General features: G+C 40.9%; 1 protein-coding gene across 2 annotated transcripts; it reads left to right on the top strand.

Moving 5' to 3' along the window:
- The first annotated feature begins 19,847 nt into the window (after positions 1-19,847).
- LOC143172016 (transmembrane protein 161B-like) lies at positions 19,848-70,279 on the top strand. Of its 2 annotated transcripts, XM_076361227.1 has the most exons (13): positions 19,848-19,916; positions 28,988-29,008; positions 30,178-30,281; positions 35,007-35,087; positions 43,516-43,613; positions 46,728-46,884; positions 58,317-58,468; positions 59,022-59,082; positions 60,453-60,593; positions 63,352-63,465; positions 65,470-65,644; positions 67,862-67,958; positions 69,176-70,279. In XM_076361227.1, the coding sequence occupies exons 1-13, from the start codon at positions 19,914-19,916 to the stop codon at positions 69,451-69,453; spliced, it is 1,482 nt and encodes a 493-aa protein (XP_076217342.1). In that variant the 5' UTR covers positions 19,848-19,913; the 3' UTR covers positions 69,454-70,279. The 2 variants fall into 2 exon arrangements, with proteins under 2 accessions (XP_076217342.1, XP_076217343.1); XM_076361228.1 differs by lacking the exon at positions 28,988-29,008 and having other exon boundaries at positions 19,860-19,916.
- Positions 70,280-72,089: the final 1,810 nt, after the last annotated feature.

Genomic DNA, 72,089 nt, shown 5'->3' with positions numbered 1-72,089 from the left:
TTCTTGCCTGTCCTAAATATAAGGGACTATAGTCAGGATGTTGTGGGGAGGGCTCATGGGGGAGGAAAAAGCTCAGATATTCTTCCTCAGCCTTGAATACTAAGCTGCACATAATCGTTATATTTAATAAGTAAAATGCTAGAAAATGTCAGACCCTAAATTAACATGCATCTTTGGATTGCTAATTGTGCTCATTGCAAATTTGGGTCATTTTGCATGAGTGACTCTAATATAGGGCTGAAATTGCCATATAGCACAGTGGATTCTTGATTCCCTGTGCTAATCCTGAACTCAGTGATTGTGTCAGGTGCAGTTCTGTATGCTCCAGCAGCTGGTTCATCCTCATCAATGCAAATAAGGCAACTCCTACAATCAAAGCTTTTCGAGTCTAAAGCCTGATTACTGAGGCTGAAGCACTGCACGGACTCACTTTCAAATCACACTAACTGACAAGGCAACTGTAATGTCCCTCTGGTTCAAAATCAGTCTTTTGCCAAACAAAACAAAAAAACAGGGAGATCCATCAGTCTGGGGGTGTACAAAATGTAGGTAGGTCTTCGTGGTTGGTGGTAAAATAAATAAAAAAATAACCCCTGAACTTGAATAAAAGTCTGCACTAGCAATAATTAAAGTAATATTTGAATATTTATGAAGAAGACAGGCAGCCAATGATTATATGTAAAGCATGGGCTGTTTCTTTTCTCAAGGACATTTCCTAAGGACTATTTCAAAGTGTCCATTCATTTCCACAGGCATATCCACAGCCGGAAAACATGGGCAAAATGCGGGTGCCGTCCTTGGGCCGTCCTGTCCCTCAGGCTCTGCCCCCGACAACGGCCCGGCTCGACTCCGTGCCCCTCCCCCGCTCTTTAGGGCTCTTCCCCATCGCCTTCCCCCGCGGGAGGGGTTGCTTGGCCAAGAAGGAGACAGGCCAATTATTATCTCTTCGAGCCAATTGTTATCTCTTCTCCCACCCGACCAGCTGGTCTGGCTCTGAAGTGGGATGCCCTTCTGCCCTCCCCCCCCCCCCGGGTGCTTATACACACACACAGTTATGCATGTGTGTCCATGCATGCGTGTGTGTGCAGGCAGGTGTGTGTGTGGGGCCCTACCTGTGGGTATTGTACAGGTTCAACTCACACCAGTGCTGCAGTCCTCTGCCATAGTTTTCAACGCACCTGTCTCATGTTCATGCAACCACTCTGGCTGCGCCTTGGAGGCAGTTTCTAATTTACCTTTTGAACGTCTATCTGAAAAAAGAGACAGGCTTGTGGTGTCCTTCACCCACCCACTCATTTCTTCCTCCCATCTCTCAGGAAAAACCCAAAGCAATACTCTTAGAAAATCTCCCCGCTACCTGCCCCCAAACTTCGGGTATTGCCTTAATTGCCTTTTCAGAAAGCCCCTAAATATGAACATGTTGCTTAAAAGTGATTAAGGGCGTGAGAGAGATGTAAAAAACTAAAGACTGCATTCCTCAAACAATCAACATATATAAATACAATGGCTAATGTAAGGGAAATATTAACCTTTGCAGTAGGATAGCATAAACCCTCATAGACAGGGCAAAGCTGCAACCCCAGCAATGCTGACATGGTGCTGAAATTCTGATGCAGATAATATTTGGTTTTGCAAAGTGGCCTTAGGTAGTGCAAACTGTGTCCCATCCCTTCTGTGTTTCTAGAAATAAACACATAGATAAGAATGCAGACATTTGTAGCTCAGGCCAGAACAAGGACTCCAAATTAGTCATTGTCCACAGAACGGGCACAGCCCAGCAGGAGAGTTAAATCCTGCAATCTTGCAATTTGCTGAAAGAAACACCATCTTTCCCTTTCCCTCTCCCTTTCCCTCTCCCTCTCCAGCCAGGAGAGCAGTCTTTGCTCACAATATCCACTTTCTTCCAGTACTGAAACAGCACTATCCTCACACAGTTTAATCAAGGCTGATATAAAGCATCTTTGAGGCAAACGTTTGTCTTGGCAAAACACCTACATCCTCCTTAATTCTTTACATTTCCTTAAAACACCTCTTAGCAGACTAAGATCACCAGAGCCTCAGGGACCCTGGCATCCTGATGATGCAATTCGTGCACAGTATTATTGTCATGAAAGGCTTCTTAATGATTCTTGTAATCTGCTTTCAACTATGTCCTAGGTTCAATGATCCCCTTTGGAGGCTCTGTGCCATGCAGTCCCAGCTGCCATGCCCATGGGGGGCTCCATGGGGCAGCCTGTGGCCCTGCCCTGCTCTCTCCATTCCCCTGCGGGCCCCATGACCACCCCCTCCCCAAGCCCCTCCAAGCCGTCTCCTCCTGCAGCACCCATGCAGCAGGGGAGCACTCCCCGCCCGTGGGTCTGTGCCTTTGCCCTTCCCTGTGTGGCTGGGAATGAGGGGGGAAACTCATGGTTTAAGGATGGCAAAAACCTGGGCTGCAAATGAACCTCGAAGGGCTCCTTTTCTTTTCCAGAAGACAGTTTGCGATGTTAGTAGATGACCCTTCCTAATGGATTAGTCTTCAAACACCAGTGTTGCTCTCTGCACTGGAATAGTACACACTGCAGAAGGAAAGAAAACTGCCCATCCAGAAGCAGGACTAAATCCTGCAAATCAGTATACCTAGAGTCCAGCTTTAAGGCTGTGTGTGCTAAAAAGGGACAAGGCAGCTGCAGCACTTTGGCTTTGAGGCAATCACAGGGTTGCTCTGCTCAACGTGGGTGCTGTGAACCCCTGCAGCTCTTGGCAGTATCTCAGAGTACATGCTTTAACTATGTCTCCATCTCAATCCTCTTCCAGGGGTCTTAAAAGGAGATCCCACAAACCTTGTTTCACTGCAAAATCCCCTTTGTCTTAGGGTTTTTCAGCAGGAAGATTTTCTGGGTCTCTTCTTGTAGATAAGTGCAGTTAGGCAGCAGAGAACCCCCAAAGACAAAATCTTTTACTGCATTTAAAATTACAGATAGAGTTTCTTAGGTTAATTTGATCTATGAGTTTGCTACACATTGTGAGAACAGAATGAGGAGCCTGCAACTGTTCCACTTCCAATATCTATGCATCTACATCTCTGTAATTTTGTGTTGTTTTCTCAGTTCTTCACAGGTAAACACATAAGATTTGAATCAAAGGATACTTGAATTTTCAGTAACCTTCTTAGAAACTAATTAGAATTTGTGAAATAATAGCAAAGATTTATTTTAAAGGGTAATTACTTTGAATTTTCCACCAGTCAAATTATATTCTGTTCTAATTTCATCTTCTCCTGCTTTTAAAAGCATTCCCTTTATTTTCAACTGATAGTCTTCAAAGAGTTAAGATGGGAGTTTTACACATTACCAAAATGATACACTAACTTCTGAAATTTAAAAATACAGTGAGCCATAAAACCTGAGTAATTTAGAGCTGATGTGGCAGCAGCTCCACAGTTGGCAGCTGTAAAGAAAATGGCACAAAGGCTTTAACTGTATCAAAATAGAGGAAACAACATAGTATATGCAAATAATCTTTATAGCCAGCCAGTAGCAACTTCTTAAATCCATTTGACCATATATATAGGTGCATTGGGTTTGCGTGGCAAGGTTTTGGTAGCAGGGGGGCTACAGGGGTGACTTCTGTGGGAAGATGCCAGAAGCTTCCCCTATGTCCGACAGAGCCAATGCCAGCTGGCTCCAAGATGGACCCGCTGCTGGCCAAGGCTGAGCCAATCGGCGATGGTGATAGCGCCTCTGTGATAACATATTTAAGAAGGGGGAAAAAAACCTGCACAAGAGAAACTGCAGCCGGAGAGAGGAGTGAGAATATGTGAGAGAAACAACTCTGCAGACACCAAGGTCAGTGAAGAAGGACGGGGAGGAGGTGCTCCAGGCGCCGGAGCAGAGATTCCCCTGCAGCCCATGGTGAAGACCATGGTGAGGCAGGCTGTCCCCCTGCAGCCCATGGAGGTTCATGGTGGAGCAGATATCCACCTGCAGCCTGTGGAGGACCCCACAAGGAGGCTGTGGCCCCATGGAGAGGACCCACGCTGGAGCAGTCTGTTCCTGAAGGACTGCACCCCATGGAAAGGACCCATGCTGGAGCAGTTCATGAAGAACTGTAGCCTGTGGGAAGGACCCACGTTGGAGCAGGGGAAGAGTGTGAGGAGTCCTCCCCCTGAGGAGGAAGAAGCGGCAGAGACAACGTGTGATGAACTGACCGCAACCACCATTCCCTGTCCCCCTGCGCTGCTTGGGGGACGGAGGTAGAGAAAATCAGGAGTGAAGTTGAGCCCAGGAAGAAGGGAGGGTTGGAGGGAAGTTGTTTTAAGATTTGGTTTTATTTCTCATTATCCTACTCTGATTTGATTGATAATAAATTAAATTAATTTTCCCCAAGTCGAGTCTGTTTTGCCCATGATGGTAACTGGTGAGTGATCTCTCCCTGTCCTTATCTCGACCCATGAGCTTTTCATTATATTTTCTCTCCCCTGTCCAGCTGAGGAGGGGGAGTGATAGAGCGGCTTTGGTGGGCACCTGGCATCCAGCCAAGGTCAGCCCACCACAATAGGCAACTCTTTCCTGTATAATCTGAGATCTGTTTGGCTAACCACTTTCTAGGACTAGTGAATAGATTGTAAATTAGATAAATTCCTTCCCTCTTCAAGAGGCTGCTCCTGATCAGTGGGTTTTCTTGAAAAGATTATTGAAGTATCTGTTGTTAACTCACCTATTTTAATAAAGCTCAACCTTTGCTCACACTCCTTAGAGCTATCTTGTGTAGGTGATTTTGTAACACATGCTCCCTACATATTATTTTGTTCATATATCCTATGAGCTATCACATCTATTACATTTTATGAGTCAGGGTGTCCATTCAGTACAGACTGAACAAACAAACCAGGTAGGTGAACAAAACAAAACAAACAAACAAAAGCAATGTAACTTAAAAAAAGCTAATAATCAATACATGAAGACGATCTAATGTTGAAATGGCTCAGATAACAATATATTCTATTGTGAGAGTTATAGTTTTGGCCAACACAGGCTATTGAACTGAGAGCTTCTAAAATTAAACATTAGTCTTACAGCTAAAGCTAAAAAGTCAGCCTCTGTGGTTAGAACCTGTACCAAACTCAATTTTCCTTGTGGGTCAAGCACAGAAAGGAATATATACCAGAGTACGCATGATAAAAGCTTAGCAAGACACAAGTTGCAAGACAGTAGGAAAAAGACCGAATGATCTGGTTCTTATATTGCTTTCTGTATTCAAAGGTGCTAGCTCAGGGCTAACAAACAAATAAGGAACCTCCTAGCAGAGCTGATAGGGACAAATATGTAGAAGGGGATGTAATACTTGGTGCCAATGACTGCCTAAAAGCCTATGTACATCAGTCCATTTTTTGGCCTGTCACAAAAATTCAGCCCTGGACAAGACAAGAGGGAAAAAAGAGATGCCAGAACATAAGATCACTTTAGGTATACACCAGAATCTTCACTATTTATAACTTCAGCTTTCTTCTGGATATCTACCTTAGTTTGACAGTACAGCCATGACCCTTATATGCTCACACTTCAGTAGTTCACAAAGCTATTACCTTGTTCCAGGGCAGGTTCTCTTGCATCTTGAATTTATCATATTTGTATACCAAAATACCTTAGCTGAAATTAATATAAAAATTGGAAAATTATCATATCATTTTAAAATGTCAACTCTGACTATAGAGGCAATACTCAAGATACTCTGCTGGTAAACAAAGAAGAATGACGGAGCTCCTATGAAGGAGCAATGTGCCAAATCAGAGCTATCAAATCAATTTCATTTTCTATTATTTCCTGATTTTCTGCTCTTTCATTGCACAGACAACTAGTTAGCATTTAAAGGAACATGGGAGGGTGGAGCTGGTTGTAACATATTTACCCAAGTAAGTACTTGGATGTAGTAATGAGTTTGTTTTAAAATATTTATATTATATAAATGTTAGTTGAAGTTGACAGTAAATATTGAATAGACATATCAAAAGGGCATCATGTCATCTTTACTTCTCCTGTGTTAAGTCTAACATTCATGCTGTCACTTGCTCTGTATCCATTTTCTTATAGAAAATTAATTTTTAAAAATTATACCAGAACGATGATTGAGTATGACAGAAAAAGAGAGGAGAGAGTTTAAAGATCTTGCTACCCACAAGAGATTGTGACCGAATTCCCAGGACTACTATTTGATTTGTAACGATAATTAGCACTTAGTTATTTGGTCTCTTCTTGCTTTTACAGGACATCAGAATTAAAGATACATGGAAGAATGAAATCTAAAGTGATTGTATTTTTTAGCATAATGGAAGCATCAGGAAAGTGCTGTTGCTAAAAAAACTTACATCAGGGGTTTTTTTTAAGTGATGCATGACTCATAAGTGCTACATAAGCATTCATGCAGATATAGCAGAGATCTAAAACACTCAGGAGACAGGGACAGAAAGAAGAAAATAGAATTAAAAGTGGTGTGAGAAAATGTCTCAGCTACATGTTCCCAGTCATGTCCAAAGGCAAAATGTTCTAATTCCCTTATGTGTATTACAATATGGTTTCTAAATACGATATTACTTACCAAGAGAGCCAATATTGTTTACGATGTTTCTAAATTATGGTCCATTTAAAAAATTCTCCTGAGTCCAAAAGACCTTAGCAGAAGTGTCTCTGCATGATTTATGCTCCCAAAGATGCCACATACAGGAGACTGAAATGGAAAATGGACATACTGGACTTAAAGTATTGCTGATGTGATTTGAACAGAGATTTGAAGAGGGAAAAGATAGCATAATCACCATTTCCCCCTAATTTAATATTGACATAATTCTGTCTGCTACTAGTGGGTTACTAGGGGTGGAGTTCACATTCCCCATGTCTTCTACAATCTTTTGGAATTCATATGGGTGGATTGGATTAAGCACATGTAAATACATACGTATTCACAATTATGTTTGCTTACTTTCATAGCTAAAATACTTTTTGTGTGTCTTTTGAGCTTGTTAACACTTGTGTCTAACTGATGTTGCTATTTGCAAACCACTTCTAAACTAATATCCCATTATGGATGTCTTCTTGTTCAGCCACTAAGTTGAGTTCAAACATTTTTGTAGGGAACTTAGTTTTTATTTTTTCTCCATAGACAAAGAAATATGTTTTGAAATTTTTATAAAACACGCAAAAAGGGGGAAAAAAACCCTTAAACAGTTTCAATGAATAGAGAAGCATTTTGAAAGCAAAGGGGCTATTTAAGCATTGACTTAGTTCTTTTCCTCCTCATAGTCAGTGAAGTCTTTCAGTAGAAAAACCCTATTAGAATGCTTCAGTGGTAAACTGGCATATGCACTTTTGATTGGAGAATTACTATTAACCAATTATTTTCCAAGAGAATTATACCAATGGAGGATGTAGATGTATATACATGCCAGGAAATGAAGACGCATGAAGGAAAAATTCTTTTTCTTGTCTGGCTTTTGACAATAACAGGTTCATGATTTTGAAGTCTCAGACTTAGCTTATTTCTCATTTGACATAAATGGTCATAGTATTTGGGTTGTAATTGAGAAAGCACATTTTCTTTTGCCAGTGCTCTCATGCCACAGGCATGCTGGACACATCTCTCTCAACTTATGCAAAGGTCCATTTCTCTATTTACCTGGAATAGAGGAGGTGTAAGGGAAGGGGACGGAAGAGCTTGCTTGATACAGTTCTTTTGCCTGAAGACCACCATTTGCACAAGAGGTACATAAAATAATTTTGATAAATCTATTCGTCGTCACCTAAGTGGCCTGGTTTTTAAAAAATGATTCAACTTGGCAGTATTCACTGAAGTCTAAATCTGAAGTCCTAAATTTAGACACCCATTCTCAAAGTCGTCATCAAGAAGCCAGTGACAGCATTTTCTCATATATATATGGGAAAACTTCTGTGCTGGTGGTGTAAATGTTTCTCCCTGAGTTCATTAACAGAGTGTGAACGTCTCCCTGAGTTAGCCAGACCAGCACAGGGGGAGTGAATACGTGGCTCAGCCCAACATAGAGTATAAAAACTGAACAACTAACAAAAGAATTTCAAAGAGAGCAATGGGCTTGAGCTGGCTTCAACCCACATATTCCTTCCCAGTGACTGGGGATGCCCAGTGTCGTGACAGTGAGCATATTATAGAGACCAGTAATGGGAACCACATTGGTATTGTGATTGAACTATGTATTGCAATTGCTGTATTCTGCTAAGTGTAACTTACATTTGTACTGTGCTATGCAGTATTTTTTGTATCATTCTGCTAAATCAGAAATGTCATGTAACATCAACTATCTTCAAATAAGTAAATCTGATATTAAACATTACACCCTCCACGCATGGAATATCTAAAAGAACCCGGTCAGAGTATTGGATTCTGACACACAAACACAGAGTGATTACAAACAGTTTAATTCCTTAGGAAAAAAGGCTAAAATGCTTTAAGAATGAAAAACATGTTTATTTCCAATATGTGTTAGTTTTCCTATACTCCATAATATTACAGGCTGTTAATACAATAATTTTAGAGGAAGTACCTCTATACGAGAAAGTATACTAGCAGAATATTTTATTTTTTTAGTTTTGTAAAAAAAATTTGTAAATATTTTTAAATGATATTTTATTATTCCTTCTTAAACTCAGAGAACTAAAAGGGCATAACTGAAAAGGGCATGATTGATTAGAGCTTATGGGTAAAAATTAGGGGCCAAGCCAACAAAGGAAACCTCGTGGTTGGTGTTTGCTACAGGCCGCCCAATCAAGGGGAGCCTGTAGATGAAGTGTTCTTCAACTACAGGAAGCATCACACTTGCAGGCTCTGATCCTGCTGGGGGACTTCAATCCCCCTGACATCTGCTGGAAAAGCAGCACAGCAAGCTGTAAGCAGTCCAGGAGACTCTTGGAGTGCATCAAGGATAATTTCTTAATCCAGATGATAGCACAACCAGAGGACAAGCGTTACTAGACCTGTTGTTTACCAACACAGATGAACTAATTAGAGATGTCAAGATTGGTGGCAGCCTGGGCTGCAGTGATCATGCCCTGGTGGAATTCACAATCTTGAGGCATATGGGCCAGGTGAAGAGTAGAGTCAGGACCCTGAATTTTAGGAGAGCAAACTTTCAGTTGTTTAAGGAATTAGTGGATGGGACCCCTGGGGAAACTGCCCTCAGGGACAAAGGAGCAGAACAGAGCTGGCAGCTCTTTAAGGACATTTTTCTTAGAGCGCAAGAGCTCTCGATTCCCACATCTAAGAAATCAGGCAAGGAAGGCAGAAGATCAGCATGGCTGAATAAGGACCTCTTGGTCAAACTAAAGTGTAAGAAGGAAATGCACAGGAAGTAGAACCAGGGACATTGTATTGGGTTTACATAGCAAGGTTTTGGTAGTGGGGGGGCTACAGGGGTGGCTTCTGTGAGAAGACACCAGAAGCTTCCCCCATGTCCGACAGAGCCAGTTCTAGCTGGCTCCAAGACAGACCCACTGCTGGTCAAAGCTGAGCCAATCAGCGACTGGTAGCACCTCGGTGATAACATATTTAAGAAGGGATAAAAACTGCTACACAACAGCAGCTGGGAGATGAGTGAGAATATGTGAGAGAAGCAACTCTGCAGACACCAATGTCAGTGAAGAAGGACGGGGAGGAGGTGCTGCAGGTGTTGGAGCAGAGATTCCCCTGCAGCCCGTGGTGAAGACCATGGTGAAGCAGGTTGTCTCCCTGCAGCCCATGGAGGTCCATGATGGAGCAGATATCCACCTGCAGCCCATGGAGGACCCCATACCAGAGCAGGTGGATGTGCCCTTAAGGAAGCTTCAGCCCATGGAGAACCCACACAGGAGCATGCTCCTGGCAGGACCTGTAACCTCGTGGATGGGAGCCCATGCAGGAGCAGTCCATTCCTGAAGGGCTGCACCCCATGGAAAGGACCCATGCTGGAGCAGTTCGTGAAGACCTGCAGCCCGTGGGAAGGACCCACGTTGGAGAAGTTCGTGGAAGACTGTCTCCCGTGGGAGGGACCCCGCACTGGAGCAGGGGAAGAGCGTGAGGAAGAAGGAGCGGCATAGACAATGTGTTATGAACTGACCGCAACCCCCATTTTCCATCCCCCTGCGCTGCTCGGGGGGAGGAGGTAGAAGAGTCAGGAGTGAAGTTGAGCCAGGGAAGAAGGGAGGGGCGGGGCGAAGGTGTTTTTAGATTTGTTCTTATTTCTCATTATCCTACTCGGATTTGATTGGTAATAAATTAAATTAATTTCCCCAAGTCAAGTCTGTTTTGCCCGTGACGGTAATTGCTGAGTGATCTTCCTGTCCTTATCTTGACCCACAAGCCTTTCGTTATATTTTCTCTCCCCTGTCCAGCTGAGGAGGGGGAGTGATAGAGCAGCTTGGTGGGCACCTGGTGGTCAGCCAAGATCAACCCACCACAGACATATATCCTGGGAAGAACATAGGGACGCTGCCTGCATGTGTAGGGATGGGATCAGGAAACCTAAGGCACAGTTGGAGCTCAATTTGGCAAGGGATATGAAGAATAATAAGGGATTTTACAGGTACATTGGCCAGAAAAGGAAGATTAAAGAAAATGCACCTCCCCCGGTAAATAAGACAGGAGAGCTGGTGACAACCAACATGGAGAAGGCTGAGGTACTCAACAATTTTTTTGCCTCAGTTTTCAGTGGTAATCTCTCTTCCCACATCTCTCAAGTCCCTGAACCTCAAGGTCGGGACTGAGGGAATGAAGTCCCTCCCACTGTAAGAGAAGATCAGGTTTGAGACCACCTGAGGAACCTGAACATACACAATTCCATGGGACCCAATGAGATGCGTCCCAGGGTCCTGAAGGAATTGGCTGATGTAGTTGCCAAGCCACTCTCCATCATATTTGAAAAGTCATGGCAGTCAGGCGAAGTCCCCAGTGATTGGAGAAAAAGAAATATCACACCCATTTTTAAAAAGGGTAGAAAGGAGGACCCTGGGAACTACCAACCAGTCAGCCTCACCTCCGTGCACGGTAAGATCATGGAACAGATAGATCCTCCTGGAAGACATGTCAAAGTATATGGAAGACAAGGAGGTGATTAGAGACAGCCAACAATACAAATCCTGCCTGACTAATCTGGTGGCCTTCTACGATGGAGTGACTGCATCAGTGGACAAGGGAAGAGCTATGGATGTCATCTACCTGAACTTCTGTAAGGCCTTTTATACGGTCCCCCACAACTTTCTTGCCACTAAATTGGAGAGATATGGGTTTGACGGATGGACTGTTCAGTGGATAAGGAATTGGCTGGATGGCCGCGTCCAAAGAGTTGCAGTCAATGCCTCAACGTCCAAGTGAAAACCAGTAACGAGGGGTGTCCCTCAAGGGTCCATACTGGGACCAATACTGTTTAATATCTTCATTAGTGACATAGACAGTGGGATCGAGTGCACCCTCAGCAAGTTTACAGATGACACCAAGCTGAGTGGTGCAGCTGATTCGCTGGAGGGATGCCATCCAGAGGGACCTGGACAGGCTTGAGGAGTGGGCCCATGTGAACCTCATGAAGTTCAACAAGGCCAAGTGCAAGGGCCTGCACCTGGGTCTGAGTGATCCCTAATATCAATACAGACTGGGGGATGAATGGATTGAGAGCAGCCCTGCCGAGAAGGACTTGGGGGTACTGGTGGATGAAAAGCTGGACATGAGCTGGCAATGTGCGCTTGCAGCCCAGAAAGCCAACCGTATCCTGGGCTGCATCAAAAGAAGCGTGGCCAGCAGGTCGAGGGAGGTGATTCTGCCCCTCTGCTCTGCTCTGGTGAGACCCCACCTGGAGTACTGCATCCAGCTCTGGGGTCCCCAGTACAAGAAAGACACGGACCTGTTGGAGCAGGTCCAGAGGAGGGCCACAGAGATGATCAGAGGGCTGGAACACCTCTCCTATGAAGAAAGCCTGAGGGAGTTGGGGTTGTTCAGCCTGGAGAAGAGAAGGCTTCGGGGAGACCTTATTGCAGCCTTTCAATACTTAAAGGGGGCTTATAAGAAAGATGGAGAAAGACCTTTTACCAGGGCCTGTAGTGACAGGACAAGGGGCAATGGTTTTAAACTGAAAGAGGGTAGATTTAGATTGGATATAAGGAAGGAATTTTTTATGCTGAGGGTGGTGAGACACTGGAACAGGTTGCCCAGAGAGGTGGTGGATGCCCCATCCCTGGAAACATTCCAGGTCAGGTTGGACGGGGCTCTGAGCAACCTGATCTAGTTGAAGATGTCCCTGCCCATGGCAGGGGGGTTGGACTAGATGACCTTTAGAGGTCCCTTCCAACCCAAACTATTCTATTATTATTCTATGATAATTCACATACTGTTTTACCACTCTAATTTTATTAACTCTCGCTCTTTAGATGCCAACAGTGCTTTCAGCTGTAACAATTGCTAACTTCTTCATGGCCCACAGCATAAAGGGTTTCCTGCTGTTGGACTTAAAAGGATTTTTCTCAAGGGAGGATTGCACATGTGTATTCTCAAAAAGGTAGCCAAAGCAAACAAATAAAAACAAAGGGCTGCTTGGTTTTCCATGCATGCAGTCCTTGCACTTCTGTATGTAGTTCACTGAGCCAGCCCTGTCTCCGTCCTAGACAGCACAGGGAAGTAGAAAATTCATGACTGACCTCGATCTCCTCTTCTAGCAGATGGACCAGGAAAGAGGAAAACTTGTCTTCTGACCCTAGTCTCCTCTTTGACAGCATGGGACTAGAACAAGAAAAAGTCATTGCCTGATCTCCACCCACTCACAGTCCTTCATCCTGGGGCCCCTTTCATGGTTTAAAGCTCTACAAATCATCATTCCTGTGAGGAATGTGGAGGCATGTGCACAGATTATAAACAAGGGGTAGAGGATTCCTATTTGTGAGCATTAGAAATACTGCTTATTTAATTTGATTCATAAAAATAAAGGAATATTCTTGGAGCGTGAAGTTTTTGTTTACTGTTTTTTACAAAGAGAATCAGTTGAAGGCACATCATAATACTTGCAATTTCTTGGAATACATTTTTGGATGCCTGAGGAACTCACACGCTGAGTAGGCCTATGGCACTTTTGCAGAGCTTTTGAAAAATGGTCTTGTCAGGTTGTTAACTTGCTCCCAAGCCTCAGAACATACTGTAGTTACTTTGTTCATGACACTACTTCCCTGTGAAGCAGAGGATTGATTTTAAAATTCTTTTTCTGACCTATAAAACCTTCAACGGTCCACTTCCTGCAGACCTACATAAGCTCTTTTCCCTACTTGCACTGCAGATGAGAGTTTACTGTTCATCATCTGGTATTAGCTCTAATACTGAAATGCCAAAGAACTTTACATTTTTTTGCATTACACTTCTGAAATATTTTGTGAATTTGTAGTCTGCTCACTCGTGGTAAGATTTTTAACACATGAATGCTACTCTGAAAAATTACAGAATGTACTGGCCCATAGTTAATATAATTACATTCTGATTGCTGCTGTTATAACTTTGTTTTTCAAACACTTTAGTGTATATTAAAACAATGTATATGAAACCTTAAAGTACAGTACAAAAAAAAGAAAACATCAAAACCACTTGGTGTTTTTTAAAAGGAAATACTACTGTGGAAAGACATTTATTGTTAAGACCCTTTTTAGCATGTAGTGGTTAAGCAAAATCAAAAACACCACAGGCCTTTCTAGCTCTACCACACTGTTCAGCAAGAATGCACTTTCTGCTGAATAACTTGATTTTTTAGAAAAAAAAAGAAATGTGTGTTCACTATCAGAAAGTACATTTCAAGTTAGCTTAATTGAACAGTAGAAGAGTAACCACTTCAAAAGTGACACAGAATAGATAAAATTAGGAGCGCCTTGTTTTAAGCGGCAAACATGGAGCCTACAGTTTGATTATCTGTCTATTGTGTTCGCATGTGGAAGAGCATGAGCTTTAGATAACACAAGTTATATATATGTGGGGGGGTATAGCTTTGGGGATCAATATATGAAAAGATGTACTTTCATATATAAATTCATTTGCTCATAATTTCAAAATATGACAGATAGATTGTGTGTGTGGGAGTTTAATATCTAGAAAATTCAGGCCAAACTTAGGCCCTGTGAGACTAGATAAAACACACAAAAAAACCATTAACCCACAGGCTTTGTAGTCATACCATTCTGTTTTATGGCATGGTAAAACAGGTGAAACAAAGACACTAGTGGCACAAATAGAAGTGTTTTTTATTCTGATTTCCTATGGAAATAAGACATATATGTCCTGCAGTGTGGTATGTAAATACTTATATACAAATTCATATGGATATATGAATCTGTGTACTTCTATGTTGGTAAGTGCTTTTTCATTAAGCTTGGAACCCACTGGCCTGTATCAAACAAATTAATGAAGTAAAATTCTCAAAGATAATTACACTGCTATAGGTTTAACAAAAGTAAGTGTCTGCGCATAGGACAGAGACATCGTAAATGCCCCAACCAGAGAAACACTTAAAACAGAAACTTGCATTTTCAGTCAATCAATCAGTCTCTGTTTCCTTGAAACTCTGCCTTTGTCTAGACTAAGATTGCTGCCATATCAGAGAGTGCAGTTAGAAAGTGGTTATTTCATGATGTAATTGTGATGGAGACCAGAAACAGTTGTGCTACAGTCATGTTAAGCTTTCTTTATAACCCAAATGATGTATGGGGCCTGCTAGATATAAAAGTGGGAACAATGCTAGACAACTGTATTGGGTTTGCATGGCAAGGTTTTGGTAGCGGGGGGGCTACAGGGGTGGCTTCTGTGAGAAGATGCCAGAAGCTTCCCCCATGTCTGACAGAACTAGTGCCAGCCGGCTCCAAGACGGACCCGCTGCTGGCCAAGGCTGAGCCAATCAGTGACAGTGGTAGCACCTCGGGGGGAGGAGGTAGAGAAAATCGGGAGTGAAGTTGAGCCCGGAAAGAAGGGAGGGGCGGGGCGAAGGTGTTTTTTAGATTTGGTTTTATTTCTCATTTTCCTATTCTGATTTGATTGGCAATAAATTAAATTAATTTCCCCGAGTCAAGTCTGTTCTGCCCATGACGGTAATTGTTGAGTGATCTCCCTGTCCTTATCTGGTCCCACGAGCTTATCGCTATATTTTCTCTCCTATGTCCAGCTGAGGAGCGGGAGTGATAGAGCGACTTGGTGGACACCTGGCAGCCAGCCAAGGTTAACCCACCACAACTGGCATCCTTTAAGTCATGTTTGTATATTGGGTTTGCGTGGCAAGGTTTTGGTAGTGGGGGGGCTGCAGGGGTGGCTTCTGTGAGAAGACACCAGAAGCTTCCCCCATGTCCGACAGAGCCAGTGCTAGCCAGCTCCAAGACAGACCCACTGCTGGTCAAAGCTGAGCCAATCAGCGACTGGTAGCACCTCAGTGATAACATATTTAAGAAGGGATAAAAACTGCTACACAACAGCAGCTGGGAGATGAGTGAGAATATGTGAGAGAAGCAACTCTGCAGACACCAAGATCAGTGAAGAAGGACGGGGAGGAGGTGCTCCAGGCGCCAGAGCAGATGTTCCCCTGCAGCCCATGGTGAAGACCATGGTGAGGCAGGCTGTCCCCCTGCAGCCCATGGAGGTTCATGGTGGAGCAGATATCCACCTGCAGCCCATGGAGGACCCCATACCAGAGCAGGTGGATGTGCCCTGAAGGAGGCTGTGACCCTGTGGAGAGCCCATGCTGGAGCAGGCTCCTGGCAGGACCTGTGACCCCCGTGGAGAGAAGCCCACACTGGTGCAGATTTTCTGGCAGGACTTATGACCCCGTGGGGGACCCACGCTGGAGCAGTCCATTCCTGAAGGGCTGCACCCCATGGAAAGGACCCATGCTGGAGCAGTTTGTGAAGAACTGCAGCCCGTGGGAAGGTCTCACATTGGAGAAGTTTGTGGAGGGCTGTCTCCTGTGGGAGGGACCCCACGCTGGAGCAGGGGAAGAGCATGAGGAGGAAGGAGCGGCAGAGACAATGTGTGATGTACTGACTGCAACCTCCATTCCCTGTCCCCCTGCGCTGCTCAGGGGGGGAGGAAGTAGAGAACATGGGAGTGCAGTTGAGCCTGGGAAGAAGGAAGGGGTGGGGGGAAGGTGTTTTTAGATTTGTTCTTATTTCTCATTATCCTACTCTGATTTGATTGATAATAAATTAAATTAATTTCCCCAAGTTGAGTCTGTTTTGCCCATGATGGTAATTGCTGAGTGATCTCCCTGTCCTTATCTCGACCCACGAGCCTTTCGTTATACTTTCTCTCCCCTGTCCAGCTGAGGAGGGGGAGCAATAGAGCAGCTTGGTGAGCACCTGGCATCCAGCCAATGCTAACCCACCACAGGTTTCCATGTAACATGTTGCATGTGATGCAAAAATTTGATTTTTTTCCTGTAGAGGTCAAAGAATCATTGCGGGGGAAATGGTAACTTAAAGGAAAAGAGAGTTTATTGATATGGAATAAAGAGAACTGAAGGGCATGAAAGCAGCTGAAAAATGAGACTGCATTTGACAGTCTAGGATATGGCTGGGTATTTTTGGGAAGTCTTGCCCGTTTCCTAAACAATGAGGCATATGTGTGTTGCTTAATCTAGCCTTGTATCCAAGTGGCAGTGTTAACAAGGCTATGTCTAATCTAATGGGTTTCTTAAAATTTGCCAGTCATGCAACATCAGAGGTTCTAGGGAGAGCATGAGTATAGGTGAGATGGTTTTTTTATCAGCGGTATTTAATAATGCATGGTACAATCTTCTTTAGCTTGCTTGCTGTAAAGGTCCTACTGAGCCCATATAAGTCCTTTTAAAAAATCCATTTTGCTTAGTGATTACAACAACTTTGGTCTCCTTTTTTTGTGTGTGAATATTGATTATTTTTGTTAAACATCCTTTAAACAATACTAGAATTAAAATACTAGGGCTCTAAAACCATGTTTGTTAGAGTTCAAGCCACCCATTAAATAATTTTTATTTTAGTTAATAAAATAGCCATGCTTGTTATCAATTTCAATTGCATATTTTTTATAAAATACCACCAAATTCTTACCAGCAATGAAAACTCATGGCAAAGAATTCCATAGGTAAATTATGAATTTCCTGCAAAAGATATACATATTTTGAGAGTTTTAAATTCAGAAGTTCTAAATGTGTCTCAAATTGTCGCTTTCCCAATGCATCAGATCTCTTATTGTTTTTATACTTCTTATACTAGGAACAAGATTAATGTTGTTCAGTTATAACTCTATTTTAAGAACTTACTTATTTTCTTTGGTATTCTCTGTATGCCATGAATATGTGATTAATGGTTTAAATAGAATACTTTTAGAATTTTTTATTTTTTTGAATTGACAGTGCTCTACTCTACCATGCTGCATTTGCCACAGATATCATAGTGTTAATAAATTGGGAGGCCCAAGACTTGCTGACTAAAATAAAATGATTCAAATAGGTCAAACCCATCCTGTCTTCACCCTTGGTACTATAATCTCTTGTATCTGAGTGGATTTCCTTTGAAGTCTATTTTCTCTATTTCTCTAGTGTTTTATTATTGTAATGTTGAGTGCTTTTTGTCAGTTTTTTCTTTTAGCTGCTACGTATTTCAAAGGAACAATTAAAAATGTCAGAATATCATAGTTTATGTCTCCATGACAGTTGTTCTTATTAAATTATTTTTTCCTAAGTATTTGTGTGTGGTGTGAGATTTAGATTCACTCTGAACTCTTGGGATTCTCTGAAAGGCAGGTAAAGTTAGCCAAAATACCAAAAATACTATTTCTCTATTCAAGCAGAATTCTTGTGTTTCAGTTTCCAGTTCACACATGAAGTAATGTGTTGGTATATTTAAAGAAGTAGGATTTACAAGAAAGATATTTTATTATTTCAGTTATAGATACAATTTAAAATTGTTCTTTTGGGATGGTGGAACTGGTATCAAGGCATGTTCTGTTATGATGGTGACTATATATAAAGTGGATCGGGGTGAATATTTTTTGCCTTGAAGAGCTGCTTAAAGGAAGAAACATGGTAAATTTTTTCCAGGTCAAATGCCAATAGCGTACATCCTTTTATGCTCATGCAGGTGTAGTGCCATGATACAACAGGCATGCTTGTTCTCGTGCTCAGAACAGAAGTCAAAATGAATCTGCAGGCACTTCTTTAAGAGGGTATTTCTAGATCATTTGAATTCTCTCAAGTAAAAGGAAGGTCTTTGTCTAAGCATCAATGTACACAGTAGTTCCACATTGGCAGACAGCGCTGTTTTTTGTGTCTGCAGCATAGGACACTAGCATTGGTAGGCTAGGGTGCTTTTGAACCTGGGAAACGGTGAGTCCAATGCATCTCTTGCTGGTGGGCTGTGATCCCTTCAGGCTGTTGGCTGGCTAGGCTTTTCAGAAGACTTCACAATACCCTAACACAGGTTAGGGAAAAAGGTGATTATCTTTAATTACCATGTCTATTCATCATTCACTAGAAGAGAGTGCATAGGAGCTCCTGGAGCAGTGTTTCAGCCTTAGTGCCACCTGCAATCACTAGCTCGGGATCACCACTGAGAGGAGCCGTGCAGGGGACCATGTAAGGGTTCAATCCCCAGCCATCCCGGGGCTACAGATGGAGAAGGGACTGGCTTCAAGAAGCAAAGTGTGGCTCATGGAGGCGAACCGATCACTCACGACTAAAGCTTCCAATGCTTCCAGATCGAAACCGTGCCGCTGCAGGCATAGCAGGAGAGTTCCCCCAGGCAGGAAAAGAAAGCTAACGGGGCCGGTGGGGCGACAGGACCGGGGTTGGCAGAGGCAAGGGAACAGAGCGGTGCCAAGCCCAGCTGCCCTGCTGCCCGTGCACACCACCGCGGGTCCCCTGAAAGAGCCCCCACAGACAGACACCTGCCACCAATCGCCTCGCCGGGGGAAGAAACCATCACCACCCTCAGCAGCAGACGCAGGCGCCCGGCACATCCCACTCCTACCCCACCGGGCCGCACCCGAGACGCAAAAGAGGGCCCCGGCGTCTCTGCACATGCACCTCGCCCATTCCACCCGGCCTCCGTGGGTTGTACCAGGGCGCATGCGTGGAGGTGCCATTATGCCCTACGGCTGAATCTGCTACCAGTAGCAGCCTCCTCTTCACTCCTTCTCCGTGCAAGCTGCTGATCTGCGGCTTCAATTCAGCCCCCGCCAGACTAGCGTTTGTCTCTCAGCAGACACCTCCTTCCCCGGGATTGATTCTGTTGCCCTTTTCCTCCCAAGCACCCCCTGACCGCCTAGCCTGCTTGCCCTGCAGGCAACTCAGCCAGCCGGCCGGCCGCCCCTCCTGGGCCACTGTTACAGTCGGTCATGTGGCGTGGCCGGGCCGGGCCGGGCCGGGCCGAGCCGAGCCGAGCCGAGCCGGCCCCCAGAGCTCTTTCTCAGCGGGGCTGAGGAACACTCTGCTCACCTCTGCGAGGTCAGCACTCTGATCTCTCATGTCACGTGGTCAGGGTCACGCTACCGCCCTGCGCAGAACTAGCTACCATTGCTGCGCCTGATGGGGAGAGCATCGGAGACTTGCTTGCTTTGTTCCCTGGTGGGTGCCTTTCGTCGTCTAGTTACTCTCCGTATGTGGGGGCGGAACGGCAGGGGCAGAATTGGCTAATATTGAGCAGCCTTGGCGCGCTACGGTCCCGTCTGCGCAGGCAGTTGGGAGGGCAGCTTAGTTGGGTCTCTGGCTGGCGGGGTCCTGATGTGACCTCTGTGAGGTGAGGTGTGAGACAAGTGGGAGCTAGTGTGCGGTGGGTGTTTGTCGGATGCTTGGCTGCCACGGTGGAGGTGGCGCGGAGCGGCGGGTTTATGTGCTTGGAGGAGGGTGAGGTCAGGCGGCTGGAGCAGCGGCGGGTGAGAGCGGCTCGAGCACCATGGTGAGAGGAAGGACATCCCCTGTGTGTGGGCCGGTTGGGGGACTCGGGCCTCGCAGGGGCTGGGAGGAAGCTTGTGGCTGCGGGATTGGATCTCTGGGGATGTAACTTCTCCACTGGGAGGAGGTGGATGGGTGAGAGGCGCTTATGGATCGCGCTCTCTCTCTCGGCTCTGTACTGAGCCGGGGGTAGGGGCCCTCTTCACTCCTGTGCTCTCTTGCGACTTAGGGCTGAAGTCCTGCACCCGCCCCCCCCCCCCCCCCCCCCGCCTTTGCTGCAGTAACAACTCTTGTTTTTGGGGGTGACTGGAGCAGAGGGGAAGCAAAAAATCCCCCCCCCCCCCCCCCCGAAAGTGTTATAGCTGGTCTCTGTTACTAGTACTTGTTGGAGAAATACTGTTCTGTTTTCAATTTCACAACAACTTTATGCCGATATGTTTTTATATCACAGTGATTATTTTCAAATTTGGTTCTTTTCCAGTCAGAAGTAGACAAAATTGCTGCATTTTATGGTCTGTATCAGGTTTAAGATGCACTTTTCTAAATAGAAACGTGTACCTGTACATATGTATATTCACACCCCATATAGCTAAGAAAGAATAGAGCACTTAATGATTTAAGTTAGCTGTTATCTTAAATATATCTAAAAAGCTTTACCAAATGCTTGCATTAGCATTACTACTGTTTCATTTTCAGAGCTATACTATATGCTCTGGAAGTATGCAAATGCATTGGATTTATGAGAAATCTGGCTTCAGGTGACTTTTTTAATAGATGTCTTAGCATAGACACAAACTATTGCACCTGGCATAACTCACTGTAAATGAGCTTCTTGTAATATAGACAGAAACAGAGAAGAACGAAGCTTGACTGGTGTAATTGCTACTGATGACATAAGCTTTTTGGATATCTCTAGTTTAAATAGCAGACACATGAGTATTTTATGAGCTCACCTCCTTCACTATAAAGATATGTTGAACTCTGTATTTAGGTCTTAATTACAACTTGCAACACCAGGGTTGATTGAGTCCACTTTTAATATACTTGCCAGATAGAAGATATATGGGGCACCCTAGGACTACATTTATACTGGTTTAAAAGGCACACTTTATATGTGCCATTAATACATATATTTCTGTTCTGTATGGATATAAATGCCAATATGTCATTTTAGCTATAGTGATGCTAGTTTGTTCAAATGATGAAAGTCTTGCTTAGGGACTATACTTCAGAGTTCTGCTTTGAGTAAAACCAGATTTTTAAAATCAGAATGTCATAATACTTAAATACTTAATGGCCTGATTCTACTTGCATATTTGTTACTTATGTACGTTTAGGAACCTGCAAAGAAATATGTAGCTGTTGGATGGTTCATGGTGTTTTCTTTTTTCCTTCCATATATTTTTTTTTTTTCCATAGGTGTTAGAATATTGAATGTTTGTAGGATTTCATGGGTGCTGTCATTGAGCACTGTACTTAAACTGGCTTTGGAAGGTTGTGGAGAAATAGCTTGTCCACTCAATGTAGATCCTTATTTAAAAAAAAAACCCAAAACTGAATGCTTGTTTCTGTTGCCTGATGGGCTTGAAAAATCAGAACCAATTTTCTTTACTAGTTGCTGGAAGTATGGACAAATAATCCTTGCATGTGATTCCATGATATAAGGAAAATTAAAAGATTATCTGTGATGGTCTACTCTTATGCTGTTTGAAGGCTGTATTCTCCAGTTCCAAATCAGGAGTAGAATAAAATGTTCATCAGTTTCTTTTGCATTAAAAGGTTTATAAATTAAATTATCAACATAATTTGCTGCTACATTCTTCCAAGTTGTGGCCATCGGGGCTCATCTATGTAGTTGTTATGCTCACAAATTTAAATTCTACACAAACATCCTAATACTACCTAAGGCCATGTTTAGACTGTTCAGCAGAGGCATTAAAGACTATTCTCTCTTTTTATATTTTGAATGATCTTTGTAATGGCAGAACTTTCTATTTAAAAAGTAAATGTTCTGGAGAGTGATAGCTTCCATAGTTCTTGTTCATGTGTTAATTGGGGAAATATGGGTAAACTGGATTTTAAAAATCTTGTAATAATAATATTATAACCTCACCTTGTTGTTTTTTCCATTGTCATAGACCAGATTCTTTGGACTAGTTCTACTTGTAATTTAATAATATATTTAATATATATGTGTTCTGCATAATGGACACTATATATTAGTTGCTTCAGTGGTAATGATAGTTGTGATTTTAAAAATGCCTTTGTGTTCTGGTCATGAGACTTCTACAGCAATAACTTGATTTGTTTAATAGTCGCTAGCAGAGAGTTCTGTAATACTTATGCGTAGAGAACCTCAGTGAAAAAAGAAGCAGGACTCTATCTGTTAAAATGCAGTTGATTGAGATAAGGTGTTTTGTTTAAAAAGAAAATTACCTTACAGTCAAAGGGAGTTGTGCTGCTGTTGACTGCTTCCATCTAGCAGTTCATGACCCTCCTTTGAACATGTGGAAAGACACTGGTCAAGAAAGAAGTGACTTTCAGGTGGGAAAGGCCCATGAAGGTGAACAGTTTGATGGTAGTCCTGAATTCCTTGTGTGTTCTTGATGCCACTTTATGCATCTTTTTTTCTTCTCTGCTGTGCTTTAAACAGTGGTAGGAAGCAAGAAACAAATTTAGGAAAACTTGGTTATGAAAACAAAACACCCCTAAATTTTGAAGAGGCCTCCTTATGTAGATGTCTTTCCCAAAGCTGGCTTTATGGATATTTGATGCTTACAAACAGTAAGATTTGTAACTGCCTTAGAGCCTTTAAATATCAGATTGTCAACCATATCAGATATCATTCTGACTCTAGGTGTTTTGTAAAAGTAGTCTTTTCACAGAAAGCATTCATTTTAAGACTCGATACAGTGAGCTCTCTTTTCTTTGGCAATCCCATACAATATTTTATATGATGTAGTAGCCAATTTTGAATTACATTTGCATTTCAGCCAAGTACTGTCTTGTTTTTCCAAGTGCAGCTTGAGCATGCACATACGGAGGAAAGGTTTTGTGTGTAGAAAAGTCCAGTCTAATAGCAAGAGCAATAACTTGTTACTGATTTGTCGTGGTTTAATCTCAGTCGGCAACTAAGCACCACGCAGCCGCTCGCTCACTCCCCCCCATCCGGTGGGATGGGGGAGAGAATTGGAAGAGCACAAGTGAGAAAAACTCGGGGGTTGAGATAAAAACAGTTTAATAATTGAAATAAAATGATAATAATATAATAATAATAATACACAAAACAAGTGATGCACAGTACAATTGCTCACCACCTGCCGACCGATGCCCAGCCAGTCCCCGAGCAGCAGCCCCCCCAGGCCAGCTTTCCCCAGTTTATGTACTGAGCATGACGTCACATGGTATGGAATGTCCCTTTGGCCAGTTTGGCTGTGCCCCCCTCCCAGCTTCTTGTGCACCTCCAGCCTTCTCAGTCGGTAGAGCATGGAAAACTAAAAAGTCCTTGGCTAGTGTAAGCATTACCTAGCAACAACTAAAACATCGGTGCCTTATCAACTTTGTTCTCATCCTAAATCCAAAACACTGTACCAGCTACTAGAAAGGAAATTAACTCTATCCCTGCCGAAACCAGGACATGGTTTCAAATAGCAATGGCATTTCAAATATGTTGTATTCATTTAGCTTCTAGACTTCACAAATGCCATTACATTTTTCCGACTGTACCAGATGAGTGTTACATTCTCCTAGAGACCTTGCTGATTGTTGCTAATACAATTTTTCCATTTCTCATTTGAAAATTTGTAGCCTTTTTAGTATGTTTGTGTGCTACTATTAAAAAAAAAAAATAAAAAATTATGTGCCCTGAATTAATATCTATAGAATACATCTATAGGATACTAGAATGCACTTGTAAAAACAAGATTTTTACACAAGACTTGTTACATCAGAAAGTAAGTAGTTGGCATTGCATTTCTGAAGGTGAAGTTGTAAATTGGATTCTACTAACTGCTTTTTCAGGCATGCATTTATATTGCTACTGTACCATTCTGAGTAATCCTGGTGCATGCAACTGTTGACTTCAGAGCAAGGCTGTCATCTTGCAGTGGTGGAGATTATTATTATTAGTGAGCAAGTAGTTTCAAAGTCCTGTCTAAAACTAGGTGTTGAATTATTTGCAAGATCTGGGTATGTGATACACTGTATGTTTGGAGGATGGGGGGCAAAAAACCTGACCTGTATTACAGGTGTGGGAGCATAACCTCAGGCAAAGTAAAATTGAGGGGAGACTAATGTGGTGTCTTGGTATAAGACTATTAGCCTTGGTTATCTTTGCTCTGCATGTTGTTTAAATTAGTTCATGATGTAAAGAAAAATGTCCTTTAGGAAGAAGTACTTTTAAGAACTTTTAAGTTGTGTGTGCTCAGGGACCCAGGGTCTCTGCCCGGGCTGAGGGATGTGGCTGCCACTTTTCTATTGGCAGGTTCAACCAGTAGTGAAACTGAGCAGGTAGCCTAGAGACAGACAGACACACACACAACACTGACATGGCTGGTTACAGACTGCCACAGACAAGATGCTGCCTTCAACAGCACCTACATATAGGACTCATGTAAAACCTAAGCATAGACAGCCAAGTCCCCTTCCTCCTCTTCGGCTGGTAGAGATAGGAGTTCACTAGTGAAAGCACACACACATTTGTGGATCCCTCAAGTACTGGCACAGTTCCTCTGTCTGTCTGGTACCCCGCCTGAATCCTGGGCCCTCTTACCCACTTCACAGGTCCCCTACTTGTCAGCTAGTCCAGCTTGTTGCTTGCTAGCAAGCATGCAGCACTCACACACTTGTCCCATAGGCACTCTACATTTGCAAGTCCCCTGGGCATACCAGCATGGACCCTTGCCAGCCTAAGACGCCAGCCCAGACCCGAGGTCCCCCCCTGCTTGCCAGCTAGTCCAGCTTGAAGTTTGCTAGCGAATTCACATGCACACCAGATTTGGGGAAGATAGACACTTGCCCTCTGCCCCCCTGCCCCAGCAGTTGGCATCAGGCATGTGGGCTGTGACCCATTGTCCTGTTCCAGCCACTGGCACTGAGCCCCTCACTCTCCTTACGGTGGTCCTCCCCAGTAGCTGGTTTTCAGGACACACACCATTCCTGCCCCAGTGGCTGGAGGCAGAGACCCCAACTCACTCCGGTAGCTGACACCACAGGCTGTGGAGCGACTACAGCCCTGGTCTGACTCCAGTAGTTGGCACCAAATTTCACTCACACACACACAGGTCTTACCAGTAGCTGGCACTTGGTCCTTGCAGCACATGGGATAAAGAGTGAGATTACGCAGAGAGATAGTTAAGAAAAGATTTAATAAGAAGATAGGACAGACTGCGGTGATCAGGTGCAGGGCTCAGCCAGACAAGCATACTGACAAGCTCGTTTTAGATGCAACTAGCCCCTTTTATAACCTTTTTTGTCTACCCCCCTTCTTCGTTTCTCCCTGTTTCTCCTTCCCCTGCACATTCCCTCATCAGCTGGCATAGTTCCACTGACCCCCCTCCAAAATCCTGGACCCTCAGGTTTGCATCCTTATCAGTTACAAAGTCCCAGGTTTGCCTGAAGTTTCTTGATAGCCCATCAATTAGTGTAACTGACCAGGTTTGTTTCTGGTTATTGTCTTTGTTAATGCTAATTTGTCAGGTTTTATGTCTCTGTATTTGTCCCCCTCCCTTCCCTTATCCTCCCAACTGAAAAAAAAATAATTTCTCGCATTCCACATATCCTTACCAATTAGTGTGACTGACCAGGTTTGTTCTCATCACAACCTTCTTTATCGTGTGTTGGTCTCTATGTTCTTGTTTATGGCTCCTTTGGCCAGATACCCTTAAAGGAGCAGATGCTATCCTTCCACATACCCTTATACTATGTTCTAGTGTTGTAATTTGAGATAGTTTGGATTGGTATAGATTTTTCCAGTGTGTATTAATGAGCATATAAATATCATGTAAGCACATACTGGCAAAAGAGTAGAGTTGACAAAATGTGCTTTGCACATGGCATGCTATAAAGTCAAAACTAAAATTGGGATTTGAGTTTTCTTGGGGTTGTTTGTGGGTGTGGAGTTTTTTTTTAATAGCTTAAAAGTTGCTAGGTTGTTTTCAGTTGTAAGTTGAAATATTTTTTTGTAGGCATTTCTATTTTTGAGGAAATACTCACTCCAATAGAGGTTACTCCTGTATGGTGAATTCCTGCTGAAAGGGAAGGAGTTTGGAGAAAAACATCTAATGGCTGAAGACAAAATGATCCTAATGGGTTCAGTTACAACTTGCAGTCATCGCTTGAGTAAAGGAAATTAGATTCCGTGGATGCAGTTTTAAATAGCCTGTTGAATTGTAAGCATTTTAGCTGAGGTGTTGGACCTGCTACCTTGTGGGGGGGGGGGGGGAAACCCCAAAAAAAACCAAAACAAAAAAACCACCCTGCCTTGATTTGCATAACTTTGCCTCCTGTTAGTTGTCTTGAAAGCACATTATCTTTTACTTAAAAATGCAAAGCCCTAGGGGAGTAATTGGAGAGAAAACATTGGCACCTGTTTAGGTGTTTTTTCTAAAGAAATATTAATGTAGCTTTACCCTGAGATAATGAACTCTGAAGATCAAGGCTTAGTAAGTAAGCTAGATTGAGGGACAGTGGTTTGTCTCCCACTGGATGGAAATAGGCTCATCATATGAGATGGTCAGAATAAACATTTGGTTTTAAAATGCATGGTTTGTTTTGGTATTTTTAAATGTATCAAATATATTTTACAGGCAACTTTTTAAATAACACTTTATTTCATTCTAAGTACACTTCCCTTTAGCTAGATAATTGCATAGTCTAATGCACATGACTCCAAGATGACAAGAATCCCTAACAAAGATAAAGTATTTCAAATGGTACGTAGAGCTTTCAAGCATGGTCTTCATAGATTCATAGAATAGCCCAGGTTGGAAGGTACCTCAAAAGATCATCTGGTCCAACCTTTCATGGGAAAGGGAGCCTAGATGAGATTATCTAGCACCCTGTCCAATCGCATCTTGAAAACCTCCAGCGATGGGGACTCTACCACATCCCTGGGGAGGTTGTTCCAGTGAATGATTGCTCTCACTGTAAAATACTTCTTTCTTATATCGAGATGAAACCTTTCCTGGTGCAACTTGTAGCCCCTTGTCTTCTCCACGTGACACCTTGTGAAGAGAGAGCCTCTGTCCTTTTTGTACTTAAGTACTGGAATACTGTGATGAGGTCCCCCCCCTGCGCCTTCCCTTCTCCAGGGAGAAAAGACCTAACTCCTGCAGTCTTTCCTCATAGGGCAGATTCTCCAGCCCTTTGATCATCTTTGTGGCCCTCCTTTGGACCCTCTCCAGCCTGTCCGTGTCTTTCTTGAATTGTGGGGACCAGAACTAGATACCATACTCCAGGTGCAGCCTGACAAGTGCTGAAGAGAGTGGGATGATCACGTCTCTATCTCTTCTAGTAATGCCCCTGTGGATGCAGCCCAGGATCCCATTTGCCCCCATTGCTGCAGTGGCACACTGCTGAATCATGTTCAGCTTGTTGTCCACCAGGACCCCCAGGTCCCTTTCAGCAAGGCTGTTCCCCAGCCACACAGATCCTAGCCTGTACTGGGCTTTTTGGTTATGTTGTCCCAGGTGCAGGACTCTGCACTTATCTTTGTTAAACTTCATACTGTCCTTGTTAGTCCACTCTTCCAGCCTGTCCAGGTCTCTCTGTAAGATGGCTCTCCCTTCTGATGTGTCCACCTCACCACCCAGTTTGGTGTCATCAGCAAACTTGGTGAGGGTGCTTTCAGTCCCATCATCCAGGTCATTTATGAAGATGTTGAACAGTGTGGGGCCCAATATCGATCCCTGGGGGACCCCACTTGTGACAGGCTGAAGCCTGAGTAAAAAAACATTGATCACCACCCTCTGAGTGTGGCCTGTTAGCCAATTTCCTCGCAGACCACCCATCCAGTCTGTACCTTGCCAGTTTGTCCAGGAGAAGGCTGTGGGAAACAGTGTCGAACACTTTGCTGAAGTCCAGGTAAACAACATCCACTACTCTCCCCATGTCAACAGAAGATGTTATTTTGGTTTAGAAGGTGATCAGGTTAGTCTGGCAAGATTTGCCTTTGGTAAATCCATGTTGGCTTTTCCCAGTCACCTGCTTCATTAGGTTTGTGATAGTTTCTAGGAGGACTCATTCCATTACTTTCCCAGGGACTGAAGTAAGACTAATGGGCCTGTAGTTTCCTGGGTCTTCTTTTGGGCCCTTGTAGATGGGTATGACACTTGCCCTCTTCCAGTCATTAGGGACATCCCCCGATCTCCATGACTTTTCAAAGATTATAGACAGTGGCCTTGCAATGATGTCAGCCACTTCTCTTTAACACCCTGGTGTGGATTCTGTCCGGGCCCATAGATTTATGTGGGTTGAGCCCTTGCAAGAGGCTGCAGACCAGCCCTTCCTCTATTACTGGTGCGTCGACTGTGATCTGGGGTCCAGCTACGCTGGTCAGGACAGAGGCAAAGAAGGTATTGAGAACCTCTGCCTTATCAGCATTATTAGTGACTAGTTTCCCTGCCCTGTTTAGCAATGGGCCTATGTCTTCCCTGTGTTTCTGCTTACTGCTCGCATACCTGAAGAACCTTTTCTTGTTGTTCTTGACATCTCTGGCCAATTTCAGTTCTAGCTGAGCCATAGCCTTCCTGACTGCATGCCCTAGCAAGGTTCTTGTAGTCCTTGATGGCTATTTGGCCTCCTTTCCACAGCCAGTAGGCTTCTTTTTTCTTTTAAGCACAGCCAAAAGTTCACTGTTAAGCCAGGGTGGTCTCTTGTTCCGCCTTCTTCCTTTGTACGGGATTGTGGTGGGTTGACCAAGCCACTCTGTCACTTCCCCTCCTCAGCAGGACAGGGAGAGAAAATAAGATGAAAAACTCGTGGGTTGAGATAAAGGCAGTTTAATAAAGAAAAGCAAAGGCCATGCGTGGAAGCATAGCAAAGCAAAAAGACTTATTCTCTACTTTCCATCGGCAGGTGATGTCCAGCTGCTTTCTGGTAAGTAGGGCCTAAGTACAGGTAGCAGTTGCTTTGGAAGACAAATGCCTTAATAATGAATGCCCCCCCCTCCTTTCTCTTAGCTTTTATTGCTGAGCATGATGGATGTCATATGGTATGGAATATCTCTTTTTGGTTAGTTTGGGTCAGCTGTCCTGGCTATGTCCCCTCCCAACCTCTTGCCCACCCCCAGCCTACTGGCCTTTGGGGGTGGGGGAGTTGGAGAGACAGCCTTGATGCCAAAACATTGATGTGTTATCAACACCTTTCTAGCTACAAATACAGAGCATAGCACTGTGAGGGCTGCTATGGGGAAAGCTAACTCCATCCCAGCCAGACCCAATACAGAAGTATAATTCTGCACTTTAGAAATACAAAGGGATATATTTTGTCTTTAAGCTATTGTTAGTAACTAGTAATATCCAAAGATTGATGTTTAAGAATAAATACGCATATAAACATTCTTATGCCACTACTTAAATGTGGTGTTTTGTGTGCTGATTGAAAATGTGCATATGCTCCTTTTCATGAGAGAGTATTTTGAAAAACAGATCAGTTTAAAAAAAAAAAGTTATTTATTTGTTTGATCTTTGGTGCTTTTTAACTCGCATGTTTTGACAAATTTCACTTGTATGTCTACATTTGGTTTTTTGTTTTCTTTTCTTGTGATGTTTTAAGCATGAAAATGTTGCATGTAAATAGAAAGCTGAAATTTCAAGTTGTAAATGCAAATTTTATAAATTATTGTTAATTCCTAGTAGGTTTGTGCAGTGTCAGCTGTTAAGTCATGTCAGAACTGAAGAGACCACCAAAAGCAAGATCATAATTAGTGATGTAATTTTAAGGTATAATGTCTTGTGAAATGTCACGCCATCATGTGGCTTAACGTCTGTTAAACGGAGAAGCTCTTGTACTATCTGACGGCTCAAATACATACGTTACTATCCTTGTGGTTTGGTAATGCCTTTTCTTTTTGGATTATTATAGCAAGTTCCAGGGGATTTCTTTAAAACTGATGCAGTATTGTTTTTTCTTCCCCTGCAGTTTAAAAAGAATTAAAAATATTATCCCTACTATATGAAGGTGTTTTTAAAATGTTTTTTAAAAAAAAATACTTCAGTACTTTTTTTTTAAACACACTGACTTGTTATTAACTTATTCCTCTGCAGGGTGTGATAGGTGTACAGCTGGTGGTTACCATGGTAATGGCTAGTGTCATACAGAAGATCATACCTCACTACTCTTTTGCTCGTTGGCTTCTCTGTAGTGGCAGGTAAGATAAGAAAAAGTTGCTGCACTGTGTTTGAATATGGTAACATAATTACGCATTAGAGTAGAAACAGTAAAGTGAACTAATTTAAATTACACTTTTTTGAAAAAATAATTCATCTGCTATTCTTGAATTTCAGTAAAACTACAGTGTTGTGACACTGGATTTACAGGCTCAAAGTGTAAGACAGTGTTGCTGTAAAAGAACAGACTTAAGTTTGTTGCTTTAATCATATTGGTCAAAGTTAGCTGCCATCCAGCTCTTATTTTTTTAAAGGCATAAGCCACATTTTAATATTAAAAAGCTAAATTGAATACAAGACACTGCAAGAACAGAAGGATTTTTTTCTCTGCACTGCCTCAGTATTTTTAATAATCTGTCTGCTGATTAGCCTTGCATATAAAGAGTACTTAGGTACTTACTAAAAATTATGTTTTAATATTTCATAGGACAGGATTAGTATAAATGTTATGAAGTAGCATATTGACAATAGATCAAATAGATGAGTTGCAAGAGGAGCATTCCATATGTGACTATCCATAATAACTAAAACCACCAGCTGTTTTATATATAAATCAGTATCTTAAAAACCAAACAAAAACATAGACACTTTTCTCTTCCTGGAAGAAAAGACAACACTCTGTGTGATTAGAAAGTAGTATGCTGTCTTTTATAATCATGGAAAATTTTGGAATATCAAATCTCTACTTTTTTTTGCAAAAGGTTGAGAGGCTTTTCTAAGTGAGGTTGTCTGAAATATCTACATGAGATAGCCCTCCCATTTGTGGAGGGCGGATAAACACATAACCATTCAAAAATAGAAAAGCCAGGAACTTGTAAGTGACCAGTTCATTTCAAGATGCCTGTATGTGTACATTCCAAGTCCTAAAAAGGAATTGTTAGAATGGATAGATGTAAGGTAATTATTCATTTACAGAATGAACAGGTATCATTGAAAAGTTATTTACTTAAATTTGAAAAGAAATATAAATGTTTTCAACAGTAAATCTGTGCTGTTTTCAGAGCTTGAACAGAATTTTAATAATCATATTAACTGAATTCAATTAATTGGCAGCTCAGGTATTTGCATAGACTTTTGCATTTTTAACTAATAAATCAATCTCTACCAAAATGTTGCTTTTAAGGTTCTCAGCTACTTCTGTCCTATTTTTTGGGCCATTTTAAGAAGAGAGAAGAAAACTGATGTTTTGTTGGTCATTAATGAATGACCTTCATTCGATTTAACTAGGGAATATCTGTGCTGCTGTTGCTATTCAAACTAATTCAGATATGTCAAAGCTATAGTTCTGGGACCTCAGCTTTAACTATACATAAGCTGGAGCAGATATGAACTCCAAATTTTTAATTCTACCTTTATTAAAATGTTTGTTTAAATCTCTTGGTTTTGAGATTTCAAACACAAGGTATGTAGGGTTTATTAATTAGACTCATACTGTTAGTTATCACTGAATCACTTGCAGTTTAGTTCTACAGCGTAATTATATCGTAGTTGTGGTTTAAGCATCGTTGATTTGTGCTAGTACACTAGAACACACAGAACAAGAATTTTTCTCTGCTGCTGTATTAGGTACTATATGTCTATCTGTAGGAAAGATTGTAAGAAAAAAAAGCTTCCAACACAAGTGATTTGCATGATTGAAAGGGGTCATCAGTTACTTGTGGTTCACTCAGTATGTCAAGTTCAAATCTGGGAGATAATGAATGACAAAGCAGAAGACTATTTCTGTGCTTTACCACACTTTCTCTAGATCATATAAAAGTTAAGAAATAAAAAAGTATCTTGGTAATTTGTCTTTTTGGATGGAAAGGTAGCTGCTCTGACTTTTTTTTACTTAATTCTCAGTCTTACAATGTCTCTGTTTTATATCAAAGTTCTTTTGCAAAAACAGCAAAAGTTTCATCTAGGACCACATATGATGAAAATGAAAGAATTAAATAACTTTCACTCTTACAGATCCCTTAAGAAAAACAAAACAAAATTCAGTGGCGCCCCCCCCCCATGTCAAGTCTGGGTTTGTTTGGGGAGGTGGGATTTTTTGGGGGGGGTTGTGGGAGGGGGTCTTTTTGTTTTTTTTTTTTTGTGGGGTGTGGGTGTTTGGGTTTTTTTTAGTGTTTGAACTGGCAGTGAATTCCTTCAGGGGAAACTTGTAATATTCAATGTTTTGAATTAGTGCAAGCTAATAATATACTACAGTAAACTCCTATTGAACAAATTCCAGCATGAGTCAAATATTTAGCACGATAACACCTACTGATACAGACTATGTGGAAACACCTATTAAACACATTGTGTTCTTTATAGCATTGCCAGCTTGAACCCTTGCTTAGCCATTATACTAACTTTTAAACGATTTTAGGATGATATCAATGAGCTCTGCGCAAGTGCCTGTTAAACACTTCATTATACCACAATTGAACTTCCAAAATTGGGAGTTTCTCCTAAAGCATGCATTGCATTTTTGTCCCACCATTGTTCTTCCTTTCAACCTTCTTATATCCCCCGCTACGGTTCAGTTTAGTGTCAAAGACACCAAGCTGAGTGGTGCAGTTGATTCACTGAAGGGAAGGGATGCCATCCAGAGGGACCTGGACAGGCTTGAGGAGTGGGCCCATGTGAACCTCATGAAGTTCAACAAGGCCAAGTGCAAGGGCCTCCACCTGGGTCAGGGCAATCCCCAGTATCAATACAGGCTGGAGGATGAAGGGATTGGGAACAGCCCTGCAGAGGACTTGGGGGTACTGGTGGATGAAAAGCTGGACATGAGCCAGCAATGTGTGCTTGCAGCCCAGAAAGCCAATCGTATCCTGGGCCGCATAAGAAGCGTGGCCAGCAGGTCGAGGGAGGTGAATCTCCCCCTTTACTCTGCTCTGGTGAGACTCCACCTTGAGTACTGCATCTAGCTCTGGGGTCGCCAGTACAAGAAAGACATGGACCTGTTGGAGCAGGTCCAGAGGAGGGCCATGGAAATGATGAGAGGGCTGGAACACCTCTCCTATGAGGAAAGGCTGAGAGAGTTGGGGTTGTTCAGCCTGGAGAAGGGAAGGCTCTGGGGAGACCTTATTGTGGCCTTTCAATACTTAAAGGGGGCTTATAAGAAAAATGGAGAAAGACCTTTTACCAGGGCCTGTAGCGACAGGACAAGGGGCAATGGTTTTAAACTGAAAGAGGGTAGATTTAGATTGGACTTAAGGAATAATTTTTTACGATGAGGGTGGTGAGACACTGGAACAGGTTGCCCAGAGAGGTGGTGGATGCTCCATCATTGGAAACGTTCAAGGTCAGGTTGGACGGGGCTTTGAGCAACCTGATCTAGTTGAAGATGTACCTGCCTGTGGCAGGGGATTGGACTAGATGACCTTTAGAGGTCCCTTCCAACCCAAGCCATTCTATGAATCTTCTACCTCCTTCCCCTATCCCGAGTGGCGCAGGGGTATGGGGAATGGGGGTTGCGGTCAGATCATAACAGGTTGTCTCTGCCGCTTGTTCCTCCTCATGCTTTTCCCCTTCTCCAGCGTGGGGTCCCTCCCATGGGCTACAGACCTTCAGGAAAATCTTTGGTGTGGGCTTTCCACGGGCTGCAGCTTCCTTCAGGGTACATCCACCTGCTGTGGTTAGGGGTCCTCCACAGGCTACAGTGTGGATATGTGCTCCAGCGTGGACCTCCATGGTCTGCAGGGGGACAACCTGCCTCACCATGGTCTTCACCATGGCTGCAGGGGAATCTCTGCTCCGGTGCCTGGAGCACCTCCTCCCCCTCCTTCTTCACTGACCTTGGTGTCTGCATAGTTGTTTCTCTTCCCCCCCCCCCCCCCCACTTCTCTCTCACAGCTGCTGCACAGCATTTTTTACCCTTTCTTAAATATGTTATCACAGAGGTGCTACCAACGTCACTGCTTGGCTTGGCCTTGGCCAGTGGTGGGTCCGTTTTGGAGCTGGCTGGAACTGGCTCTGTCTGACATGGGGGCAGCTTCTGGTGTCTTCTCAGAGAGTCCACCCCTGCAGACCTCCCCCCCCCCCCCCCCCCCAAACCTCCCCATGTAAACCCAATATAGAAAAACAAATATTTTTCTATGCTACAGTTAAATACCTTTAATTTACAAATATCTATGCTTTTGTAAGCTGTGCTGTTCATTTTTTCTTCTTTCTAGTAAGAGTTAAAGATATCACTGTTGTGGTTTTTAGGACAGGAATGTAGATGTTAAGATTTGGTCTGTGTAAGAAAAAAAGACTGGTTACAGTTACTCCATAATAGCTGTTGCAGATTTTTTAAAAAATTACTCTTTTTTGAGAAGAGTAGTTATCCTTAATAAAATCATTTAGAACATGATTCTCATAGGTAATTGAAATGATATAGTGACCTTTTTCCAATATATGTACAGCCTTTTCTGCTGTGGTTGATGACAACTTGAAAATTTGGTGTTTTAAGAAGCGCAAGTGCTTTCACTTGAATGGTGCGTTGATAGTTGCAAACCTTTCTAATTATGAGCATGTGTCTCTTATGCTGAAGAGAATTGAAGTTTAGCTGTAATTGATCAGTTGAGACAGTGTTGCTACTTTAACACAAAGGTATTTTGGTTAGGTGCTGCAAATGACATGGTTTAGTGTGTGTGTGTATGTATGCATGTCGATATATAGTTTTCTTTTTAAAAAGCACTCTGAATTGCTCATACTGACATTTTTTTACTTGAGATTTTTTTTTTCTTTAGTTTACAATGGTATCAGCATCCTACTGAAGATGATCTAAGGCTTCTTGCAGGGAAACAAAGAGGCAAGAGCAAAAAAGATAGGTAAAAACGTGTTAAGTTTTTGGTGGTGGTGCGTGGTTTTTTTTTTTAATCCATATAACAACTTTACTGGCAAACTTCTGGTTTTGTGTGAGTCTAAAACTTCTTGCATATGATTGCTCTGCTTGCTTTGATTGCCACAGCTCTGTACTGAACTGTGTTCTTTCGGTTTAACAGAGCGCTTAACATTGCCCAAATTGTACAGAACTAGGTAATTCCCAGTCTCCAGAAGTGGTCTGTGACATTGCTAATTTGATGGCAAGAATTTTCTTAATGAATCTATTCATTTAGATGAAGACTGAGAATAGGAAATCTTATATACGGTTGAAGCTCTTCATCTTGAAGCAAGATGAGAAAAATTTGAGTATATTAGTTGAACACAGGATTACTGTGAGCCGCCACTCTTATGCAGCTGTGAAAAAGGTAAATGTGCTCCTAGGATATATTAGGTGAGGTATTTCCAGTAAAGAGAGAGGGAAACGTTAATCCTGTTGCACAAGGCCACTGATGTAGAACTTTATTTGGATTACTGTGTATGGTTCTGATCACTCATGTTCAAGAAAAATGAATTCAGACTCAAACAGGTGAAGAGAAGGACAGCTAGGATGACCCAGGAAACAGAAAGCCTATCTTACAAGAGGAGGCTAAAAGAGCTTGCCTTGTTTAACCTAGCAAAAAGAGTCCGAGAAGGATAGGATAGCTGTCTATCAACTTAAGCTGGAAACAGATTTCTGATCTTCAGTTATGAAGCTCTGGAACAGCCTCACCAGAAGTGTAATTGGGGCAAGAACCAAGACTGATCTTGAGGTGGTGGAGCTTGCTATGTTTATGCAAGATTTCTGAATTGGCTATGTTTAAAACAAATACCCAGTGACTTGCTTTTTGGTGACATAGGTGGTTTCCTTTGGTGGTTTTTTTTTTATTATTATTATTATTATTATTATTCCAATATAAACCGCTCTCTTAAAATTCTTGATGTTTAACTTTTGTGTTAATTCATAAACTGCACATATAACCTGTTCATCATAAAATCAAAGCTTTTTTTTTTTTCAGTTTCTTACTTAAGCTACATGGGTAGCAACCTTATTTGCCAAATGTTGGGCTAAAAAATTAAGCCTTTTCTTTAATATATAATGCTTCAATATTACACGTTTTGTCACAATATTCTTTAATATTCAGAAAATAATTTTATCCAAGTTTTCTGTAACAAATTGAAGCAAAATAGTTAATAGTATTACAATTTATAACTGTGCACTTAACCAGTGATATTTATTCATATTTAAAATAACTTCAGTTGCATAACTTTAAGTTACATGTTTCACCAATATGAGCCTTAAACAGGAAAACACAATCGCATTGCCAAATAATAATTGCACTTTACACCAAATGCCTTTCCTCAACCTTGGCAATCTTCTGCCATCCAAAGCATGCATATTCTCACTTTCACCAGGGCAATCATATGCTCTCTGCTGTGTGGAAGTATGGCATGTTAATGTGTACTTACATATGAGCTTAAATTTTGTAATCTTGGAAAAATTTACTGTGAAGCTTGGTAGAAAACTGTATCACAGTTCACCTATTTGCATTAAGTCCTCTTTTACCTGTTAAACTTTTGCATGTAATGTTTCAAATGTGGTGCTATGTTTTCATGTCTACACAGTCAAATTCTGTTGGTGTAATTTAATTGTTATGATTGGTGTATTTATCATAGTACGTTAATATCTAACCAAGAAAATACAGTTTTAATACGTGTATGTAGTTGTTTGTAATAAGGTAAATTTTATTGACAGATGGATATGAAACTTCAGAGGGAATCAGGATGGTAACGTGGAGACTTAAATGCTGCTTTCTTTACTTTGCTATTGTAACAATAGGATGTATAATAACCTTAATTTTCAGTCAGTGGATATACCTCTCTGTTCTCTGAAGAAGCTGCTTGTCAGGGCAGGCCCAAGACAAGAGACAGAGACGTAAGATTTGAACTGCTAGCCAGTTTTATTAGTTCTCCTGATAGCACAACAATGGCAGCTGAAGACTTAATATTTACAGAAGGTCATCTCCTTTGAACGGATACCTATGTAACCCTGACACTATCTCCCCTCTTCACCCAGGGTGTGCCCCCATATCCTCCATGGACCAAAATTAGCAGGATAACGGGCGCCCAGGAACCTCTGGGCCATGACCCACCCAATCAATCAAATACTGCAGGGTACCCCAGGATATCCTGGAATCCAAAATAGCCTGGACACGATATTCTCTCTGGCCCTGGACCATAACTGGAGATGGAGGTAGAGGTTGCCACTGATCTGGGTGAACAGGTTTTAACAGGGAGACGTGAACAATGGGTGAATATTGAGAGCGCATAGAAGGTGCAGACGAAATGCAACCGGATTTTATACAGGCCCAGGTAATGGTGGTCCAACTTAGAAGAAGGATGCACAGAACAAACATGTTCACCGGACAACCAAACATAGTCCCCAACCACAAAGTTCAGCGCTGGTCGCCGATGACTATCTGCATAGCCTTTGTAAGCAGCCTTTGCTTTTTCCAGCTGCTCTTGAAGAAACAACTGCATATACTGCAACCGCTCAAGGGGGTCCTCAGGAGAAAACCCCTGGACAGCCACTGGAGTAGCTGGATGGTCACGGGGATGAAAACCGTACTGTGCCTAAAAAGGGGTCTGCTGCGTGGAAGAGTGGACACTGCTGTTATGTGCAAATTCTGCCAACGGTAACAGAGAGACCCAGTCATCTTGATGTTAATTAATATAACAGTGGAGATACTGCTCCAGGATCTGGTTTACCTGCTCCATCTGACCATTAGACTGTGGGTGATAAAGGGTGGAAAGACGGAGTTGGACCCCCAGCAGGCCCATAAGCTGCCTCAAGAACTAGGCCCCTTCATCCATCACTACGCTATCTGTCAGACCATGACAGTGAAGCAATAGCTGCAAAACCAAGTGTGCAGTCTGAAGGGCCATGGGCAGCCTCTTTAGTGGAACAAAAATAGCTACCTTTGTAAACAAGTCCACTACCACAAGCACCGCTTGCTGTATGCCCCTGAGACACAGGCAAGTCCACAATAAAAGCCATTGAAATAATTTGCCATGGCTGCTCAGGAGTTTGTAAGGGTTGTAATAGTCCCCGTAGCCTCTACATCAGTCTCTTGGCCCTGGCACGGACATCGCAAGCCTGAACGTAGCTTGCAACATCAGCATGCACCATAGGCCACCAGTAGCTCTGTGTGACTTGATGCAGTCTTCTGATGACCACCATGCCCTGCTGTCAGTGCGTCATGACAGCGCTGAAGGACCTTGCGTGCGCAGCGGGTCGGCAGGGATATACAGCCGCTCATCGCGATACAGACAACCATCCTTCTCCTGCAGATTCTGTAAAGTATCCTCTGCCCAAAACTGCATGGCCAAAGGATCACCGGCCATCACCCGATGCACAGAACCAAGGTATTGGCTGGCACAGCCGCAAAAAAATTTTGCAGAGAGAAAAATGATAGGGGAGCAGATCTGCCTCAGCATCTCCCCCTGAGGCTTCCTGACGTGACTGGGCATCTGCCCTGCCATTCTGTTTACCCAGCCTGTAGGTGACAGTAAATGGAAACTGAGAGCAAAAAGTTGCCCAAGCAGCCAACTGGGAGAGAGGTGCTTCAGGTTCCTAAAATATTCCGTATTTCTATGGAACCAAAGGGGGCTCAGCAGGACCCACAAGAAGGTGCCTCCACTCGGCACATGCCTCCCCGATGGCCAACAACTCTTCATCCCAGGCATCATAATTCCTCTCTGCAGCAGTCAACTGGCAGGAGAAATAGGCACAAGGATGAAGCTGTCCATCCAGTGAACCACGCTGAGGAAGTACTGCCCTGATGGCATGGGCAGAAGCATCTGCCTCCAACACAAAAGGATGACTGGTATCCAGGTGGGCCAAAACTGGGACTGTCGTAAATGCCTGCTTCAAGTCGTCAAAGGCCCCCTGAACCTCATGTGTCTGCTGAAAAGGGACACCCTTATGAGCCAGTGCTGTGAGCGGAGCACCTTTTGAGCAAAATTCCAAGTAAAACGCTGATAAAAATTAGCAAAGCCCAAAAAGCGCTGCACACGCCACACACCCTCAAGGGAGACTGCCAACAAAGGCAGGCATCAATCTTTTTCATGTCCGTGCTCACGCCCTCGGGGGCAATTGAATAACCCAGGAAGTCTATACACTGTTGGAGGAAGGCATACTTCTCCAGCTTTGCATAAAGGCAGTGACGCCAAAGGTGGGAAAGAACCTCTTGAACATGAACAACATGTTCCTCCTACGTCCTTGAGTAAACTAAAATGTCATCCAGATGTGCAATGACATTATTGTCCAACAAGTCACAGAAAACATTGTTGACAAAGCCCTGAAAGGTAGCAGGGGCATTACACAGGCCAAAAGGTATCACACGATACTCAAAATGGCCATATGTGCAAACAAAGGCTGTTTTCCACTCGTTGCCCTGATGAACACAAATAAGATTATAAGCCGCTTTAGTAAACCAGCATGCCCCCTGTAAATGCTCCAACAACTCAGGAATGAGGGGCAGGGGGTACTGGGTTCTTGACGGCGATATTATTCAATCCCTGATACTCCATGCATGGCCTCAAGCTTCCATCCTTCTTTACAAAAATTATAGTGGCACCAAGGGAGGGAAGTGAAGTATTGAATAAAACCCCAGGCTAAACCGTCTTCAGTATAAGCCTTCAAGGCCACCATCTCTGGCTGTGACAGAGGACAGATATGGCCCGAAGGGAGAGGAGCGTCTGGGAACAGCTCGATGGAACAATCATACACCTGATGGGGGGGGGGGGGGGGGGGGGTGTGTTAAGGTCTCTGCTCGCTTTTGCTCAAGTCCTTAAATTCGGGCGGCAGCGCCCCCAACAGGCCAGCAGGTGGCTCGGGGGAGTTGGCGCTGCCGGCACGGGACAGCCGGCGGGCACTAGGGCCTGCTCGGAACCGTGGCCAGCAACAGCCACCGGCGCCGGGAGAGAGCGCTGTACCCCGCTGGCTGCGGCGGGAGGGGGGAGGCAGCAGCACCTCCCGCACTTCATCCACAGGAAGGTAAATTCGTCTCTGTGCCCAACCGACCACCGGATCGTGCCGGACTAACCAAGGCGTGCCCAGGATGATTGGATAAAAGGGCATAGAGAGGACAGAAAAAGAAATAAACCCCCAACATCCTGGGGCGACGGAGAGCTGCAGGAGCGGGGTCTGCCACTCAGTGGGACCACCGCCGTCGGGTTTCCCGTCAGTAGCAAAAATCGAGCAAGGGACAGATCGGCGCTCTATTGGCGCACGAGCCTTTTTTACAGACTCTGCAGAAATCATATTCCTACAAGAGCCAGAGTCCACCAGGGCCTCAGCAGCGACCGCTCTGCCGTCCGGGAGCGGAAGCGAGACCGACACCGTGAGGAGCGGGGCACCCGGGCTCGCCCCATCTACGCCGGCGGCGACCTCCCTTCCCGCGCTGGCCGGAGCTGTTTCTCGACCCCACAATACCGGGCGCTGAAAGGGAGAATTCAGAAAACAGTGGAAAATCCCAACTGTTCCCAAAGGTAGCCAAATCAACCGTCTCCTCGGCAGAGTCCTCAGCAGGGGGAGAGGGGGGCTGGGCAAACCCTGCCGCGAACAGCAGGGCGGAGGCGGGCAGGGCGGACTCGGGGAGGAGCCACCGCCGTCCGAGCTCCCGTCCCGGCCACACGGGCCCCACCCCCGGCACCGCCAGCATGGTGCCTGCCCCCCCGCCAAGCAGGGGGGGCGCCGGGAGGGAGCCGGGGCCCGAAACCGGAGCAGAACCAGGCAAGCGCAAAAGCTGCTCCGCTTCAGAAGCACGTTTAGTGGCAACCTGCAAAATCTTCCGGCGCCAGCCTTCGGGCTACCTCTGTACGGACATCGCCGGCCAGGCCGTGAATATAGAGCGGTAACAAAAGGTCATCCCCCCCCAATTCAGCTCCGACGACATGCGCAGGAAATCCGCGGTGTACTCTGCCACACTCTGCCCCCTCTGGCGCAGACTGAGCAGGGGGTTAAAAAACCCGAACGGGACAAAAGAAAGCTGGCCTTCGCGCGATCACCGGGAAAAGCACTATCCCAATTGGAAAACATAATCTAACTTCGTATTCTATATTATAAGACGTACTTTTGTTTGTACGGTATTTTAAAGACTATTTAGTAGAACTAGAAAAGGCCAACAATGATGACCAGAAGTAAGGCTTCCACATAAGGAGGAGTAGGCTAAGATTTACTAGTCTAGGAACTGATTGAGGGACGGTTTTGCTAGAGGTATGTATCCACTTTGCAAGAAGGTGGATAGGGAGTAATAAACTTACTGCCATGTTATACAAGGAGATGCTGAATTAAATTAGAGTAGGTTTAAGCACTTTTTAATTTGGGACACAAATTGTGGAACTTGCTGCTACGAGATACTTTGAAGGTCAACAGATTTCAGACTGGTTCAGAAAGGTATTCAACAAATTCATATAACTTATTAAAAATGATGGTTTCAGAGGTTGCAACCCCTGGCTCAGGTTATCCCCAAGTTGCTTAATGCTGGAAGCCAGTAAGGGTTTATCAGTGTGAGGATCAACCTTTGCTTGCCTTATTCTTTCCCTTTGTATAAGCAAATAACCACCTAGTATGATAGGAGTAAATGGATCTTTGTGTGATTCTTTATGAAGCTTCTGTATATTGCTGTCATGCTGTGCAGGAGTGGTTAAAACCTGGAACACAGCTTTGAACCCTGCCTCTGCATCACAATGTACTTAGCTTTGTTGCTTTGCCCAAAGAGAGCATGCTGGGTTATTACTTTTTAAATTGTATTAGTTTTCTAGGATTACTAATGCAGTGATACGTGTTTTGGGGCTTATTTTCATAAGCAGGATATGAATTGAAATAAGTATGGTATTTTTATGTTTCCTTTTAGATTAGAAAACTATCTTAAATTTGTCTTTGCTTGATGGCTAGTAGGATAGATCTTTCAAGGATCTAGGTTAGTCCAGCTCAGGTGACATACTTGCTAAGCACCCTATTGTGACAAAAGGACCCAATGCTATTTTGAAAATTTGATATTTATTTTTTCCTAACAACTTTGGTTATCTTCTGAGATCGATTATTGCTTGTTATTTCCAGTGAATGATCAATAAATTAACACTCCCAAGAACCTCAATGATTCTATGATTCTATGTCTTACTCATTTACTTACTTTCAATCCGAAGACTTTAACACTGCTGTCTTTTAGTCTACTAGCCTAGACCTCAACTGAAAAGTCCCAAATTAGCTTTGATTTTCTTCAGTTATGTTCTGCACTGTACCTGTAGTCATATCAATAAACTGTTAAAGCTGGGGGAACCAATTGGAACACCTGTCACAAAAATTCGTAACTGGCCCGTGCCAACCGAGGAGAGAGGCTAGGACACAAAGTATAGAATTATAAGGGTAAGTATTTATTCATGCGCATGAAGTGTCGCAGCCAGATTGGGGCACCCCGAATGTGGTTTTACACGGGGTTCTTATACCCTTCAAACATTCAGGTACAACACGATTTGACTAATCACTAACACCCATAGTACCGATTACTAATCATAGGAAAACTTTGCAAAGCAACTATATTTCTGCAGCATTCTTGCTGCTTGTCTATTGATCCAGACGTCCCTGGAGTCAGTCTTGCTATAGTTACTTATCTATGACGCCAGACGATGCTGGGAGGGTTTCAAAGACATGTCAGAGGGGCTAGGATGCTGGCGTTATCTTGGTTGTCCAGGGGTATCCTTTATCCTTCATGGGCAGCTCTAAGCTTCCAAGAAGCAAAGTCCTTCTTTCCAGGGCCGGGCTGTCCTTCAGTTTGTTTTACTTAAGCATGAACAATACCAAAGTCTCCAGTAAAATTCCACTACCTCATTACATCACAGTGTATAATGTGAACTAATATATATATAAACAAAGTTAATACACTTTCATACTATAAAGACTGATTGATATAATAGTTAGGAAAGGGAATTTTCACAACACACCCTATAGCTTCCTTCCTGTCTGAACAGTGAAGCTTCCTTTCAGAGGAAACCGGTGTGTTGGAGTAGATGGTGCCCACCAGATCCTGTCCTAATACATACTCAGGACATATATAGATGACATTTAGACCTGTATGTGTAACCACAGTAGTATTTCAGAGGCTTGCAAGGTGAAGCTAATAATTATTGACATACCTGGTTGTTTCTCAAGATATGTGCTTATTTGAACTTGAATTAATGCTTTTACCTAGCTAGATGAAAATGTTTGTACGTGGGGAAAAAAAATGGTCTGGTCTGCATACTACTTAAATTTGAAATGCTATTATGTAATGAACAAGTTAGTTTTGTTGTATCTGTGTGTATTTTATTTATTTACTTTTTTTTTTTTTACAGAAAATATAATGGTCATATTGAAAACAAGCCCCTAACCATTCCAAAAGACATTGATCTTCATCTGGAAACAAAGTCTGTGACTGAAAGGGACACTATAGGTAAGAATAAGTGGATGCAAACAACAACATATTATATCAAATATATCCTGATGTTGTTTTCTATCGAGTGTTTATTTGCAATAAATACTGGAATATCTTTTTTCAATAGATAATGAAAGAATAACAGTACAACTGATTATAAAGAAAGAAAGCGAGAAAGCAAAAATTAGGGCTAAATCTCTTTTGTTGTTCCATGGGTGACATCTTAATAGCAGTATTAGAAAAAAGGATGAGTAGGTGAAATCCAGCATAAAGCATATCTATTGCTGCATTAGGCATCCCTAGCAATATGAGACAACACCAAAAGGATCACATCACTCACTGTATTTGAAACAGACATAAAAATAGCTTTGTACAAGAAAATGATAACTGGCAGATGTTGAAACACACTTTCTGCTCTTCTAAAATAGGAAATGTTCTGTATCACTGAAACCTAGTTCTTTCACCCACACATCTGAAATTTTGAAGTAAAATATTTAGAAACCAAAAGTAATACTGCAGAAATACACAGCCTTTGTTTTGAAAGTTAATAGGCTTTTTTATAAATGCTAATTTTTGACTCCTTAAACATAGCCGATTTTTCTGTTACATAAAAGTCATATATGGATATGTATACATGTGATACATATTTTCCTCCTAGCCACATTTTTATATGCATGCATTGTATGCATAAATATAAAAAGATAGAAGGAAAGCATAGAGCTGAGCAGGAGATGTTGCAGCTTAAATTATCTAGGACAGTGCTGAAAAGACCTGTAACAGAAATGCACAGCTTTTTAAAACTGGCACGTAAGCAAAGCATTCACAATTTTCAATTAGTGTTATTTGCTTCAAGTAATAGTATTAATGGGTCTCCCTGAGAATAAAACAAGCATCAGTTTATAGATACTGATACAGTGTAGGGTTTAAGTATCTTTAAAAAGTTATATATGCAAATATATGTTAAATCTAACCAAATAGTTATTTCAAAATAAATATCAGACTTTCATTGAAATACCTGAGTTCAACCAATTTCATGTTTTTGACATCAGATACCTTGTAGTCAGAAGACAAATGCTCAGTAATATTCTGTAACTTTTTAACCTCATTGATGTAGGAAGGTGTTTGAGAGGGTGTGGTGGGTTGACCTTGGCTAGCCACCAGGTGCCCACCAAGCCGCTCCATCACTCCCCCTCCTCAGCTGGACAGGGGAGAGAAAAAATATAACGAAAGGCTCGTGGATCGAGATAAGGACAGGGAGAGATTGGCTCAGCTTTGGCCAGCGGCAGGTCCGTCTTGGAGCCGGCTGGCACTAGCTCTGTCAGACATGGGGGAAGCTTAGAATCATAGAATCACTGAGGTTGGAAAAGACCTCTAAGATCATCGAGTCCAACCATCAACCCAACACCACCATGCCCACTAAACCATGTCCCTAAGTGCCTCATCTACTCGTCTTTTAAATACCTCCAGGGATGGGGACTCAACCACTTCCCTGGGCAGCCTGTTCCAATGTTTAACCACTCTTTCAGTAAAGAAATTTTTCCTCACATCCAATCTAAACCTGCCCTGGCGCAACTTGAGGCCATTTCCTCTCGTCCTATCGCTAGTTACTTGGGAGAAGAGACCGACACCCACCTCGCTACAACCTCCTTTCAGGTAGTTGTAGAGCGCGATGAGGTCTCCCCTGAGCCTCCTTTTCTCCAGGCTAAACAACCCCAGTTCCCTCAGCCGCTCCTCATAAGACTTGTTCTCCAGACCCCTCACCAGCCTCGTTGCCCTTCTCTGGACACGCTCCAGCACCTCAACGTCCTTCTTGTAGTGAGGGGCCCAAAACTGAACACAGTATTCGAGGTGCGGCCTCACCAGTGCCGAGTACAGGGGCACGATCACTTCCCTACTCCTGCTGGCCACACTATTTCTGATACAGGCCAGGATGCCATTGGCCTTCTTGGCCGCCTGGGCACACTGCCGGCTCGCGTTCAGCCGGCTGTCGACCAGCACCCCCGGGTCCTTTTCCGACAGGCAGCTTTCCAGCCACTCTTCCCCAAGCCTGTAGCGCTGCATGGGGTTGTTGTGGCCCAAGTGCAGGACCCAGCACTTGGCCTTGCTGAACCTCATGCAGTTGGCCTCGGCCCATCGATCCAGCCTGTCCAGGTCCCTCTGCAGAGCCTTCCTACCCTCCAGCAGATCAACGCTCCCGCCCAACTTGGTGTCGTCTGCAAACTTACTGAGGGTGCGCTCAATCCCCTCATCCAGATCATCGATAAAGATATTGAACAAGACCGGCCCCAAAACTGAGCCCTGGGGAACACCGCTCGTGACCGGCCGCCAACTGGATTTAACTCCATTCACAGCTTCTTCATTCACATTCAAGCTTCTGGCATCTTCTCACAGAAGCCACCCCTGTAGCCCCCCCGCTACCAAAACCTTGCCACACAAACCCAATGCAGAGGGGCAGACTGCACTTCATTGTCAAGAATTGTTCTTTGCAGTTCCTAGCATCTATGGGAGAAAGAAAAACTCTCTCTTTTTAAATCACCCAACCTGCATGGAACACAGTATGTTCCCCAGAATGTTTAGGATGGCGTTTACACAATGAGTTATTGCTATACAAGAGATGTTATCAAAATCTTGAAGAACAAACCATCAATGTTTTAAGTTTGGGTTTTTTAAAGAAAAAGAGGAAGCAATTATATATAGTACATTAAATGATTGTCAATGAGCTTTTAATCTTAAACAGAGAATCAAAGCTCTTACCTAGAATTGTCGCTAGACTTCAGTGGATAACCATTTTTTATCTTGATTTTGAGATCTAAATTAGCCATGATTTTTTAAGTTAGCAGGTTAATGCATAAAAGCTGAGATGATAAAATAGTAAAATCTTGTAACCTTATAAATTACTGAGTAGTAATCCAGTATCAAGCAACAGAGGTGAAGAGTGAAGTTCAGGTTAAAAGGAGAGGTTGCTGAGTGAAAAAATAAGTGGCTCTTTAACTTGGATAATCTGGATCTAGATTGGATCTAGACCTCAATTATTTGAAAATAATTTTTAATTGTCATCCCTTTTTGTATATGTTGGTAATTGCCTTAAAAATATCATTGTACTTTTAAGATTTGCAAACTTGTATTTTTCAGCATTGCATTATTTTCCTGAATATCAGTGGCTGGTGGATTTCACTGTTGCAGCTACAGTTGTGTATGTGGTGACTGAAGCCTATTGCAGTATCATGAAGCCCTCACAAGAAATGAATATCAGTGTAGTGTGGTGTCTGCTTGTCTTGGCCTTTGCAGTGTATCCTTTACTGTTTTTTAAAATAATTCTATCTGTTCCAAATAGCTTACATCATTCTTCAATTCATAGAAATCTATGTATTGTTGATTTGCAGAATAAACAAACATATATTTATCACCGCCTTTGCCTTAGTCTTTACTAGGAAGACCAGCCTTCAGGAATCCCAGGCCCAAGAGACCAGAAGGAAAGTCTGGAGCAAGGAAGATATACCCTTGGCGGAAGAGGATCAGGTCAGGGAATACTTAACCAAACCAGACATACATAAGTCCATGGGCCCTGATGGGATGCACCCACGACTGCTGAGGGAGCTGGCAGATGTCATTGCTAGGCCACTCTTGATTATCTTTGATCAATCATGGTGGTTGGGAGAAGTGCCCGAAGACCGGAAGAAAGCAAATGTCACTCCTATCTTCGAGAAGGGCAAGAAGGAGGACCCAGGGAACTACAGGCCAGTAAGCCTCACCTGGGAAGGTGATGGAGCAGCTAATCCTGGAAACCATTTCCAGGCATATGAAGGACAGGAAAATCACCAGGAGTAGTCAGCATGGCTTCACCAAGGGGAAGTCTTGCTTAACCAACCTGATAACCTTCTATGATGAAATGCCTGGCTTGGTAGATGAGGGGAGAGCAGTGGATATTGTCTACCTGGACTTCAGGAAGGCCTTTGACCCTGTCTCCCATAAGATCCTCATAGAGAAGCTGTTGATGTATGGGCTGGATGAGCAGACGGTGCGGTGGACTGAAAACTGTCTGAATGGCTGGGCCCAGAGGATGGTGATCAGTAGCAGCGCAAAGTCTAGTTGGAAGCCAGTGACTAGCGGTGTACCCCAGGGGTCAATACTGGGTCCAGTCCTGTTCAACATCTTCGTTAATGATCTGGATGATGGGGCAGAGTGTACCCCCAGCCAGTTTGCTGATGACACCAAACTGGGAGAAGTGGCTGATACACCAGGGGGTCATGCTGCCATCCAGAGGGGCCTCAACAGGCTGGAGAATTGGGCTGACAGGAACCTCATGCAGTTCAACAAGGGGAAGTGCCAAGTCCTGCACCTGGGGAGGGATAACCCCATGCACCAGTACACATGCTGGGGGCCGCCCAGCTGGAAAGCAGCTTGGCAGAAAATGACCTGGGGGTCCTGGTGGACACCAAGTTGAACATGAGCCAGCAATGTGCCCTTGCTGCAAAGGCGGCAAATGGTATCCTGGGCTGCGTTAGACAAAGTATTGCCAACACGTCGAGGGAGGTGATCCTTCCACTTTATTCAGCGCTGGTGAGGCCCCACCTGGAGTACTGTGCCCAGTTCTGGGCTCCCCAGTACAAGAGAGGCCTGGACATACTGGAGAGAGTCCAGTGAAGGGCCACGAAGATGAAGAAGGGTCTGGAGCATCTCTCCTATGAGGAAAGGCTGAGAGAGCTGGGACTGTTTAGCCAAGAGGAGAGAAGGCTCGGGGGGGGGATCTCATCAATGTATACAAATACCTGAAGGGAGGGTGCAAAGAAGACGGAGCCAGGCTCTTTTCAGTGGTGCCCAGTGACAGGACAAGAAGAATGGGCACAAAGTGAAACACAGGAGGTTCCCGCTGAACATCAGGAAACCCTTTTTTACTGTGAGGGTGACTGAGGGAGGTGAAGCAGAGCCTGTCCTTTCTAGAGCCTCTACACGACGACAGAGCTGCTCTATCAAGGCTTGAGTCTTCTCCCGTATCTCACCCAGTAACGACCCCAGTTCCCGCGAATACTGTGACTCAAGCTGTTGTATCCGCTCCATACACCACTGCAGAGCTTCCACAGCATCCTCTGCAGATGCACCTGCAGGGGGCTTGGGGACCAGACATCTTCACCCAGTATTCCCAGTGGGGAAGATCTCTCCAAGCTAGTTGTCAGGGCAGGCCCAAGACCAGAGACAAAAACATAGGATTCAAAGGTTCTAGCAGACAGTACGTCAGAGAGGCTGAGCTCTGCCTGCTAGCCAGTTTTATTAGCTCTCCTGATAACACACCAAGGGCAGCCTAGACATAATATTTACAAAACATTGTCTCCTTTGTTTGGATAGCCGTGTAACCCTGACATCTTACTTTTTCCTTGTACTTGAAGTGAATTAGCAATGGCAAGATGTTCTGACACGCTTCCTTTTCTCCTGTACATAATTGATATATGTATATATGTATGTAGATTTTCACACTATGTACATGGAAGCTTTGTAAGGTAAACAGAGAATCTGGGCGTGAATGTTTACTTAGTCCCTGCTGAATCCAAAGGAATGGATTTTGATTAACAAGGGAAGAAACTTTGAAGTTTTTGCAATTTGGTGACAAGTTTATTGTGTTGTTTGATGCAAAATATAGTTCCAAAACTACTGTGAAATACTGGTTTTAAACTCGCTTGTAAAAACCAAGAGTAAGCACATTTAATAATTGATTAGAGCTGCATGAAGCTGTTCCCTAGAGATCAGGACACACAGAACGTCAGGAAACACTTTTTTACTGTGAGGGTGACTGAGCACTGGCACAGGTTGCCCAAGGAGGTTGTGGACTCTCCCTCCTTGGAGATATTCAAAAGCCGTCTGGACATGGTCCTGGGCAACTGGCTCTAGGTGGCCCTGTTTGAGCAGGGGTGTTGGACCAGATGACCTCCAGAGGTCCCTTCCAACCTCAACCATTCTATGATTATATGATTTAATATTTGGAAAAAGGATTGTGTGTGCTAGTGCTATTGTCAGGTAATGTATACGCTATACATGCTCTTTGGATATGCTGATATCAATGGCTTTTAAATATTAATACCAGATTATTTATGGAAAGCATCTTATGTATGTGAACAAAAAGTTAGTGCTCATCTGTAATGGTTCTAAACTAATTTGTTTTTGCCCAGCTGGGCAATCAGGAAGAGATTTTTGTACCAGAAAGTATTTAAATGTTGGGAGAAATGTGCAATTTACTGCACACTTTTTGGTTTTGATATGTTTAGTCTGATGCTTCCTTAGCTGAATAGTACAATACTGTATACAATCATTTATTGCAAAGATGCATGTGTGAATTCATATTTTTAGAAGAACTTCAAGATACTTATAATGAAGTTTATGTGAAAATAAAATGTGTAGACAGTTGTAGGAGCTGAGGTGGTACTATGTTTTCAAAGTTCTGTGAAAAGCTGAACTCCCCTCTGAAACTGAAGGAAACAAAAGCAGAGCATTTAGGAAACAAGCAACATCAAATCATAAAAAGAAGCAGCTGTGATGTACTGGAGAAAGCAGTATCGGACATTGATGCTTGTGCAGTAATTAGCTGGTTTTCAGAGACCAGTCCAGACTTACTCTTTGGGGAGGAAAGTTGCCTTTCAAAGATGTGAGAGGTGATGAAGCAATGTAATAAGGGCCCGGAAGAAAGTAGGTTATGGAGATGTGAGTTAGAAAATGAATTTGTGCAACTGCTCTGCTCCCTGAACAGCTAATAACCAGATAAAGTGCTAAGTTAGACTTAATGTAGCACTTGAATATTCAGAATTTATTCCTCTGTGGAAATGCCTCTTCTTCCATAGAGATTCTTATTGTGATCTTTTTTGGTGTTAGCACTAGCTAGTGATGTCATGTAAACCCCTTGACCTCTGGTTAGTTTTTACTGACAGTTCTGGATATGCTTAAAGCTTGTCTGTACTTGATAATTATTGAAGTGTGTGCTGCCTTTACAATAAGGACAGTAATACCTTTTCCACGTAGCCTGAAGTATAAATGATATCCAGAATTTTCCTTTTAATGAGTGAGAACTTAGATGGAGGAGTTGACTTGCATTATGAAATAACCGACTGGCAGTAGCTTGCCTCCAGACCAATTATTTCTCCATTGACTCTTATCTGTCAGCAGACAGATCCACAATCCAAAAGGTGGTTTTCTAACCTGCCAGGTGGTGACAGGAAAATTAGCGTCTGGCTCTTGCACACCTTTAATGATATTATAGCTATGTTACTAAGCAGCCTTTTTTTTTATTTGGTTGGATGAAGTCAGGATTTCTAGTTTAATTGTGGCAGAGGGAAGGAGAGAGAGAGAGAAGCAACTGCTACTTAAGAAATCGGAGATGCAAGCCAACACCTTCAACTCCCATTTTGAGAATGAGCGGGAGGTTAATATAATTAATGGAAAAACAATTTTCAGATAGTATAGCCATAATACACTCTTAAATTTACTGATGACAAAGCCCTGTATTTGCTTCATCTTTCAAATAAATCTTGGGTGTAACCAACTTAAATAATACTACAGTAATTGCAACTCTAGGTGACAAAGTTGTGAATTATATATTGGCATGGATTATGTAGGAAAATAGACTGCAACATTCCATTCTTACAGTGGTATTTAAATGCACTCCTAATCACTGCTTTAATTTGGTCATCAATTCAGAGGCAAAAGCAAACACAGAAATCTAAAAGAATCGAGATGCATGGCTGTGCAAGCTTTTTCTGTCTCAGTACTGTGAAAATGCAAATAGATATTAGGGTCTTTTCCCGATTCTTTCTTTCTGACCTGCCTTTTTTATATGAATTGAGCCTAAATCAGTATTTTCAGCCTTGTCCTAATCTGGCTCAAACATTTGAGATCCAATTGCCCATTTGCAGCTGGATAAGATGGAAACAGAGCTAGTATCCTGCATGTTAGAAGCACATTGGCCTATATTTTCTTACTAGCTTGCTTAAATGACTGAAAGGGAAGTATGGCAGAGAGGAAATATTGCAGTTTCTATACATTAGAACTTATGAGTCATACAGGAAACCACAAGATAATTACTTTGAGACATTGGCAGGAAGCATGCTTCACACCTTAAATATCTTCATGTAGATTATCAAATCCCATAATTATATATGGGATTTTAAATGTAAGGTCTTCTGTGGAGATGGACAGGTGATTTTTGTCCATTGTCAGAAGCAAATAATTTTTCACTGTAAGAGGACAAGTTGTGCTAGGTCAAAACTAAATTTAGTGTGTATATTGGCATGACATTTCTGAGCTGTAAGATCACATAGAATAGTATTAAAATCAAAAGATCATATGCCAAAAGCTAAGTTTTATTTAATAAACTGTGAACAGTTAACTGCATGCTTTAGCATTTCTTTACCTGAGCATGTGTGATTTTTGTATTGGCTAAGGGACCAATATTCTTTTGAGTTTTTGGTAGCAGACAATATACTTTAGAGGGAAAATTCTTAAGAAATTCTGGTAGTTTCTTGGGGTAAGAGGAAGAATAGAGAACTCAAAGTTTAAAATTCATGTGGCACTTCTAAAAACATACACAAATTTGGGAAAGCCTGGAGAAGAATGACCTTGTATGCAGGACTAAGCCTTCACAAATAAATTCTGGGAAATTGGAAACCTGTATAAAAAGTGTTACCTTTTGTTTTGAATGCATTGTCAAACAGCGGAGTCTAAATTCTAGGGTTTTTAATGAATCACTTCAAAAAAAGTCTATGTTTTTGTGTAGTTTGAAAGAGAGAATACAATGGAAAATATAATTACTTATCCATTAATAGATAGTTGAACAGTCATTTAATAGTTATACAAAGGAAATAAATGGTGGAACTGGTTTTCTGCCACTTCCTACAACTTTTATTTACTGTTTTTTCTGTGGCATGAAAGAGACCTTGTTTTTATTGGAGGTTTCTCCACAGAGTAGGTGGTTTTGTAGAAATCCTTGTGAAATCACTGCTTCCTGATATTGAATAGGGCTTGCTTAAATGTCTGTGTGGTTCCTGGGCAGATGGGATGAAGTAGTTTAGTCCTGTCCAGTTTGAGGGGTTAGTGACAATGCAGAAGACTGCAGTACCAGGGAGCACGGTCTAAACTGAACTTTGTATTAGAGAGTTAACATCTCTATAAATATGTTAACTTATTCTGGGCATTACAGGTTTTTTTGGGGGGGTGTTGGTGCAAGGAGTGGTATACGGAAGTATTAATGAAACAATTCTTGTGATCACTGTAACCTAGGCGAGTGAAAAGAGGTTTCAGAAGAAATCTGGTTCATTCTTGTGTTTCGACATTGGGCCTCTGGGATACTGAAAATACTTAAAAACATACAACTATTTACTAATTCAGTATGTCAAGACCAGAAATGATTCATCATAAATTGTTGAAATATTTGTTTGCCCCCCTGTCATGGTTTAACCCTGGCCAGCAACTAAGCACCACGCAGCCACTCGCTCACTCCCCTCACAGGGGGATGGGGGGGAGAATCGGAAGGGTAAAGGTGAGAAAACTCATGGGTTGAAATGAAGGCAGTTTAATAGGGAAAGCAAAAGCTGCGCGTGCAAGCAAAGCAAAATAAGGAAGGCCTTGATGCTGTGTAAGCACTGTTCAGCAATAACTAAAACATCCCTGCGTTATCAACACTCTTTTCATCACAAATCCAAAACATAGCCCCATACTAGCTACTATGAAGAAAATTAACTCTATCCCAGTCAAAACCAGTGCACCCCCATATTTTAAATTTAAAGGAACCAATGTGATATGTCAAGAAATAATTCTAGAACAGTTTTGTGTTTTGGTGACAGATGCTTTTCCCTGTTTCATGGCTGTATATTAAGAGGTATTGGCTTGTACTAGAGACTTGGCTGGCAAAGCGGCCAAAAGAAGCTTATAGAAGTGATGACCGATTGGAAATTTTTTCGACCATGTCTTCTGGGGGTAGATGTTTTGTTTCAGTGCAGTGACCCACTAGTAGCTTTTTTATGTTGGTAGTGTAGATACTCAGAAAAAAATTCCAAACAGGAAACTGGTCCATACATTTGTGTTTTAACAGAATTTTAATGTAAAAGGAGTAATACATTAGTTTAGTACTTGAGTTCCATGGTTAGAGTATATCGGCATTACATTGATGGCAATTCTGCTAGGCACAACTAAGCTAGCTTTAAATATATTTAATGTGCAGAAATATTTGTGCAGCTGCATTAGGAGATACCTCAGTGAAAGATGCAGAATTCATCTGTCAGATTGGGTAAATGTTCAAGTGGCAGCCCATGCTAAACTCCAAGCTTCTGTATCTGCATTGGTACTGACTGATCAACCTAGCCTAGCCAGTGTAAAGCTAGAGGAGGAATGTCGGCATGTGTCTCCCTCTTTCCTTTTGACTGCAATATAGACTATTCTTGGTTACCTCACGGTTGGCAATGCAGATAAATAGTTTCAGTACAGAGAACTCTCTTATTGTTTTAGCAGAACAGAACAATAAAGTTTTTAATTGTTTTATACTTTCAGGAAGATTCAATGACAATATGTTTCTTAGAGGCAGCAGTTAGAAGACCTGCTGTACCACCTGCCCTCTATTTAATATTTTTGAAAGGCTATGGGATACTGGGTTAGTTGATTGATGGCTTTTCATGGTGATAGCCTGCACACACTGAACAGTTTCCAATACATGAAGAGGAGTAACAAAAGATTTTGCAAAACAAAAATGTTGAGGTTTTTTTGGTTTTTTTTCTAAAGACAGATTATCGGTCGCAACCTGCTAAACATGAATTTAGGCTTAAAAATAGGTTTTGCAATACTTCTTGCAAAAGTAACTTTAATGTTTGTGAAAACGCATTGTGTTGTAGGTCACATGTTCTGGTTACTAAATTTTTTTTTTATTCTTGCTATACAGTTTGTTGCAGATAGACACTAGTCACAGATTGCTGATTTCCATTACTTTGAAATTTGGAAAGGTGGCTTCTGTCAGAAAAAATATTCAAAATTAGTGAATTAAGTGGTTGATCGCAATTTTAAATGTAGCAGTTGCAGCTGGCATACTTGCAAAGGGATGAGTTTGTAAAATAACAAAGCACTTCATTGGCGGGGGGAATGTGCATGAGGATAGAGTGAAGATGGACAACATTGAGAGATGATCTATCTTAACAATAGCATGTGTCTAATTTAAACTATGCTTATGCAGCTATTTAAAATTCATCATTGAGAACAACTGAATGACATTTTAAATCATTGCCTTTGTACAACACACAAATATGTCAGCTTATTTAATTTTTTATCTGTTGTAAACCTTTAAACAAACAGTGCTGTACACAATCCTTTCTGTTGCAAAGGCAAGGTATTTAGGAAAATTAATGTGGTATAGGAAAAGTAAGGTATTTCTCAGTTGGGCAGCTGTCTGTCATCTGAAAAGCTGATTAAGTAACCTGATTTCATTAGTAGATTAGGAAACTTTACTGGCTACTTTTGAAAAATGTCTTCATATGTAGTTATATCAATGGGATAGCAAAGGAAAGCAACAGACTTTCCTTAACTTGATTGAAGGTTGATCTAGGGAAAGTCAGTCATCAGATCTTGAAATAATCTCTGGAAGCCTTAAACTATTTTTTTTTTCTGTCTACATACAATTAGAAATAATATAGAGGAGTTTATTTGGCTTTCAATTGTGAATCCAAAAGTTCTATGTATTTTACTAGAAACTAAAATGTTTATAAGGGTGGGAGTCATCTCGCCTAACTTCTAAGTGTTTAAAGTTCATCCTGATGCTCTTTTAATGGTCAATGTAGAGAAACAGACCTTTCCAGAACACAGTCTGTATGACCTATTATGTGCCTATTTTTAGGATGAGATAAGTCTTCCTTTAGGGATACCTGTTCTTTCTGTTAACTATAAAGGGAGTTTAAGTTGATTACTGTAAACTTAAGAGTCAAGTTAGATGCTGTGGTTAGGCCACCCTAATGTGCGTATATGAGTACTTCTCTGCATATAGATGAAATACAGCAATGCATATGTTAAATGTGTGCAGCTTAATGAAGTGCAATATTGCATAATCACATGGTTTCTTGAGAGAGTAACTGATGACAGTTCAAATGTTTCTATCGAATAGATACCCTAAAATAGATTTTCACATAATCTACATCTTAAAATACTTCCAATATTTTAAAAAGTGCAAATATAAATTATTATGTTATTGTGTAGTGGAAAAAACGTGTACAATTTACACTTAAAATCTTTTTTGTGTCTTCCTTTTTTGTTATTTAAAGCAGGTAATGTCTGGAATGATCTCCAAGTACTTTATTTAAGCATAGACTTGATATCGCCTGCCATTTGAAAAAAAAAATCAATTATAATGTGCTGCAGCTCATAGCAGTAAGAATTGACAGTATATTATAAAAAAATTATCTTAATCTACTGTATAATTTTGGAACTAATTATGTTTAGAAGTGCACTAAAAAGGAGAATATTCAATAAACATTTTTAAAACAGCTTGGTAACAGAGCAGATAACCTCTTAGATGTTCATATTTATGGCACTGAGGAAAGGACTTAAGATATAATACCGGACTATATAGTATCTCTTTTTTATCAAAATGAGAATGGGATAGATTTTGCTTTCCTAGATAATACTAAATGTGCTGTTAGTTGATTACCTTTGATCGTTGAGAAATCTTGAACGCATACACGCGAAAATAGAGAAACACAAGTTTCATCTTTTCATACTTTTTTGCTTAGTAAATAGTCACATAATAATCTAAGCAACAATCCCATGCCACTGGTCACTATTTCTTATAAGGCAGGTCTGTGCTTCCTGTGAGGAGAAGTTTTCATATTTAAGAAATTTTATCCCATTATTGATAGAAGTGCTTCTTGGGGCATCCCATTCCCTGCTGTTTGTATGTATACCCTGTGTTTCCTGCCCTCCCTCACCAAAACCAGCACAAAGTTACTTTATCTGATGTTTGAATATTTCTAAGTGACAGAATCTTTTGGTGTTTTTAAAGCAAAAAATCTGTTTTGTCTTTTCTGACATTTATTTATATATATAAAAATTCTTACAACTTCTCTGCTCTTATGCAAAGAGTTAAGATTTTGCTGCTTCCACTAATCATGATGTCCTGAAAACTAAGAAAAGGAAATCTAATTGAAATGATACAGATTTTGTAAAACTACCTGGAAGCTTTTGTAAGACTACTTAGAAAGAAAGACATGGACCTGTTGGAGCGGGTCCAGAAGAGGGCCACGAAAATGATCAGGGGGATGGGACACCTCTCCTATGAAGAAAGGCTGAGAGGGTTGGCGTTGTTCAGCCTGGAGAAGAGAAGGCTCCGGGGAGACCTTATTGCAGCCTATCAGTACTTAAAGGGGGCTTATAAAAAAGATGGCGGCAGACTTTTTAGCAGGGCCTGTTGCGACAGGACAAGGGGGAATGGCTTTAAACTAAAGGGGGGGTAGATTTAGACTAGATATAAGGAAGAAATTTTTTATGCTGAGGGTGGTGAAACACTGGAACAGGTTGCCCAGAGAGGCGGTGGATGTCCCATCCCTGGAAACATTCAAGGTCAGGCTGGACGGGGCTCTGAGCAACCTGATCTAGTTGAAGATGTCCCTGCCCACGACAGGGGGGTTGGACTAGATGACCTTTAGAGGTCCCTTCCAACCCAAACTATTCTATGATTCTTTTCTATGATTCTATACTTGGGAAAGCTCAGCAGACATTTGAAAGAACAGCTTTTGCATTAAATGCTTATTGTGTGGGGTTTTTTGTTTGTTTCTAAACTAAAGGGCAACAAATCTCTCCGTTCTCGCCTCATGTCTTCTAAAATGTCTTGCCTTTAATCAAGGAGGGAAGAAAAAATTCAATGTGTCTGTTTTTCTTCAGAAAAAAAGAGAGACTTATGTGAGGAGGAACACCTTTTCTACCTTTTCTACCTTTTCTACCTTTTTCTCCCCAAAGGAACAAAAACCCGTGTATGTTATATACACAGTATACATATATATGTACTATATATACGTATTTGTGTGTATGGATGTATGCATGTGTACAAACATGCATTCACGTATAGTTAAGTCAAGACTGAGGAAGTATTTTAACCAAGATTATTTCAGCAACAAACATGCAGTGACTTGAATGGTGCTATATTTTTGTCTTTGAACTCTGGATTTTTGCAATGAAGAATCTTGAATACACCCACTTGGGGTTGTGCATTCTGACAGAACATGTATAACTCCACTGTGGTTAAAAATTTATTTATTCACTTCCCTGCATTCACTGTTGTGTAGTCTGATGGAATGTTTTTCATCTAGCTTGATATTTTACATTGAAGATACAATTGTCTTATTTTTGGTTCGATATAACTTCAGTAAATTCTTACAAGTATGTAAAATTTACATTTAAACTTTGGTTTAATTATTCTCAGGTTGATAATGAATACCATTGCATTTGGCTATCAGTAAGCCTAAATGAAAACAAAATTATATTCCAGAATAGTGTATTCCTAGCTACCCATTATGTGATTGTGTGCCCGTGCTTATTAAACTCCCACAATACTGTAAAGCATAATTAACCTCAAATTGGCCAAATACATATTACTTTTTAAAGCATTTGCACATCTTAGAACAGTCTTAGTGTAGATGACCAAAATACAGCTTTATAATTCATAAATATAGTTATTTTACAAACTTGATTTTCCTTGACGTTTTTCTTGTATAGTAAGATACTGTTTTCGTTGACCACCCATTATTTCATAGTAGAGGATGGAGGTGAAAGATCAGTCTGTGTCACCTTTGGCTGCTTCTTCTTTGTGAAAGCAATGGCAATCCTGATTGTGACAGAAAGCTATCTGGAGTTCGGACTCGAATCAGGTAACTCCTTTCTTCAGGGTTTGCAACAGCTCTAGTGATTACATTACTTGAAAAATGAATTTTAAGCATTTTAGGTGGTTTTGAGAATACCTGTATTTAAATGAACTCTATATGTAATACACTTTTAGGAAATCTTGCTTTGGAATGTTGATTCTGAAGGATATCCTGTATATTTTCCTTGTTTTGTTTTAAATAGTGTAGTCTTTACCTAGGTTGTTTGCTTTGTTAATTATATTTACTTTCCACTTTTATTTTTAACCCATTTTGCCTTGCATACTTACCTTCTTAAAAATGAATGTTTTATTCATGTTCATGAAATGTGCAAATATCAGAGATGTTTTCAAAGACTGTTTGTGTTAACAACCGAGTTTTATTGCATTGTGGCATACTAATTAGCACGTGAAAGAGCTATGCTAGACATAATTTGTTAATAATAATAATAATGCTAGACAAAATTTGTTTAAAATACGTCCTGTTACCTAGCATTTTATTTCAAAAAAAGAGATTTTATATTTGTACTGTGATAAAATACATATAATTTGTGTCTCTGCAGGATTCTCGAATTTTTCAGAAAGTGCTATGCAGTTTCTTGAAAAGCAGGGTTTGGAATCCCAGTAAGTTTCTGGATATACATTGGTCTTCATTATGTTGCATTTATAACTGAACCACTTGGATTTTCTTAGCAAGCATTTGTCATGCATGCTTTGCTCTTATACGCACTTATAATCTCTGTATTAATGTGAAGAGGTGGATTAATGAAAATAATCCATCAATATTTACAAAGTAACTTAAGTTGCATTTGTGTATTCCCTTTTTATTCCAAAATTATTCCAGTCCATAAAATACAGTTAAAAACTATAAAAGTCTTTCTCATGGTAATTCTTAAACAGTCCCTTCAGCTTTGAAAAGATTGCTTAAAACAGGAGATAAGTATTTTTTGCAGTTCCTGTGGTATGCAGGAGGATGAGAGTGCAAAAGCTACAGATGGAGCCTGTAATAAAGTTGGAATTAGGAGTAAATTTTGGCTTTCAGTCATGTTTTCAGGCTATAATAGCGTTTTCCTCTTAGGCAAATACATCTGCTTGCTACAGTACATCCAAGTTTTGTATAGACTGACAAAGGAATGTTCCATAGCTTGTGATGTTACTTATATATACAATCACTGTCTTAGACAGCTTCTGTATATTGTAAACGGAATTCTGTTACAATCCTTGCCTTAAACACATGATCCAAAATGTGGATCATATGGGGTATGTCATCACTGTGGGAATACAAATTTGAATTTCTTGTTTGGAAATTCTCAAGTATTATATAAGAATTATAGATTTTTTTTTTTAATTTGTGAGGACCAGAAGTTTCAAATATATACTTAGAACGATGTGTCATTTATAGATATGGATATTTAATGAGAAAGAAATCCTTCAACTGAATTCCATGTGTTTCTTAACCTTTCTTTGCTCTGTTTTTCATAAACTATTCTGAATTTACTAATTTCTGAATTTACTAATTTCTGTATTAATTTTTCTGTTTGTGTCCATTTCCTTTTAAACATTCACAGTGCTTTGGCTGTTTACAGCAGTGATTGAGTTGATGATGGTGTCTCTTGGTAGTTTGAATGGCATAACTTAAAAATAAAAATAAAAATTTGCCTTTGACCAGTTAAACTTGCGATGTATCTGTTCTTCTATTAAAAGTATAATCATCTAATTCATTCCACTAGCTATTTTTATTGCATAACTTGTTAATCACAATATAAAATTATTCTTTTTTGGTATTTTGCTCTGCTAACAAATTTAACATCTTGTAGGAAGTAGCTTAGGTTTTGGTTTTCTTATATTGAAGAGCTTTTTATTCTTTTTAGTAAATAAATAGGTGACTTGCTTGTTTTTTATTTTAATTTGATTAATTTGTTAGATACTGTTGATTTGAAAGTAGTCTCTGATTCCCCCCCCCTCCAATGCTTATTTCCTTTCTTTTCTTTTAGGGGTCCTGTGTCTAAACTAACCTTCAGATTGTTCCTGGCTGTTCTGTGTTCACTTATCGGTGCTTTTTTGACATTCCCTGGCTTGCGACTGGCTCAAATGCATCTGGATGCTCTGAATTTAGCAAAAGAAAAAATAACGCAGTAAGAGAAAATATATACACATAGGTATATGCTACTCAGTCTTAAATCTCAGTTTAATGTCTGAAAATAAACAAAGCAAACTATTCCAATAAGAAGGTAGTGACTGACTAAGACTTCTGTTGCTGCCTGCTTTTCATATCTCCAGCAGACTTGTGACCTGCCTCTTTGTGTTCAACCTGCCCTCTGCCGATCTATTACATTCTTTGCCTCGAAAGTGGAATATGAGTTAAAGAAGCATTCCTTTTCTTTCCTCGTGTGAGAGATCCACCATGAATGTTTCTACTTCCTGTTTCCTTTCCCCCATATCTTTTTGGAAATTCAAATAACTGTCTGGAAGAAGAGGTGCAGCCACAGACTTTTTTTTCCTAGATGGGCCTTTGTTAATAATATTAGGTTAAGATACAAATTAAAAACAGAAAGTGAAGAAACAGCTTCAGAAAGGCAATCAATTTGAAACACATTAAAAGGGAATCTAAAACTCAGTGAAAACTTCTGGTAATAAATATTGAATTTAAAGTAACATATAGGAAGTGCATTCAGTTATTAAAGCTTTTATGGCTTTAAAATGAAAAGTAAATTAAAATTGTCCTTTTCAGTATTTCAGTATTTCTTACATTATGATGACCCAGAATATATAATAAGGCTCAGAGGTTAATACCAGTTTAAAGGAACATTTTCAGCTGTTCTTGAGTTTGGAAGTAAAATGTTCCCTTATATTTAACTATTTTTCTTCATCATTCTCTGGTTGAGGGAACAACTCCATATGTCTTTCATAGATCATAACCTCTGAATATTTAATGCATGTTAATGACACAAATTCTGCAGTATAGGCCATTGTGATCATTTAAGTCTGGCCACTTTCATAAGAGAACCATTAGATTTTCTGATATGTAAATTATTTATGCTCAAACTGAAGTGTATTTTTTCCAAAAAATGCCCCATTTAAAAAATTAAACTATGTTTAAAAGTGTATCCTTTACTCTTGGTAAATTGTTAACTAATTACTTTGTATTAGACCTGCACTCTCATTGTAGTTGAATGCATCCAATTACAGCTGCAAGCTATTGACTTTTGTTGTGTCTGCTATTAAGTTTCAGTCTATGTGTAGACTGTGATCAAGTCACCTCTTAAACTCCTGAGTTTTTAATTTTTATGGTTTTCAATATTTTAAAATTTCGTGTGCCTTTTCTGTAACTATCCTCTAATTTTCCAACGTCTGTCTTGATCTGTGGACATGAGATCTTAGGCAGAAATATAAAATCTCTGAAACAGGACTTCATTAATCAAGAACTAAGAGGGTAATTAATATCCATTAGTATGGGGTTATGAAAAAAATAAATCTTGTCTAACTTGATGTTTAGGGGATATTAGAACTGATTATTAAAGATAACATTGTGCAGCACCAAGCAAATTCTTTTTAAAGGTCTACCAATACTTTGACTATTAAACTGGAACAATATAAAAATAACATTAAATGGATTAAAACTTGGTCAGATATCAATGTAGTTAGGTAATTATAAACAAAGAATCATTGCTAAGTGATTGTTTCTAATGGGCTCTGAAAAGATCAGTATTTGCCCTTAGTGGTGTGTTTTTGTCAATGAGTAGTAGATCATTACTGAATGTTTGCAGTTGTTTGACAGTGACTAAAGGGGAGTAGTAAATGAAGATGACATCATTGATACAGCTGGGGAAAACAATGCCTTTCCATGTAAGGTAAATATAAGGTCATACATTTGTAAAAAAAAAAAGGTACAAGCCATAATTACAGAATGGGAGACTTATAGGGAGCAGTGACTTAAAAAAAAAAATTGGAGATTAGGCAAATGATGAATTGCCACTTCAGTAATGTGGTCAAAATTATTAACATGAATCTTGCATATATAAATAGGGAATAAGTTTTTGGATAAAATAGAATTAAAATAATCTGGTGTCAATTTTAATTTTGATCGCCTGTTTGGTTTTCCTTTAGCAGCATCCTTCCCCGTATATATTTTGGAGTTCTCTTAATCAGTTCGTACCATTTTCCTACACATTCACTCCTTTCCCAGAGCCTGCTTCAAGAGTCCTTCAGCCTTTCTACCTCTATTCAAATAAACACAAAGTGGTTCTTGCCACTCTTTGGCACATTCCAGTCCACTAATCCAATAGGCTGTCTTAAATAAGTAGAAGCTCATTTCACAAGTTACTGAAATGCTTTGGACTGCTCCTCAAGGTTCCTAAGTAAAAATCTTCATTAAACTGCATGATCTGACCTGTGAAAAGTGTTTCTCCTGGTCTGTATAGATAATAGAAATTAATCTGAGTACATTTTTAATAAAGCAAAAAAAAATCACTAATATAGCAGCATATTTTCTGTAATTATCCATCTAAGATACTCACCCTCTAGATTAAAACAGTAATGGCTACTGCAGTTTGGTATTATGCCATCGTATGGAAATTTTCAACAACTGTCTTTTACTATAGTGTGGTATAATGCGTGTAGTTCCTTTGGTTAGTTTGTTCGAATATCTAAAAAACTTGATTTATTCCAAAGAGCGCTTTTTTTAAACCACAACCAGTGTGATTTCACAGTATGTAATATTACTGTTTTGTTGAGACTTAAGTCGTACTTATAAAAAAAGGGAAGTAATTCTCTTATTTACCTTTGCCCCCCCTATTTTAAAGTTTGTATTAGTCTTCTGTAATCTGTACCATCAGTTTCAACAGTATGGTAACTGTATTTAATAACCCACTCCCTTTTTTTTTCCTCTTCCAGAACATTGCTACATATAAACTTCTTGGCTCCTTTACTTATGGTTCTACTGTGGGTAAAACCAATCACTAAGGACTACATTATGAACCCACCTTTGGGCAAAGAGAGCATACCTTTGTAAGATTCCCTTTAAAAATTCTTTCTGGGGTACTGAGGATAAAACCTTAAGTCTAAGTAGTGCCCTGTAAAAGTCATAGCAACATGGAAAACTTAAAATTGTGGCTGTGACTAGCATCTGTCATGAAAGGTATCGTAGAAGTTCCAACTGAGCTGTAAAGGGCTTCTGTTGTTTAGGAAGAATGAGAATTAGTCGCAGAGTGTTGAATCCAATGAAGAATGGTAAGGCAGTGGTTCCCAAAGAGCTGCTATCTTCTGGCATCTCTGTGTCAGAGTTCTGCGTTGTTCTTCCTAGGGACAGAATACCACTTCATTGCCAGCTTCTAATACCTTACATCTTACTTATTGGTGTAAGAGAGAAGTGATTTCACTGAAGACAATTGAAATACATTGGTATGAGAACTGACCTAAGGTTCTTAGTACTATGAGACTTATCTTAAAATCTATGTGTAGATGAAGTGCATATGAAATATGATAGCTAAAATATTTAAAAACATAAAAAGGGAAAGAATTTTCAGGAAGAATTGTATCTGAAATCAATATTGTATAAGTAGCATAGGTGATCATCATTGCCACTTTATTAACAGATCATTCAAAATAGTATCCAAATAGAGTTGAAACTGATAGGATTTGCTGTCACTTTTATTGCTTTCTAGATCTAAAAGATGCTTCTAAGATAACTGTGATCACTGAGCTATTGCATAAAACATTGCAAATATATAATTTTTGTGTTTCCATTTTACTCTTCAGTTAATCTTAATGAGAGTTGTGCTATAGCAATGTATCTAAGGCAGTTGAAGTTGTTATCTAGGACTATATATCTCAAAACTTGGAATTATCTGAAAGAGCCTGCTTTTTAGTGCCCTGTCTTCATTACTCAGAATTCAAGCATTTAAGAGTTGTTCTTGTTTGCAGACAAATGGGTACTAATTTGGATCTAATGCTGTAATAGAGATAAGGACAGGGAGATCACTCAGCAATTACCATCATGGGCAAAACAGACTGGACTCGGGGAAATTAATTTAATTTATTGCCAATCAAAAGTCAGAGTAGGGTAATGAGAAATAAGAACAAATCTTAAAACACCTTCCCCCCATCCCTCCCTTCTTCCTGGGCTCAACTTCACTCCCGAATTCTCTACCTCCTCCCCCCCAGTGGCGCAGGGGGACAGGGAATGCGGGTTGCGGTCAGTTCATAAGGCTTTCTCTCTGCCACTTCTTCCTCCTCACACTCTTCCCCTGCTCCAGTGTGGGGTCCCACCCACGGGAGACAATCCTTCACAACCTTCTCCAACGTGGGTCCTTCCCATGGGCTGCAGTTCTTCACAAAATGCTCCAGCATGGGTCCCCCGCAGGGCCACAGGTCCTGCCAGGAGCCTGCTCCAGTGCAGGCTCTCCACAGGGTCACAGCTTCCTTCAGGGCACATCCACCTGCTCTGGCGTGGGGTCCTCCATGGGCTGCAGGAGGACAACCTGCGTCACCATGGTCTTCACCACAGGCTGCAGGGGAATCTCTGCTCCGGCGCCTGGAGCACCTCCTCCCCCTCCTTCTTCACTGACCTTGGTGTCTGCAGAGTTGTTTCTCTCACATATTCTCACTCCTCTCTTCCAGCTGCTGTTGCCCAGCAGTTTTTTCCCCTTCTTAAATATGTTATCACAGAGGTGCTACCACCGTCGCTGATTGGCTCAGCTTTGGCCAACGGTGGGTCCATCCTGGAGCCAGCTGGAGCTGGCTCCGTCCGATATGGAGGCAGCTTCTGTCATCTCACAGAAGCCACCCCTGCAGCCCCCCTGCTACCAATACCTTGCCACGTAAACCCAATACAAGCAGTAAAGAGAACAGGGGGGAGAAGTGAATATTACTTGCACATGAACTCTATAACTGTGGATTGTGTGTAACTATTTTTAACAATATGCTTAAAGATTTCCTTACAGGTGATACAAACAAATAACTCTGTAGCGGTAGGTGACCTTTGGTAAACAACATTACCCTTTTTATCCACAGAATGTCAGAAGATACATTTGCCACCATGCGGTTGTGGATTATAATCCTGTTGTGTGCTTTACGGTTGGCTATGATGCGCAGTCACTTACAGGCCTATCTGAATTTAGCCCAGAAATGTGTGGATCAGATGAAAAAGGAAGCCGGCAGAATAAGTACAATTGATTTACAAAAAATGGTAAGTATAATGGCACTAAGGTTACATATATTTGGGTGCTCTGTCTGTGCAAATTTTCTTCATAGAAAAACATAAACATCTGGTTTGTTGTCTTCCTTGGCACCAGAACTGAAATTTGAATGAAGCTTCCTAAACTATATCCTTTATAAAAATAGCACCATTACAGCAAAATTCTGCAACTCAAAATATGCAAAGATGCTTCATCCATATTATTCAGATGCTTTGTCTTAAGTTGTTCCTCTATTGTTCTAAGAGATCCCATCATGAAGTATTCTTTACAAATATCTTGGCAAGCCTTATGTTTATCTTGATGAGTTTTTCTGTTCGGCATGAATTGAACCTGGGGATTGTATAGGGTAAGTGGTGATTTCTTAGCTACAGCATGGAAAAAAAAGTCAGATTTAGATAGAAGAACAAAATATTGTTACCTAATCCCAACTGTAATTTTTAAATTGGGGCAAAATTTAAGATAGGATGGTTATATTTTGGGATAAAATAAGACATGTTTAGTTCTGTAAGACCACTCTCAAATGCAGTAGCCTAGATATAAAACCATCTGCCCATCTTGTTACTGTGGCAAGTGATAAAAGGGAAAGATTTCCTTGAGGTTTTTTTTTTTTAAGAAAAATAATAAAAAAATGTCAACAAACAGAGGAAATAGATAGAAATTTGCAAGCTTGATATAGAGTAGTGTTGCATGTTTCCTGCAAAATGAACTTATTTCTAGTGTTGCATGATAGTGCTGCCTGATAATCTTGCTGAGTCAGGGTGTATTCCAGAAGGAATATCGAAGTATGCCATAGGACAAAGCTTCCTCTCTGTTTTTAGATCATCACTACTATAATCTTGTCTTTGTTATTTCAAATATGTAGTTACAAACCAAGTGACTGGCATTGGACTTCAGAAAAAAGGTTAGGAAATACAACTAGCAGCAATTGTTTATGACAGAACTGTTCTAGTTGTTGTGAATTGATAATTTTAGTTTTGGGAGCTTTCATCTTATTGATAAAATAATAATGCCTTCTGTATGTGGTGTTTCCTAAATCCGTTTATCCAGTACTTCGAATATCTTCTCTTTAAGAAGCTCAGGGCCACTAAATATAGTCCTATCTGGTTTTACTAGCCATGCCTGCTTTCTTTTCTTCTGGTGCTTTTGCCAGTAAAGTCTTTCCTATCTGTCTTCCTACAATGATCATTACTTTTTTTTATTTGCTCTTTTCATCATATGCCATCAATTATCTTAAAGTATTTTGTCTCATGCTTTTTCTTCTGTCAATGTTTTACTGCTTTTTTTCTCATGGTAGTTTTTTGATGCTTGATCATCTCAAAGCCCTTTAAGGTTTTAAAGTTATTTCCAAAAATATCAGGGCTGCCTTCATCTTTTTTTGCCACCCTGTATTCTGTTCTTTTCTAAAATCCAGTTAACTTTATTTTGCTGCTTGCTTGCTATTGATTTTATGACTTTTTTTCCTTCTTCATTTGATCTAGCCTTTTAGGTCAACAGTTTATGTAAAATATGTAATGTAACAATCTTGAGAAAGCTGGAACAGATTGGGAGCAGGATAAATCTGAGTGGTTTTCAATGAACCATAATGTGTACCTGAAATAAAGATCATTTAAATGCTTTGTTATTGATGAACTGCTAATGAAAATTCCTCTTGTCATTGTTTTTAAAGTACTGGTGTTTTCCATTTGGAGATCTTACAAATATCTCACTTTGAAAAGGGACTGCAATATTAACCAAAGTTTCATTTACTTTTGATCAGGCTTTGGACTGTTTCTACAGTCACAGTACTTCATTTTTGAAATGGGATTTAGTTTGTAAATCACTTGGGTTAATCATATATTTAGCTTTGAGATGGCTTATAAAATTCTAGTGTTTTCAAATATGAATATTTGAATTACAGCATTCAGTTTGCATAAGCAAAGTTAATCTTGTTTGTGTTAACAGAACCGCTACTTTTAACTATTTTCTTTCAGCAATTCCTCTCAGGATCGTAAGTGTCCTGAAACTAGAATTCGTTATAGGGATCACTTCTTCATTAGGTCTTTTGAAGACAATATTTCACATACCAAAACATGCTATAAAACTTTTAAAGTAGCTTTTTGGCATAAGAACTGGGTTTTTTTATTAATTGCTTGTTTTTCCTAAGCATATACATAAAGGTTTGCTTTGATCACCCAGAACTCATGAATTACTCTTTTCTATTTTCCCAGGTGGCTCGGGTATTCTGTTATCTTTGTGTAATTGCACTGCAGTATGTTGCACCATTGGTAATGGTCCTTCACGCAACTCTGCTTTTGAAAACACTAGGTAGGCAAAATTTGAACAAACCTGTGTTCTATTCTATATAGGGCATTTATATTTCCAGTCTACTAAAGAAAATTAGAATCTAGTCCAACCCTCCTGCTCAAGCAGAGTCAGCTACAGCAGGTTGCCCAGGACCGTGTCCAGTCGAGTTTTGAGTATCTCCAAGGAGGGAGAATCCACAACCTCTCTGGGCAACCTGTTCCAGTGTTTGACCACCCTCACAGTAAAAAAGTGTTTTCTTGTGTTCAGATGAAATTTCCTGTGTTTTAATTTGTGCCCATTGCCTCTTCTCCTGTCAGTGGGCAGTACTGAGAAGAGCCTGGCTCCCTCTTCTTCATTCCCTCCCATCAGGTATTTATATGGAGTAATAAGATCCCCCCTGAGCCTTCTTTTCTCCAGGCTGAACAGTCCCAGCTCTCTCATCCTCTCCTCATATGAAAGATGCTCCAGCCCTTCATCATCTTTTTGGCCCTGCGCTGGACTCTCTCCAGTATGTCCATGTACTGGGGAACCCAGAACTGGACACAGGACTCCAGGTGTGGCCTCACCAGTGCTGAGTACAGAGGAAGGCTCACCTCCCTTGACCTGCTGGCGAACAGCTGATAAACAGCTTTTAAGCTGTGCTCTTCTCTTGCTGCTTTTGACATCTTTCAACAATGAGCTGTATAAAGCATTGTTGATTTAACCTTATGAATATCTGTTAATTTTTTTTTCAATATTTCAAACTTCAGTGGACTTTTTGAACAGAAATTGTAAGATGTGGTGTTTATTTCATTATTGGGAGATCTGATGTCACTGGTTTTTTTCTTTCTTTTGAGGGATGTCTTTCACAGCCTACCATGCAGTGGCAGCATTCATTTTGCCAAATGTGAACAGAAAGAAATAGGCATTATTAGTCTGTGATTCATTCCATCCTAAAATAGACATCTACATCTGGTGAGATGAATCACACCCAGCACCGACAGGGTCCCAAGGCAACTGATTCACATGTAAAAGTTAGGATGTCAAAAGGTAAGGTGAATCCTACCCTGATAGCTTACTAGTATTATCAGGAAACCATGTGGATGGACACAGTTAGCATTTACTAATTTATAAGTAAAATTTTGCAGGTTTTTTTTGTTTGACAAATATGTATAAGATGATCTATAGAGTTGCTAGAAATAACAGAACTTAAAATATAATTCTACAAATATCTTATGTGTTACTCTGTTTTTTAACAGGTAATTATTCTTGGGGCATCTACCCAGAATCTAATTCTGACACTGCAGTAGAAAACAATCTGCTTCCCAGTTCAGTTTATTCTGAGTCTCCATCTGTTGATGGAAAGATGAAAGTAACTGTAGTGCAAATAACAATTGCTTTGGGAAGCCTAAAGAATATTTTCACTCCTCTACTATTCCGAGGACTCTTGTCTTTCCTCACCTGGTGGATTGCTGCTTGCCTCTTTTCCACAAGCCTCTTTGGGCTTTTCTATCACCAGTACCTGACTGTGGCATAAACCGATCAACTGACGAAGCAAGTATGAGGTCAAATTCTAGATACAAACCTAAGTACCCAAGAGGAGATGAAGAAAAAACTATATATGAAGAAAAAACATATCAGCATTTATTCTTAAACACTTATTCTGTGTTCTCAGGGTGAATATTCTTATAATGTTTAAAATCGCAACTGGGTTTGTTACTTTTTGTTACTGAAACAGTAGGTAACTAATTGAATTATGGTACTGGGATTGACTGACATTATTGTGTGGCGGGTATTGGTGGACACATTGAAAAGATAACACCTCAGAGTATATTTGTTTCCATAAACAGCAAGCCACCCTCAAAATTTTGTATTTTAAGAATCAAGAGTCAGTGACTGAACTATGTTAGTAGGGTACCGGATATGCTAATGGTGGCTGCCTAGTAAGTAAAATCTTGAAACAGCCATACAATGGAACAGTAGGGGGATTTTAAAAAATTGTTGGATAGCTATTGATCACTTTTCTCCATTAAAAATTAAATAATCCAACAGGGCAAAAGAGATACTGTATATTACAGTAAAGAAAGCTGTATAAAATTTAAATTTAACATAGGAATAGATGTGTGAACCTGTCAGGTATTGCTGCCTAAATATATGCATGAAAGCTTGTGCAGTAAGAAGGGTGTTATAAATATTATTTCAGTCCCTGCAGTAATTTTGAAGTAATGGCCATGTGGGACATTTTGGTCTTTTAAATTTCTTCTTTTCAGGTAATGGATAAATTCCATTGAATTCACAAAATAATTGAAGTAGATCAGTGACACCAATCAATCATTTCAAAACAAAACAGTTTAATCCTGCTGATTGAGTGTATCTGTGTAATGTACATATAAATATATATTATATATTAAATATATAATATATATGAAATCTATTAAATATTGAATCTTTATTTTAAATTGCTGAATGTATGTTACAGGGCAGTGGGACAGGGATATATGTGTATCTAGTAATTTCAAGATCACTTTTGAAATGAAAATTAATTTTTTTTGAAAGTTCACTTGAAAGGGCTATTTGGTTTTAGTGCCTCTATAAAGGTACTTACCTATATTAAAAAAACTGATAATCTTGATGTTAAACTGTTAATCTTTTCTGCTCTGTCAGATCATCATCTTTTATCAGTCTAATCTGTGTTAACTTGGCCATATAGTAATAACTAATAACTTTTGACTTCAGAAATAGATTTTCTGTATAATAAAGCAGATATAGTAAGGAGGAGCAAAGCATTAACTTTACAAGTTTTGTTTAGTTGGAAGGATAGATCCTAAGTATAAAAACATTGTTAAGCAAACTAGAATGACAAATTTTCATGATTCATGTAATCACAAAACAGGAATGGGAATTTATATGCAGTAGCTTTTTTAAAAAGTTAATATTGCACTGTAAAGAGAGTTCTCAGTGTTTAACTAATATTAGCTATTTTTATGTTACTGTTTTTTTACTCTTGAATTTCTGTAAAGCTTTGGCATATAATAAGCATTTATAAATGGAAAAGCTTAACAAATATTTAATCCATTGCAAACTACCATATGGGAAAGCAAACTGTCAGTGAATGAAGAAAATCAAAGATTTAAGCTGGTGATAAACTGTCTTGCTACACTGAATGTTTTTATAGTTAGTTATTAGTTTATTAAGTTGCACTTACTGATACAAGGAAAAGATGTATATACACCAGCTTGTACCTTCTGCATGCATTTGGGATATCTGAGAACACCTTGCATGATTCTAGCAGTTTCATTGCGGTACAGTATTTCAGTGCTACTGGTACTGTAAGCTTTGTTTTTTCACACCACCTTTTTGTAACTAATGGTGACAAATGCTCAACTGTGTGAATTGGTCTAAAGAATATTTGACTTGATAGATTCAGATCTTGAAACATTCCTAGGAAATGTCATTCAGACCAATAGAATGTCAAAATATGACAGGTCCAGCAATACTGGACCCACTTTCTGTTAGTTTGAGATATGTGATTAGTAATGGAATTAATAAGGCCAGCTTTTAAGATACAGTTAAGTTATAGTTAGATATCCATGGTTAATGTTTCATACAGGAAAATAATAAAACAACATAGTGCAGTTTCTTGTGAACTTGTCCCAAGAAGCTCATTAGATAGATTAGATGTAACCTATTATTGCAATCTGAAGGATAGAAATGAACTTTAGATACTGGAGAAAGCTTCAAAATAATGCTAAGTGACAGAGTTTCTGTTGCCACAGATGTTTATTTTGAAAGTTCATAACTGAAAGTGAGCTATAGTTATATAAAATTTAATTCAGCAAAGGTAATTGATTGTGTGTGTGGTTGAGCTTCACAGAGCTTTTGATAAGTATGTACGCTGTCTTATTCTTCAGAGGTCACACATTAAGGCATTAAGACATTAAGATCAACGCTTCTGGCTATTGCTGCTTCATTGTTCCACAGAACTGAATGGTTGACCTTCTGGTCAGCAGTTTGATCTGAGTGGGAAATGGTCTTTCTTTGGATTCATTTAATCCTTACATGAGTCCAGGAGGCTTATTTAAAAACTAAAATATAGCAGTAAATGTCTTTGAAATGTGTGGTGACACAGGAACTAGAGGGAGCATATTGCTATACTGGTGAGCAATGCTTTTT

The sequence above is a fragment of the Aptenodytes patagonicus genome, chromosome W (assembly GCF_965638725.1).
Source record: "Aptenodytes patagonicus chromosome W, bAptPat1.pri.cur, whole genome shotgun sequence".
Taxonomy (NCBI): domain Eukaryota; kingdom Metazoa; phylum Chordata; class Aves; order Sphenisciformes; family Spheniscidae; genus Aptenodytes; species Aptenodytes patagonicus.
Note: the sequence above shows the minus strand (reverse complement) of the source record. Positions and strands in the feature narration are given on the sequence as shown.

Bases quoted from the DNA above. Each gene is read 5' to 3' on its own strand.
- LOC143172016 (XM_076361227.1), top strand. The intron at 30,282-35,006 runs GTAAGATAAGAA...TTTTTTCTTTAG, and splicing joins TGGCTTCTCTGTAGTGGCAG to TTTACAATGGTATCAGCATC. The intron at 60,594-63,351 runs GTAAGAGAAAAT...TTCCTCTTCCAG, and splicing joins GCAAAAGAAAAAATAACGCA to AACATTGCTACATATAAACT.